The sequence below is a fragment of the Helianthus annuus genome, chromosome 1, assembly GCF_002127325.2.
Source record: "Helianthus annuus cultivar XRQ/B chromosome 1, HanXRQr2.0-SUNRISE, whole genome shotgun sequence".
Taxonomy (NCBI): Eukaryota; Viridiplantae; Streptophyta; class Magnoliopsida; order Asterales; family Asteraceae; genus Helianthus; species Helianthus annuus.
The window spans coordinates 125,704,664-125,776,752 of record NC_035433.2 but is presented as its reverse complement, the minus strand read 5'-3'; the positions used below and the strand labels follow the sequence as shown (position 1 = coordinate 125,776,752).

The following is a 72,089-nucleotide window of genomic DNA, read 5'->3' as shown; positions in this document are numbered from 1 at the left end:
TAACAGAAAGAACGTCTGATAGGGTCAGTCGAAAGTTGAAAACCTGGTTAACCACAAACTTTGCTGAGCCTTGTTGAATGCGATCATTTGCTACAAAGTGTTAGGGGTCTTGGTTTAAAAAGGGCGAGGTGCTCCTAAACTGAGAGAATGCCAATAGTACAAATTACAAAAGCTTCCAAGCCTAAAATTTGGACCATGCAAGCACTGCAAACTACCAGTTAGTTTTCAACACAAAAAGGTTCCAATAGATGGTTTATTTAATATAGTTCGGGAAATTTTGTATTGATCATAAATTATCCCTGTTTGTACAAAACTTCGTATTCATCCTTCTATCCACTATCTGCTTTTTCTAATGATAGTCTTTTTGAATTTGTCCTTCAACTCTGTTATGGACATCACCCTACAAGTTAAAACAAAACCATCAAAAACAAATTACACAATAAAACTTAATAAGTTTCAAAGAGCTTCAAATCTGTTAATGGATATTTTAGTATGTTGCTAGGTGATTTTGGCCAAAGAGAGAGTAAAAATTATATTTGTATATCAAAGTTAAAGTGTGCATCTATACAACTACTGAGTCAAATTCCATACTTTTGTTTTTTGTTTGATTTTTCTAATACTTATAGCAAACTTCGATGTAATTAATGTTTATTATTGTTTTTTTTTTGAGATATTTGCAGGCATGATAAAATCTGAGTTTTTTTACACAAACATATTCTAACTATACATAAGAAGATCTATCATTTTCAAATCTGATTTCAACAGTGATGATCTAGAAGATAGCAAATATTTCATCAGTGTTGGTTTGACATGTGATAATATTTATACAGGTCATCCTAGTTCGGGTTTACTATGCTCGTCATCTCACACACGTGTCTCACAATATCAATATCAATATCAATATGTAAATACTTAATTAAGTCGAGTGCACACGCATACCTCCAGGAACTTCCGTTCTGTGGTTGAACGATTATTAACCAACTCAAGACTTTTGATGACTGAGTTGACCACGTTTAACTCAGTTTTGACCCGTCTCCAAATTGTTTCGTAGTCCCTTTAGCAGCTTCCAACACCACCACATGTCACCTTGTTTCGAGGCATCTCCGTCGCCAGTGGTCACCATCGCAGACCACCACCATAACCTTCAACAACCACAAGTTCATGCCCCAAATCATCAAATGAGAAGATTATAAACATAAAACACACGCTGATACATAATACATGTAATTAAGTTCCCAAGGTTAAGATTATACCCAAATAAAGTTCACCAAAGAATCCACTCCTAATTTTCCTTCTAAACCTAAAGTTCCCATGAACAATAAAATACAAATCAGTATAGGTTCAATAACTAAAACAAATTAATTGCAAGAAAATCAAACAGATAGCAAGGTAATTACTCAATATGCATAACCCAAACTAATTTCAACAAAATCAAACATACCTGTTCCTGTAATGGAGCAACGTTTTCAAGATGTCAAGGCATCACACTAATATGGATAGGGAACTCGCAAGGCCGGAAGTCATGGCCGATCACCGCAATAACGCCCAGTAACAAGCCGGAAGTCATGGCCGATCGGCGCCGCTACTCTGGTGTCGCTTTATCTTTCTCATAGATGGTTCTCCCTCTCATCTCTTATCTTTGTCTCTCTCTCTAACAGAGCTCCTCTCTCCTAGGGTTCTCTCTATCATATTGATTCTGGGAAGTGTGAGTGTTTGAAAGGTTACACCCTTGTCATCGTACGCGTGTTTCGTTTGGTGACGAGGATGGATGGCACCGCCAAAAGGCCCAACCACCGTAAAACCTACTGTTCATTCCCTTTTCTTACTATCATATATTAATTCCAAAATTTTATAATACATATATTTTATAGTTAGATTACAAAGTTGAGTAAATTTCCGTTTTGCTCCATGTGGTTTGGTCACTTTAACGGTTTTGCCCCAAACCTTTAAAATAGCCATTTTACTCCCTGATGTATGAAGCCCTTCATGATTTTACTCCCTGCCCCTAAACGTCATCCATTTTAAACGTTAGGGTTTTAAAAGGTAATTCATTAATATGGGTTAGGAAAAGGCATAATTTCCCATCAGGTGTTTTGCACGTGACAGGCTTTAACGTTTAAAATGGATGATGTTTAGGGCGAGGAGTAAAATCATGAAGGGCTTCATAAATCAGGGAGTAAAATGGCTATTTTTAAAGGATTGAGGCAAAACCGTTAAAGTGACTAAACCACATAGAGTAAAACAGAAATGTACTCTACAAAAAATTTTTCAAACCAAAAACAACACAAAATTAATAAGAAAAGTAAGTAAATAAGCCCAACTCCAATAGTATCTGTCAAGGACCTATCCAAAAGCCTCCCACAAACGAGGTTGCCCAATGGGTCGTCCGTTGGATATCGGTTTGTCGATATGCACACCCTATTTGGTTTTAAGGAACCCGTTATGAGTGGATTCACCAGATAGGGGATCAAAAAAAAAAAAAAAAACATTGTTCACTGTTCTGATGATAAATGGCCTTCTACTCAAAATAAAGTATTTATTTTGTATCATAAAACGGTAGAATGATAACTAAACCGTTCTATTGTTCTGTCTTTCTAAAAAAAATAACCCTTACAGTCTACTCCAGTCATTCTAAGGTTCAAAAACTTATTAGCTATTTGTTCTTTTACATTGGGATGACAGAATTTCCTTTCAACCATATTCTTAAACTCAGTACATTCCATATTATACATATTATACATATTATAGACTCTCAAGGTCTTATTATTTATAAGGTATGTTCGTATGCTTTTCAAATTAACATTTATGTTTGCATACTTACGATAACTACAAGTGAAAAAAATACGGTATTTGTCAAGTTAATAGCCTAAACAAACACATGGGCATGCATATATACACAGCATACATACTATGTGGGTGTGTGCTTGCATACGTGTGTGCATACACACATATGTCAATATATACATAAATGCATACAATCACGCATAATGTATACACATATACATAAACTATATACATAAACTAGTGAAATTCCCACGCATTTTGTGGCGGAAAATCGGTATGTATATGTTCGGTTTGTTGCAATATGGGCACTTGGCATAGCCACCAAAAGAGCAAACCCCAAAAACAAAGTCGTGTTATGTTCAAAAGGTTATTGACAGGTGTTTATCGAAAAGAATAAAAAACTAATACTGATACCTGTAGTGTGTTTATTTTTTATTGTTTCATAACTTAAATTCTCCGTTTATTCAATGACCATCATTTTTTTCTCATCGTCTCTTTATGCCTTAAATGTGTGGGCATTCTCGTAATATCCTCCATGCTCTTCAACCACTAGACAACTTGAACATATTCAGTTTTCAATTGAAACATTGATTAAACATTGAAAAACTGAGTTTTCAACGCTTACAACAAATTTTGTGAGATCCAAATCACATCAACAAATATTATACATCTATGTATGGATTGCAACTTAAAATAATAATATTTGTAATAACTTGTAACTACTAAGACCATACTTAGTTGACGTGAATGAGGGTGTAGAAGGGAGCCACTTCAGCCCTTTGGGCGTGGTGATGAAAGGCATGACCACAACCACAAGATTTAGTTCAAAGTTTCTGACTATAGTGCTCTCCTACTCATGTTTCCATCCAAAAAGAAATCAAGAAATATATTTATATGTAGTTAAAAATAGAGTAAACTGCCAAAATGGTCTATGAGGTTTGGGTAGTTTTGTCACTTTAGTCCAAATTTGAAACCTTTTGCATCTGGTCCCTGTGGTTTCATTTTTTTTCTTTGCCATTTTGGTCCAAAATCGTTACAGAGTTAAATTTTTCTGTTAACACCAGGGTTTTTGTCCTTTTCCTCCTTTTAATGAAGGGCGATATGGTAGTTTAACATATAATTAATACCCTAAAACAATTGTATATATACATGTACAGACCCCTCTCTCTCTCTCCCTATATATGTTGTCACCATCATCACCAACATCCTGTAAACCCCCACAAACTGTCTCAAAACGATAATAATCCACCATCACAACTCTTTCAAAACAATAATAATAATAATAATAATCTTACCGACGAGTCACAAAGAACCCAGACTCTCCCATCCGGTAAACACACAAACATTGAATCGTAAACTTACCCTTCTCAACAACCCTTTCACCACCCGGTCTACTGCAAACCTAACCCCCAAATTTGACTTTGGGTTCGATTGAGAGAGATAGAATAGAGAGAGAACTTGTGTATGTTTGTTTAGAGAGAGAAACTGATTTAGATTCCGGCGAGACCCTTTTCCGATTTTGTAACGCCTCGCTTTTCGCAGCTTTCCGTTTTTAGAAAGATTATATCGTATTTCTATTTTTTGGAAACTCGTTTCCTTTGTAATCGTATTTCGTTTCAAGCTATTGTAAATCCGAGACTTTGATCGTAATAAAATGAATCTTTTATATGAAATATACATCATTTATACATTATTTATACATTGATACATACGTTTGTTTGATACTTGATTCTTGATTTTCATAAACATAAGCTTAACACGTAAACAATGATCGTGTATTCGTAATACGTAAACGTTACATACATACAAACACTTAATTATTCGATTACAAGACTTAACTCTATGTTTTATACTTATTTGATACGTAATCATATGTTTTACAATACATCTTGTGTTTCGTATGTTTACATACTTGCAAACCCCTAATTTCATGCTCTATATACATGTTAGGCCTTGTTTTATGTTAGAAATATGTTAATACAACATTATTATACAACATATAACACTAATATACAACTTATATTGTTAAAAAAATATAAAGGGGGCAGACTTTCGATCGCAGCTTTGGCTATGCATTGATTGTTTTGTTTTAATGCCATCTTCCACCTAACCACTTATGTTACATTTGACTTAAATGGATAGTTATATGTTTATTTAATCTACACATAACATAATATGTACATATACTAACCTATGTTGTCACACAAAAAAATGGAAATTTGATGGCTGTTAACAGCCTTGCGGCCGCAAATCGCATGGCTGCCCCAAGTTCTTTTTTTTAATTAAAACAAATCCCCAACTACCTATATTAATTACAATCCAACTAACCCTAATTACTCCTTATAAATACAACTTATATCCAGCTTCTTTACCACTTTTACAACACTCTAATAGTAAATATATTATAGCCTTAGATAAAATCAATTGTAATATATACTCAAAATAGGAGATTGTATTTGACCCTATATATATATTCGAAATAGAGAGGAGGGATCCCAAGGATCCAGTTTTATCAATTATCATGGTATCATGCTAGGTTCCCTCTAACCCTACTGCCGTCAAGCCCTCCTTCCCTTCAAACCCTACTGCTGCCTCATCTCACATATCTCTCCTCTTTGTTTTTTTTTTTTTTTCCTTCCCTCTATTACCTTACCTTTATCATGGAATCTACAAAACTCCATCCTGCTTCCACTGTATCGAACATTAAAAGTCTCATCCCCATAACTTTGGAGATGGAGACCGGGCAATATGCGTCATGGTCTGAACTTTTCAAGATTCAGTGCCGGGCGTTTCTCGTGATTGATCATCTATCACCTAAACCACCTGCTCCTGCTGCCTCTAGTTCCAAAGACACAGACAAAGACAAAGACAAGGTTACTACCCCTGTCGATGATCAATGGGATCGGCTAGATGCGATTGTGCTACAATGGATCTACGCTACAATCTCTAATGATCTTTTACACACGATTCTCAAACCAAATACCACCGCTTACGATGCATGGACCACCCTTGAAGGAATTTTCCAAGACAACAAGAGCTCTCGTGCCATCCATCTTCTCCATAAATTCTCAAACACTCGTCTCGACGGGTTTTCGAACGTTTCCGCCTACTGTCAACAGTTGAAGATGATAGCAGATCAGTTAGCTAATGTGGGTTCTCCGGTTGAAAACGACAGGCTGGTACTTCAACTTATATCCGGTTTAAACGAGCAATATGAGGGGATCGCAACCATACTTCAGCAACAAGATCCTCTCCCAACTTTTTATGAAGCTCGTTCGAAATTAGTCTTGGTTGAAAGTCGGAAAACAGAGCAGGCGTTGAATATGGCTCAAACTGCGGGCACGCCCTTAACGCAAACACTTCCAGGCCTTCGAACCAAACCCACTCAGACGCGGAGCGAGGCCGTGGTCGTGGCAGAAGTCGCGGACGCGGCAGAGGACGGCAGGCTAACCGTGGCAGGGGTGCGTTCGGGTCGTCAGGATACCCTACCGGTGCACCAGGACAGGGCTGGCCTCCTAACACATGGGCTGGAAATCAACAGTGGGCTGCCAACAACAACTTCAACAATAATTGGGCTGTCAATCAGCAGTGGGCCGCCCCACCCCAGTGGAACTCATGGGCTGCTCCACCACCGTGCCCTTATCCCACTACCTCCCCTCGGCCCAGCACTAATACTAGCGGACAGGGTATTCTCGGCTCGCGACCCAATCAAGCTCACTATACTGCCTACACACCCACCGACATTGACCAGGCGCTCCACACCATGTCTCTAAATCAACAAGACCCGACTCTCTACATGGACACCGGGGCGACAGGTAACATGACCAACAACTTCACTAATTTCCAATCTTTTTTTAATAATAACATGCCTCAGAATATTATTGTTGGAAATGGCTCCGCCATACCGGTTATTGGACAAGGCACCCAAACCTTACCACCACCCTTCCCACCCCTTATGCTCAAAAACGTCCTTTATGCCCCTAAACTTATAAAAAATTTGATATCTGTCCGTCGGTTCACTACCGACAACTCTGTATCTGTTGAATTTGACCCGTTTGGTTTTCTTGTGAAGGATTACAAGACCCGGATCCCTATCCTCCGGTGCAACAGCAACGGTGACTTATACCCTCTTTTGCTCGGATCTGGAAGCACCACCACCACACCTTCCACCTTTGCTGCTATCTCATCTGATTTATGGCATCAACGTCTTGGTCACCCAGGACAACATTTATTACATTCCCTTAAACAATCGTGTTTCATTGACTTTGGAAAATTGAATAAACATGTTTGTCAATCTTGTGTGTTTGGTAAAAGTGTGCGTTTACCATTTGCTACTTCTAACACTTCAATTTTTTCACCATTCGATATCATTCATAGTGATCTATGGACCTCCCCGATCTTGAGTGCGGAGGGACATTGTTATTATATCCTATTTCTAGATGACCTAACCAACTTCTTATGGACTTTTCCCATCTCTAAAAAATCACAAGTATACTCAATTTTTTGCAACTTTTACACGCTTATTAACACTCAATTCAACAAGCAAATAAAGAGCTTACAATGTGATAACGGCAAAGAATACGTTAATTCCTCCTTTCACCATTTCTTTAACCAACATGGCATGATGTTTCGCTTATCGTGCCCCCACACTTCCTCACAAAACGGTAAAGCCGAACGTAAAATTCGGACCATCAACAACATGATCCGAACTCTATTAGCTCATGCCTCTCTCCCCAACACGTTTTGGCACCATGCCCTTGAAACTTCCACTTATCTTCTAAACATTCTTCCTAGCAAACAATATAATAACAACACGCCCACTGAACTTCTATACCTTCGGACCCCATCTTATGACCATCTGCGGGTTTTTGGGTGTCTATGTTATCCCCTCACGCCATCCACTTCTATCCACAAGCTCGACCAACAGTCCTCTCCTTGTGTCTTCCTTGGCTACCCCTCCACACATCGTGGTTACAAATGCTTTAATCTTCAAACTAAACAAATTATCATATCACGTCATGTGGTTTTCGACGAAACCACATTCCCGTTCGCAAACACACTCGCACCCACCCACTCCTACAACTTCCTTGACTCTCCGTTTCCCCCTACCCTATGGCCATTCGTCCAAGCCCAATCCACCAAGTCGGCCCAAACCCAACCATCACCACCCCATAGCCCGCTGACCCAATCCAGTCCTATCACTACGCCTATACCGGCACACCTCCCATCAACAGCCCAAACTACTTCTTACCATCCTTCCACAGTTTCCTCTCCTATTCATAGCCCACTCCCCTCTAGTCCACCACCCTCCAATACCGTGGCCCAAACACACCAGCCCAACAACTCACCTCCTCTTCCTACCCACTCACCTCTTACCCCAGTCACCACCCCAAGCCAACCTGACCCCATTGTATCCGACCACACTTCTCAAACCACCTCGCAAATTCCCCAAGTCCCCACCCGTACAATGCGCACACGCGCCATGGACGGGATTAGAAAACCTAAACGCCATCTTAACCTCCACACCTCCTCTATAATTCCTATTCCCAAAAACCCCCGTGATGCCTTGTCCATACCAGTTTGGTACGATGCCATGACCACTGAGTATCATGCTCTTATTAAAAACGAGACTTGGGAATTGGTGCCTCGTGAGCCGCACATGAATATCATCAGATGTATGTGGTTGTTTAAACACAAGTTTAAGTCAGATGGCACGTTAGAGCGCTACAAGGCTCGGTTAGTATGTGATGGAAGATCTCAACAGGTGGGTATCGATTGTGGTGAAACTTTTAGTCCCGTGGTCAAGCCCGCCACCATTCGTACCGTTTTATCGCTCGCTCTCTCACAGTCATGGTCGATTCACCAACTTGATGTCACCAATGCTTTCTTGCATGGTAAATTAAATGAAACCGTCTACATGCATCAACCTATGGGTTTTCGACATAAGGATTTACCAAATCATGTATGTCGCCTTAAAAGGTCGCTTTACGGTTTAAAACAGGCACCTCGGGCTTGGTACCAAAGGTTCACCGATTTTGTTCTTGCTTTGGGGTTTCGTCAAAGTCGGTGTGATGCTTCTTTGTTCACTCTTCACCAGGGCAAGGATGTGGCATTTCTTCTTCTATATGTCGATGACATCTTATTGGTTACTTCTTCTAATCAGCTCAGACATACTCTCATGGCTCATCTTGCAACTGAATTTGCCATGAAAGATCTTGGCCCTCTTAGTTTCTTTCTCGGGATCTCTCTCACCCGCACCAAAGATACTATGTTTCTCTCTCAGCAGGCATACGCACAGGATATCATCGAGCGAGCAGGTATGCAATCTTGCAACCCCGTATCTACCCCGGTTGACACCAAATCAAAACTTGGGTCCACTGCCGGTGACGACTTTCCTGATCCGACCTTATATCGGAGTTTGGCTGGGGCTTTACAATACCTCACATTTACTAGACCAGATATCTCTTATGCAGTTCAACAGATATGTATTCACATGCATGCTCCGAAAACGGATCACTGGAGTGCCTTAAAGCGGATCATTCGTTACATTAAAGGGACACCTTCTTTTGGCTTAATTCTCGGGCCGGTTTCTACTCCCAGTCTTCTCGCATACACAGATGCCGACTGGGCAGGCTGCCCCGACACTCGGCGTTCCACTAGCGGTTACTGTGTTTATTTTGGTGATAACCTAATTTCTTGGTCCTCAAAGCGGCAGCCCACTATCTCTCGTTCCAGCGCTGAGGCTGAATATCGCGGCGTCGCTAATGTAGTTGCTGAAATCTGCTGGCTTCGGAATCTCCTCCTCGAACTACATCGTCCGCTGACTACCGCCACCTTGGTATACTGTGATAATGTCAGTGCCATTTATCTCTCCGGTAACCCTGTGCAACATCAACGCACCAAGCATATTGAATTGGACATCCACTTTGTGCGTGAGCAAGTTCAGCGTGGGCAAGTGCGCATTCTTCATGTTCCTTCCAGATACCAGATCGCGGATATCTTTACCAAAGGGCTCCCTCGACTTTTATTTGAAGACTTTCGGTCCAGTCTCAGCGTCCAGTCACCTCCCGCTTCGACTGCGGGGGTGTAATAGTAAATATATTATAGCCTTAGATAAAATCAATTGTAATATATACTCAAAATAAGAGATTGTATTTGACCCTATATATATATTCGAAATAGAGAGGAGGGATCCCAAGGATCCAGTTTTATCAATTATCACACTCAAACACTCCCAAATCTCACATAAACTCAGATGAGTTTTCAGCAAACACATCAGAAAGTTCCAACAATTAAAAGTGAGTTTTAACTCACTTCTCCATCTAATTTCTTCCTGTTCTTTCTTCTACAACACTTGGATAACCTCTAGGAAGGTTTTCACAAGTTTTCTTGGGCAAACTAAGGTGAAACCTCACCATTTTTGAGGCCCAAAGTTTAGTTAACTTTCTGCTCATTTTTATTTTCTTTGTATGTCCATTTTTATGTTGATAACTTGATGGAATCTTGTTCCCATCAAGCTCACAATTAAGTCTATGATTGTGGGTTTGTATTAGGGTGATTACCATCCAAGTTATGAGTTCAAACACTCACTTATTTTCTGTTTAAACTTGATTATCAAATGATGAAACCAAGCACAAGTCATCGTCTTCCATATGATGAACTTGTGACTTGTGAAGTGTGAACAAATGGAAGCTTTGGCTTTCCAAACCAAGTTCCACTCCTTCATTTGAACATTCTTATAACTTGTTAGATTAGATTTACTTTATTATTATCCATGACCCTCCCACCATCTTCATGATGGTGCGTGTAGTGGTGAATCATATAATAAGGTTTCTAACCTCCATGCTTGACCTTACATGATGCTATATGACTATACTTGATTGGACTTAGTTTTAGGATATATTATTACTTATAAATATACATAATATTATTATATAAAAACATGGCTGAGTTTGTGGTGTAAATCAAACTATGATTAACCATCATAAACCTAAGCTATCATATCAAAGATTCAAGAGTTCTTGTTATGATTCCAATGGGCAATTTGGTACCCATGAAACCACTAATTATGGTGTCATAAACAATCTCTTAGAACTTGGATATTACTTTCACTTATACATAGTTTTTTGATATTTAATTTCCAAGTCTGAATCCTTCCATTCATTCTTAATCCCTCGAACTTACACACCTTTGTTTACTATTGCAGGGTGACTCGGTGATCCATCCTCAAACAATCAAACTCTTCACGGAATTACCAAGTGGAAGCTTGCAAAACCGTGAGTACACTTGACCCATTTCCTTTTAACACACTTTGGGTTATAACATGTTAACTTACAAAATCACAAACACACACTCAAACATACTTTATGCACTCAATCCGTTATACATGCTTAATTGTTATGCTTAGGTTCATGCTAGATACATACATGCTACTTGTCATTAACTTAGCTAGCCCCAACTTAACATATATAGCGCTATAGGAATAGCACGTCGCCCGTCGGGGTATTTTTAAGCTTTTTATTCATAAACAATCTCGTTACTTTTGTGGTGAGGGACGCATATAATTCTTGTGGACACTTGGGTTTGACACTTAGTATTGCATGCTAGATAACCTTGTATACAATATGCCATGTGGATTCGAGTGACTTCTTTTCATACTTATGCTATGTATATACAAACTTGTGTACTCGTCAATGCTTTTGCGTTGAACCTTTATTTTTAACATGTTACAGGTTGATGATGATGCTATGACGAATCTAGTATGGACGACTTAGAAACACGCTTGATATACTAGATTTGATTATTATGTTATTTTAAACTTTGTCATATTTGTCTTTTCGTTGTTGTAATTTGAATTTCTTGTATTGTACTTGACAATTTTGATTATGAATGAAATCGGTTTTGAATTTAATTATTGTCGCAAATAGTGTTATGTGTTATGAGCAATCTATATCGTCTCACTCCGATGATTCCGCCATTAGTTGGGGTGTGATAGATTTGGTGCGGTTTTGGTTCGATATAACTTGTGTATTCTTGTGTATGTGAAGGTGAAGGTTGTGACAACTCGTATTTTAGAGCCTTTCGTTGTGCTTTGATGTAACTTATGTGTATGCTATTTGAATAATTGATATGTTTGTTTTCAATTGAATGTTATGAGTTTCTTTATGTTATGTTATAAGTTTGGTTGCACAACATTTATCCGGTCGCACAACACCTTTGGGCCGCACAACTTGTTCTTAACCGCATACTCTTCTCGGCTCAACCACATTTGTTTCGAACACGTGGCCCAAGGGCAGCCCAAAGATGAGTTCGGCCCATTCCTTTCATGCACATAATACACAAAGGGTTGTGTATGATCCTCATAACTTGCAAACATAAGAAAACACACAAAACCCTAAAACTCTCTTTCTCTTCTCCTTCACTCGACGACAACAACTCTTGTTCCTTCGAAGCTCTTATTGGATCGCCACACCATCTCTCCCTCGTTCTATCACAAGTGTGCACTCAAACTCTCGGTTAGTATCTTTGGTCTTGTTTTGGTTTGTGATTCTTTGTTGGTTTCGGTCATGAGAATGCGTGGGTATGTGATATGTTATGATCATGATGAAAAGATTGTTACATGATTGACATGAATCAAGCAGATAGATTAATTCGGGTGGCAAACAGTTAGAAGAGAATGGCATGACAAAGAGCTAGGGTTGGTATGATGTTATGCATGAACGTGAATGGTGATGATCTCATGATGTAATTTTGTATGTTTTGTATGCTGTTGATGTGATCTGGGACCGATTGCATGCTAATGGATTAATAATTTTCAAATAAAAGTTGTGTTGTATTGTTGGGTTGATGTTACACAAGAACTAGGATTGCATGTTAGTATTCGAATCCACTATTTTGATGGTCCGATTGAATGCTTCGAATGACGATGATTGATTGTTCATGATTAGATGATATTTAGGGTTGTATGGATGTGCATGATTTCTGAATTAATTGCTGTTTTGATATGATTTGAAACTGCCAAACTTGTTAGCAATTGTTATGGAATTAATGGGCTGCAAATAAGGAAGTTAGTTACACCTTGGTCTCGACATGGGTTGCGAGCCGAGACCGCACAGTCTCGACTCGAGACCACACTTGCACGGGAACAACAGAACTCGAGACCATGGTTGCGGGTCCTGTTTCGACTCGAGACTTGACTAGAGACCACCTGGTCTCGACTTATACATGCATGAACCGAGACTGCACAGTCTCGACTTGAGACCGCATAGTCTCGACCCGAGACCACCTATTCGCACATATGTTTTGGACTCGCACACTAGCACAGGCCCATGTAATTGGGCCGCACACTTGAGCTTTAAACGTACACCCAGCTGCTACTGTTAATTGTCATGTTATACGTGCTATGTCATGGACCTTGCTTGTATGCAATGTGTTGAAATATGTGTAGGACTATGTGTTTACGACGTGAATATGAATCTGACTTGTATGGTAACCATAATAGGACGTGGTTGACCACATTAGCTTAAGTTACTTAATTTACCTAGCAAATCTAAGGTGAGTTCACTTATCTTGAGCATGCGTCCCGGTGGGTGGGACAATCAAACGGGTAATCCTGAGAGGAATACGTCTTTTCTGGGTTAAAACTGAGATGTTGGATAATACACTCACTCCTATCACCTTAAATCCCATCTTATACCGAATTAGTTACTTGAGAGGTAGCGGGGTATTAGTTGATAGCGCTATTAGTCTTGGCAACCTCACACCGTACCTGAGAGGACGGGCGTGAACTAATAACCTTAAATCACGACCAATGTTTTGATAGGGGCATTGGGGATGGGCAAATAATCTGACGCCATCTTGCGGTACTCGAGTTATTATCAACATTGTTATTAAACTAAACTAAACTAAACTAAACACTAGGTAACTAAACGTTTTATAAAACTATGAACTCGCCAGCTTTGTGCTGATACACTTGTTGCATGCTTGCAGGTCGTTAGATTCTTTGGATAAGGAACTTGTTGTTTGGGATTGCTGGAGTGGTCATGGGTCGGGCCTCTTGGAAATACGTGACAAGCTTATTGGTTTTCATACATTTTGTGACAACCGTCAAAAATCCAGGTATCCGTACAATTTAATTAACCATGATTAGTGCTTAATGACTGTGCTGAATTACAAATGACTGTTTTCTGATTACTGCATCATACTTACATGTGCATCACATATTGCATAATGTCACATCATATTTACATACAAACCACATTGACATAAATGATGCACAAAGCACAGCTAGCACAGTTAGTGGATACCTCAAAAAAAAAATGCTGACAAAGTTCAGTACACAGACAAATAGTGTTTTGAGACCCAGTATGAGCCAGAGACAAAGTACTACACTAGTATAGTGTGTAGGGAAGTAAGGACCACAAAACTACTTTACTAGGTGATAGTTTAAGTGCCGGAAAGTGCCTAAAACTCATCCAAAGTGCTGAATTCGACATTTTTCAGCAAAAATCAGCTTTTTAACAAGCTAGTAACATGCAAAAATATGACTAAATGGTCCTGAATGCTTTCCTAAGTGTCGGGAATTAAAAGTGTCACAAAAAGGTACATAAAGAAAACTAAATGGTATAGTTTGACACTTTAACGAACCGGTATCTAACCAAATAACCGGACACTACCCGAAACATCAAAATTATACTGGAAGCATTGTTTTAATGTTTCCAAGCTAGTTATGGACCTCGAACACCCTAACACACTATATAACACATAGTATGCATAACATCTAACTAATACACTTAGAACCTAACTAATATTTCTAATTACCCATCACCACACAACTAGACCCCCCCTCTCATATTGACGGTCACAAGGGTGGCCCCACCCTTGATTTCCTTTGATCTTCTTGGATTTGATTAGAGACCATGTCTTGTACTAGGTAAACATATTATCCAAAGGTTAACAACTAAACATGGTTTATAAGTATGCATAGAAGTTCTAGAGCTCATTATAATCACCCACATTTCACACACTACTCTCTCTCCCTCCTTCTTCCCCCTCTCGGCCGAACATAACCCACCACACCACTACCATCTTCATCTAACTTCCATCCATTTCAAGGTCATCACAAGGTGTAAGGAGCCATACAAGATAGTGGTCTTGGAGATTGAAGGACCTCTCCCATTTGCTATTATCCACCACATTTGTCACCTTTATCATCTTGTGTTCATCCCTAGCCATAGAGCTAGTAGTAAGACCCTTATAATCCTTTGTTACTTCTAATTTTGTTGGTTAAAAGATGATGAACATTGTTAATCTAGAAGAACACTAAAGAACATAATCATGAAACTTTAACATAAGCTTAATAACATAAGAATACATGTTGATTATTGTTGATTTGCTTCTTGATGATTGATGATTTGTGTTAGTGATGTTAGACATCATATGAAACCTACTAGATTGTGATTTAACACATGATCTAATAAGTTAAGGTGGTGATCTTGTGAAAGACCAAGATCATCATGCTTTATGTTTTCAAAACTAGTTTTCTCAAGAAACTAAGTTAAATCACAAGATTTACATAAACATTGTTTTTAAAGAAACTAACCATGTATCTAGTGGTGTAACAAGTATAAGAATACATTGTTTACAAGGAAAATTCAAGAGAATGATTTTTGGAAAAAATCATCTAGTAAGTTGTAAAAGACTAAACTTTACAAGAACGAGATTTACAAACAAATAACCACTTTTAAAGGGTAACTAAACCTACTAAACACACTACCAAGTTACTACAAGTTTTTATGAAAGTTCAAGTTCATGATTGTTATGTAAACAGCTTTGTTTTAGCACTTGGTAAGTGTAAGTTGTTTAGGGTTGATTGTTGATTGTTTGTGATGATTTTGAAAAGAAGATGATATGCTTTGATAGCATGGACACCTCCATTTTTAGGGGGAACTATGGCAAAATTTTCTAAAAATATAAACACTTAGAAAAATATTTTCAAACCAATATTTACAAGTGTATTTTGATCATGAGTTTTCAATATAAACTTTGCCATAATTTTCGTTACAAAAATACAAATATTGGAGGTTGGTTTTTTATAAATAAGAATGGCTAGATATATATTAAAGACATGTGTGTGAATATTTGTATACTTTGTGTAATAGTTATATTATTTTAGGGTTAAAATAATATGACGTAACAAAATACCAAGAAATTACAATCCAAAATATTACCAAAAACCTCAAGAAATAAATGCACAAGTTACACACATAATATTGGAAAAACCGAACAAGAATATAACTTACAAAATATTCCGGAAAATACATTTATGAGCATATTTTTGGTAAATACTATTTTGGATACAAGAAATGAAAATATGATTTTTGTAAATATTACCAAGTTATATCATATTTTCGACAAGGAGAGAATATATTATTTTTGGGAAGTAAAAATATATTTTCTTGGAATTTTTAGATGATAAATGATTTTTGGAAAAATATATATTTTCTTGGATAAACTTGGAATACATTATTTTTTGGGATAAAAATAAGTTTACATGTATTATCTAAATTTAGACTTGAAAATACATTAATTTGGATATTTATTCCGGTATAATCAATTAAAAATTAAGTATAAGTATACTTAACAAATACAAGAATACGAAGATACATGTATGAGATACCCCCATCCTTGGGAAGGAAATACTTGAGAAGTATTATTACACAAATATTGTTTAAACAATTATTCCAAAAATTAAATATAATTTAAAATTAAAAATAATTATTTTAACAAGTAATTATAACTTGGGATAATATTAAAAGAAACGTAACTCAAAAACGTAAATACTAAGGTAAGACACGACCCGTTCGTCTAATAGACGTTAGTACATTGTAGGTAGTCGTGTTTGCTGAAGGGATTTGAGTTGCGAGTACTGAAGACGCAAGACTGTGAGTTCATGTCCCCCTTTTCTTTAAACTGTTTTGTTTATTAATTTCGGGGGTGAAATACATGTTACAAAAGGATTACATACAAGTACAATTGGTATGGTTAGCCTAGGAAAGCACAGTAGATCATGTGAATGGGTAGGCGCATACTTGAGACCATTAATCCTCGTATAAGGACTGAGGGGCATGAGTGACAGATCTATTTGGGTGTAGCGAGCCCACACCCATGAGGACCAGGGTGGCCCATAGGGTGACTATGTCTTACAGCCGGAAGCCCAGTACAAATTTGCTAGGTTTGAGCCTTCCTACGCCGTCACACATACCAGTGGCGTTGCAAACCATTGGTGATCTGTTTCCTTGTTTGCTTTCATACCGGGATTTACAAACATACATACATACACTGTTTACAAAGGTTTATACATACATATACACAAACACATGAACTCGCTCAACTTTTGTTGACGTTTTCAAATTACATGTATTTCAGGGAACTAAGTGGATCTGGCAGGTCTTTGCATGTTTTCAAGTTGCGTTATAAATAAAAGATGTCATCCAAGTCTTTAGGGTTTAGGAAATGTATCTTACTCCTGGACGAGATACATGGTTCTAAGCTCGGGTTTGTTTAAGGTCTTTTGTCGAGTCTTAGTGAACTCCTTAAAACTTGTTGTGGTTTGTAATTTGAATTTGGGTCGATGTTTCAAACAATTATGTTGTGCTATTTTCAAACTTAATTTATGGATGAACATCTAATGGTTTTATCATATAGCGTTGTTATGATTGAATGCTATGGTATTAAGAAAGTCACACCAATAATCACACTTCCGCAAAAGTCAGGGTGTGACACATTTGGTTTTGAAACATTTGAACAATGATTTACTTTATGCTTCCGCTGAACATGTTAAACCTTAAGTTATGTTTTGAGAGTGCTTTAACTTAATAAATGGGAACCTTTATATATTAGTTCAATATGATTGGTGGCTGGATCCCGGTACGTCACACGCCTAGCGAGGTTTCCGCATGTGGTATTTTGGGGGTGTGACAAAGGTGGGTGGTGTTGATGGTGAAGGTTTTGATTCCGTTGATGGTGAAGGTGGGTGGGTGACCCTTTTCCGATTTGGTGCGGTTTTGATTCCGACAGATTCAAACCTCATTAGGGTTTGGGTGATGTTGATGGTGAAGGTGGGTGGTGGTGTGTTGCGGAAGTGGGGGTTGTGATGAAGTGACGGGTGGTGGTGGCTGTGTGGCGGAGTGATAGGGTGGTGGTGGTGGGTGATGGTGGAGTTAGAGGTGGTTGTGGTGTGGTTAGATGGTGGTGGATGTGTGTGTGTGTGTGTGTGTGTGTGTGTGTGAGAGAGAGAGAGAGAGAGAGAGAGAAAGTTAGAGTTGAGGTGGTTGTGTGAAATCTTAACAACCGTGATGGGGATGTCGGAGATGGAAGTGGAGGTAGTGGCGGCGGTGGTGTATGCCGGCAATGGTGTATGCAGAGAGACAGAGAGAGATGGGTATTTGTGTGACTGTCTATATGTGTGTGTGTATATATATATATGGGAAGGTTCAAATGAAAACCACTTTTATTGCGAAAACTAACTAAAAAAAGCCTAAAAAACACACCAATTTTATTTTTACAATTTTTTATTAAAAATCGCTAGTTTTTATACATAAAAAAAAACTTTTCCAATAAAAAAAAATTGTAGTGCACATGTGTAGTACTATTACACATGTGCACTACAATTGTTTTTTTTTTATTGAAAAAAAGTTTTTTTTTATATAATTTAAATAGCAAAAAAATGGTATGCAAAAAAATGGTATGTTTTTTAGTTAATTTTCGAGTTTTCGCGATAACTAGTGGTTTTCATTTGAACCTTTCCCTATATATATGTGTGTGTATATTATGACAACATATTAATAAAATAAAAAATCACAAAAAAAGACGTAAAAAGACAATTCTACCCTTCATTAAAAGGGAAGAAAATGACAAAAACTCTAGTGTTAATAGAAAAATTTAACTCTGTTACGATTTTGGACTAAAATGGCAAAAAAAATGAAACCACAGGACTTAGACGCAAAATGTTTCAAAATTGGACTAAAGTGGCAAAACTGTCCAAACCTCAGGGACAATTTGACAGTTTATTCTTAAAAATAAGAATTAGCTAATTATTACAAAATGTTTCACACCCACGTCACCACTACACCTCTCCATACATGTTAGTGTTGTTTCCACATATGCTTATGTGACAATTATTAGAACCACCTCGGTCAAAACAGAATTTTCCACCAAAGAAAATTGAATTTCAAAATTAATTAATTGTTGTAACTTACTATGTAATTAGTTCCTAGTCTTTAGCACTCTTTAATTCCTAGTCTTTAGCACCCTTTAATTCCTAGTCTTTAGCAATCTTTAGTTCCTAGTCTTTAGCACTCCTTTTGTATAAATGTAAATCTTCTATCAATAAGAAATAACAAGTTTTGATACTTTTATATGGTATCAGCCAGGTTTTGCAAAACCTAAACCACCCTCTCTTCCATGGCCACACAATCGGTCACCATGATCAACTTCCCTTCATCTCTAAAATTCACTTCTACCAACGCCCCTGGCCTGCTTCCCACTAGGGGTGTGCATGGGTCGGTTTTTACTATTAACCATAACCATAACCGCTAGTTCGGTTATGGAGTTTTGGTAACCATAACCATAACCAAACTTCGGTTATGGTTAATCGGTTATGAAGTCGGTTATGGTTCGGTTTTGGTTAATTTCGGTTAAGTAACCAAGCAAGATTTGAAATAAATAGGGTTGTGCACGGTTTGAACTTAGCATGAGCCTATTTTATAATATAACGAAGACTAAACTTTTAGGTTAAACTACCGATTTAGAGTTCTTTTTAATAAGGTAATTCTCAAATAAAAACAATTATGGCCATAACACCTTAGTTCTTTATCAAAATAAATGACATCTACATAAAGATCATTTTGTTACTAACATACTTTTATCTTAGTAAAAACCTTCTATATGGTTTTGTAAAACACAAATCTATTATATAAGGTTAACATCACAACTTCGGTTCGGTTTCAGTTATATTCGGTTAACCAAAGCTTCATAACCATAACCATAACCGATTGAGCGGTTATACAAAGTTTCATAATCATAACCATTGGTTATATTGGTTATCGGTTATTAGTGGTTCGGTTACGTCGGTTATGGTTCGGTAATCGGTTATGGTGGTTAATTTGCTCACCCCTACTTCCCACACCCACTTCCGCCCCTAGCCAACGACCCTTCCTTGGTAAATGCCGATGGTGTTTTACCAAAGGACATTCATTAACCTCATGCCCATTATTTAAGAAAGCTCATCCCTCAATCACACCTCCAACTTACAACCGATCCAATAACCAACCAAAACCCCAAGCACACATGATGGCAACACACCCCACCGTGGACTCCGATTTATCTTGGTTGAAGGATAGTGGTGCTTCTCATCACATTACCAATGATCTTAGTACACTCTCCATGCAATCCGAGTTTGACGCCCTCAAACGAAACCAAACTTGGACACTTGTTCCTCCCGATAACGCTCCTAACCTTGTTGGCTGTAAATGGGTCTACCGAACTAAATTCAAACCCGATGGTTCGGTTGATCGCCTTAAAGCGAGACTTGTCGCTAAAGGTTTTCACCAACGTCCCGGCTTAGACTATGTTGAAACCTTTAGTCCCGTGGTTAAACCCGCTACCTTACGCCTCATTCTTGCCATTGCCACTTCCTTCAATTGGCCTCTACGCCAACTCGACATCAACAATGCCTTCCTACAAGCCTACAAGGCACTTTAACCGAATCGGTTTACATGTCTCAACCACCCGGGTTCGTGGATCCTTCCTACCCTACACATGTTTGCAAACTTAACAAAGCTATCTATGGTCTTCGTCAAGCCTCCCGTGCTTGGTATAATGAACTCAAACACTATCTTCTGTCGATTCACTTTAAACCCTCTATCTCCGATCCCTCTCTCTTCATCAACAAAGTCACATCTTCTCCTATCTTCATTCTAGTTTACGTTGATGATATAATCATCACCGGCGCAAATCCATCTCTCATTAATTCTTTTATCCAAACACTTGCCACGAGATTTTCTCTAAAAGATCTTGACGACCTCTCCTACTTCCTTGGTATCGAGGTCATTCCTCACAACCATGGTTTATTCCTATCTCAATCAAAATACATCCTTGACATTCTCACAAAAGCCAACATGAGTAATTGCAAACCGTCGCCCACACCGATGTCTAGTTCCCCTACTATCAGTGTATTGGATGGTGACCCCTTACCATCCCCGACCGAATACCGTGCCTTTGTTGGAGCATTACAATATTTATCTTTAACCCGTCCTGATATCTCTTTTACAGTTAATAAGCTTTCACAGTTCATGCATAAGCCAACTACTACACATTGGGAAGCTTTGAAGAGATTGTTCCGTTATTTACATGGCACTCTAAATCATGGAATATTTTTCAGACGTCACTCACCTCTACAACTCCACGCCTTCACTGATGCGGATTGGGCCGGTGATCGACCATCTTACCGAAGCACAACCAGCTATATTGTTTACCTGGATCAAAACCCAATCTCATGGAGTTCTAAACGCCAACCGACACTGGCCCGTTCATCAACCAAAGCTGAATTTCGAGCTGTAGCTTCCCCAACAACCGAAGTGCAATGGCTCATCTCCTTGATGGTTGAACTCGGCTTCAAATCCATGGTTACCCCTACCATTTATTGTGACAATCTAAGTGCAACACACTATTCAGCAAATCCGGTTTTCCACTCACATATGAAGCATCTTGCCTTAGATTTTCATTTCGTTCGTGAAAAGGTTCAAGACGGCACTATCCGCGTCACTCACATCTCCGGAGACGATCAACTTGCGGATGCTTTAACTAAGCCCTTACTACGACAACGGTTCCAGCTTCTCACTACCAAGATTGGTCTCCTCTCACGATCGTCCATCTTGCGGGGGCATATTAGAACCACCTCGATCAAAACAGAATTTCCCACCAAAGAAAATTGAATTTCAAAATTAATTAATTGTTGTAACTTACTATGTAATTAGTTCCTAGTCTTTAGCACTCTTTAATTCCTAGTCTTTAGCACCCTTTAATTCCTAGTCTTTAGCACCATTTAATTCCTAGTCTTTAGCAATCTTTAGTTCCTAGTCTTTAGCACTCCTTTTGTATAAATGTAAATCTTCTGTCAATGAGAAATAACAAGTTTTGATACTTTTATATGGTATCAGCCAGGTTTTGCAAAACCTAAACACAACCACCCTCTCTTCCATGGCCACACAATCGGTCACCATGATCAACTTCCCTTCATCTCTAAAACTCACTTCTACCAACGCCCCTGGCCTGCTTCCCACACCCACTTCCGCCCCTAGCCAACGACCCTTCCTTGGTAAATGCCAATGGTGTTTTACCAAAGGACATTCATTAACCTCATGCTCATTATTTAAGAAAGCTCATCCCTCAATCACACCTCCAACTTACAACCGATCCAATAACCAACCAAAACCCCAAGCACACATGATGGCAACACACCCCACTGTGGACTCTGATTTATCTTGGTTGAAGGATAGTGGTGCTTCTCATCACATTACCAATGATCTTAGTACACTCTCTATGCATAACCCATACAATGGTACCGAGGAACTTATCATCGGTGATGGTTCGTCTCTTAAAATTACTCACATTGGCACCATGACTCTTTATTTTTCTAATGTTCCTGTTGTTCTTAAAAATGTTCTTTGTGTTCCTTCTATCTCCCGTAACATCATATCTATCTCTCGCTTATGCCTTGATAACAACATACTAATCTTATTTTTCTCTTCTTATTTTGTCATCAAAGACTTTCCCACTCGCCGAACCATTCTTCGGGGAATCACTAGTCATGGTCTCTACGAGTTCTCATCAACCAAGTCTCCTCAAGCTTTTCACTTGCAAACCACCAATAAGTCTTCCTGGCATCACCGCCTAGGACATCCACATTTGCGTGTTTTACAACATTTAGCTTCCTTTGTTCCCTTTATTTCTAGCAAGCATGAATCATGAAATTCTTGTTGCATTAATAAAAGTCACAAACTCCCCTTTTATTCATCTTTAACTTCTAATACACCTCTAGAATTAATATTTTCTGATGTTTGGTCATCTCCAATTGCATCTTTTGATGGTTACAAATATTACATAATTTTTGTTGACCATTTCACAAAATACATTTGGATTTATCCATTAAAACATAAATCGGACTCTCTTAATACTTTCATTCGATTTCAAAAACTTGTTGAGAATTTTTTCAAAACCAAAATTAAGCAATTATTTTCAGACAATGGTGGAGAATACATCAAACTATCCTCTCACCTACTTTCTTGTGGCATTTCTCATCTCACATCTCCTCCTCACACAACTGAACATAATGGCTACACTGAACGGCGCCATCGTCACATTGTCGAAACCGTTCTATCCCTACTTTCTCATGCCAATATGCCCCTAAAATTTTGGCCATTTGCCTTCACTACCGCTACTTATCTCATAAATAGACTACCTACCGCCACCCTAAACAATGATTCTCCTTACTTTCGTCTCTTTCGTATCCATCCAAACTATGAAAAACTTCATGGTTTTGGTTGCCTATCTTATCCTTGGTTACGCCTGATGTGTGCAAGGTGTTATATATTTTAGATGTATATTTTAAGCCCTTTTTACATTTTTAGCCAAGTTTTAAATTTATAAAACACGATATTTACTAACACTAAACACACATATGGGCAAGTGCACCCATCGTGGACGTAGTATAGTGTTGGTAATATACCAAGGTCGTCCAAGGACACAAGAGCTTTTAGTACCGGTTTATCCTCAACGTCTAATCAAATCAAAATGTTAGAAAAAGATTTTAAACTAAGAAAATAAAACTAACTACAATGCTGAAAAAAAATAAAAATAAAAACAGATAGACAAGATGAATCACTTGGATCCGACTCGTGTGTTAGTGTAACCTTTGATTATTTTCGCACTTTTGCACTTGTTTAAGAGATTATCTTAGTTATTGTAGTAGGCCCCTCTTTTGAAGGCGACGTTACCCTCAACCCAGTAGTTTGAATCAGCAAGGATACAATCCTAAAGGGTCGGATTATTGAAAGATAATTAATTAAGTTATTAATGCAAAATGTGGTAGGCCCCTCTTTTGAAGGCGACGTTACCCTCAGCTAAGTAGTCTGAGTCAACAGGGATACAGTCCTAAATAGCTGGGTTAAAGTTTTAATAATAGTTTAACTTATGAGGGGATCAAAGAGTTTGGACCCCCGCCATCCAATACCTTTGGGCATTGAAGGGGGTCCTACTAAATTTGACCCAGGTCCCTTGCAGGATCTCTAAACGCTGAACAACGGCAAGACTCTTACCAAACCGTTCCCTTAACCCCCGACTAGGTAGCCAACATACCTCCATATAGACCGTGGAGATATGAATGGTGAAAATCTTTTATTTTATATAGACAGTAAAATAATGCCAAGACACCACGGACAAACGATAAGGAAGAATCACCTTCAACATAAGAAACTAGTAATTAAACTCATTAATACAAAACCAATTAAAAAGTGCAAAAGATTAAAAATAAAAAGTATTACACTAAACACTTGTCTTCACCAAGTGATGTAAGAGACTTAGGCAAACATGGCCTTTGATTGTCAAGAACTCTTACGATCAATCTTGGATCCCGAGACGACTCACACACTCTATGATGGACAATGGATGATGGTGGTGGATGATGGTGTTATGGTGGTGGTGGGTGGTGGGTGAAGTGTGAGAGAGGTGGTGTGCCAAGGGATGAGTTGAAATGTCTCCAAGCACTCCTATTTATAGGCTGAACAGAAGCTCGGGCACGGCCTCGTGTCCATCCTTGTCTCTCTCCTCATTAATTGTAATTCGCAATTACAATAAATGCGCCTGCAGGAGTCAGGCCACGCCCCTGTGTCCACTGGGCACGACCCCGTGGTGGGCAATAGAAGCTTCTAAAGGTTTGTATTTTCTGCTGCTTCTTGGGCACGGCCCCGTGCTCGCTGAGCACGGGGCGTGTTCAGTCTTCTGTGTCCTTGGTTTTGCTTGGGAAGATGCTGTTGAGGGGTCGGGCATTCCACTTTTGTTCCTTTTCTTGTATTTATGTTAGATTTTGCTGTCTTTTTGCTTCTTTTGTTAATTTGAGCTCATTTAATCCTGAAAATACAAAAGGAAGACAAAAACACACTTTTTCCAACATTAGTACTAAAAAAGGGTTAGTTTTATGCCACATTTAATATAATTTATATGTTGCATTTTGCTCATATCAAATACCCCCACACTTGAATCTTTGCTTGTCCTCAAGCAAAACTCTTTATAATGTGGCTTTATTCACTCCCAAATGGAATGGGTAGAAGAGAAGGTTTTTGGGCTTGTCATAGAGTGTCGGGATTTCCAAGATTCTTTATTGCGGTTTTATTTTTATTTATTTACAATCCTATTCGGCATGATTTATTAAAAACATTCTTTAAGATAAATTACTTATTTGGGCATAACATACCTTTTTTTTTTAAATCTCATATATATACAAGTTCACATACCTCACGGGAGATCACTCAACACTCGGCCGAAGGTGTATTTTTAGTGAATCACTCGAGAGCGGCATGGAACTTACTTCTACCATAAGCTTGCCAAGCAATCAATCATCCTCCTTTTTAACTATATACCTTTGTAAATATTAAGAGGACTTTATGGGTTTTTTGGCTTGGGCTAAAGGTGGGTGGTTGGGTTAGTGGTTAGTAAAAAGGGCGAAAGGCGTAACAAACGTTGGTTTGAAAGACTTTTTATTTTTCCTATTTTTATTTTATTTCGATGGGTTGTTCAAACAAAGATATTCGATAAACTTTGTTTTTTAGCTTCATCGAAATATATATATATATATATATATATATATATATATATATTTTAAGGAAGTCATAAGAGAACCGAACGTTGTTACTAAAAAAATAAAATAAAAAGGTTTAGGTGGGTAAAAAAGGGTTGTTTTGGGTTAAGAAATGAAAAAGTTTAGGCTCAAAGGGGTTAACTAGGGGGATTTTGGGTAGGTGGTAAAAAAAAAAAAAAAAATAATGGTGTAGAATGAAAAAGGGTTAGTCCTAATGCCTCCATCATTTAGTTACTTGGGTTTAAGTTGGTAAGGACCGGGAATGTATTGTTGTGGCAAGTTCTAAAGTCGTATGAACCAAGCGGCTATTCACACAAGAAACGAAAAATGAGCATTTAGTGTAAAGATATATATATTTGTATGCTCGTTAAAGGCTCAAAACTCACTTTTGTGGGAAAAGGTTTTTTTTATGTGATCAAGTATATATAATCGTATTTTAACTAAGTTTGTCATGCCTTTTCATAATTTTCTTATGTTGGTTCTTTTTATCAAGACGCTATCGGTTGTAAATTTGTAAAAATATAACCTTATTAAGACTTGAATTCCCAACTTAAACTTAGACAAGTAAAAAAATGAATTTTTTTTTTTTTAAAAATTTGGGGTGATTAGCGGTTCCAATAGAGTTTTGTGTAAGGCTTGTTATTAGGACTTGCAAAATTCAAGGTTTTAGCATCCCCCCACACTTAAATTACACGTTGTCCTCAATGTGTCCCAAAAATAAGTTTTTAGGTTGATTGAATGTGTAAAATGGTGTTAAAAGCATAATTTTCATGTTACTGGCAGTCTGGACACGGCCCCGTGGGAACCGGGCACGGCCCCGTGTTTAGGTGCCAGTGACAAAAATTTAAGAAAAGAAACAGAAGCCTGGGCACGGGGGCGTGTTCAGTGAACACGGCCCCGTGTATCTTTATAGGCTACTCCTCCTCTCAAAGTTCTTTCCATCTTCTTGACCCTCTTACTAATCGAATCTACACATCTCGTCATGTTCATTTTCTTGATCACATTTTTCCTTATGAATCTCTTTCTCAAACCTCTACCCCCTCCACACCCTCACCTGACACACGGTTACCTCTCACTACCCTATCTATTCCTCTTTCAACATCCCATTCCCCTACTTCTCAATCGCCATCCCCCCTGCCCCAACTATCGATGCCACTACACCATCCCTTTCTAACCCACCTACACAAACCCCTACTAACGACCCTCCACCTCCACCTACCGACCTACCACCTCCACCCTCCAATATTGCCAACCCTACACCTTCATTGCCCTCCCCCACAAATATCTCATCCGACTCCTCCACCTCTTCTACTTCACTACCCACTGACCATATTTCTTCCCAACAACCCGAACCCACTACTACCGCCTCATATCAAACTAGACCTTCTCGCAAACCAAACCCAAAATACCACAACTCCGACTACGTCTTATATCACTCTACACCTCACTCTCTCCCCGAGCCCACTAGTATTACCCAAGCCCTCAAACAACCGTTATGGCGAGAGGCCATGCAATCCGAGTTTGACGCCCTCAAACGAAACCAAACTTGGACACTTGTTCCTCCCGATAACGCTCCTAACCTTGTTGGCTGTAAATGGGTCTACTGAACTAAATTCAAACCCGATGGTTCGGTTGATCGCCTTAAAGCGAGACTTGTCGCTAAAGGTTTTCACCAACGTCCCGGCTTAGACTATGTTGAAACCTTTAGTCCCGTGGTTAAACCCGCTACCTTACGCCTCATTCTTGACATTGCCACTTCCTTCAATTGGCCTCTACGCCAACTCGACATCAACAATGCCTTCCTACAAGGCACTTTAACCGAATCGGTTTACATGTCTCAACCACCCGGGTTCGTGGATCCTTCCTACCCTACACATGTTTGCAAACTTAACAAAGCTATCTATGGTCTTCGTCAAGCCTCCCGTGCTTGGTATAACGAACTCAAACACTATCTTCTGTCGGTTCACTTTAAACTCTCTATCTCCGATCCCTCTCTCTTCATCAACAAAGTCACATCTTCTCCTATCTTCATTCTAGTTTACGTTGATGATATAATCATCACCGGCGCAAATCCATCTCTCATTAATTCTTTCATCCAAACACTTGCCACTAGATTTTCTCTAAAAGATCTTGGCGACCTCTCCTACTTCCTTGGTATCGAGGTCATTCCTCACAACCATGGTTTATTCCTATCTCAATCAAAATACATCCTTGACATTATCACAAAAGCCAACATGAGTAATTGCAAACCGTCGCCCAAACCGATGTCTAGTTCCCCTACTATCAATGTATTGGATGGTGACCCCTTACCATCCCCGACCGAATACCGTGCCTTTGTTGGAGCATTACAATATTTATCTTTAACCCGTCCTGATATCTCTTTTACAGTTAATAAGCTTTCACAGTTCATGCATAAGCCAACTACTACACATTGGGAAGCTTTGAAGAGATTGTTCCGTTATTTACATGGCACTCTAAATCATGGAATATTTTTCAGACGTCACTCGCCTCTACAACTCCACACCTTCACTGATGCGGATTGGGCCGGTGATCGACCATCTAACCGAAGCACAACCGGCTATATTGTTTACCTGGGTCAAAACCCAATCTCATGGAGTTCTAAACGCCAACCGACACTGGCCCGTTCATCAACCAAAGCTGAATTTCGAGCTGTAGCTTCCACAACAACCGAAGTGCAATGGCTCATCTTCTTGATGGTTGAACTCGGCTTCAAATCCACGGTTACCCCTACCATTTATTGTGACAATCTAAGTGCAACACACTATTCAGCAAATCCGGTTTTCCACTCACGTATGAAGCATCTTGCCTTAGATTTTCATTTCGTTCGTGAAAAGGTTCAAGACGGCACTATCCGCGTCACTCACATCTCCGGAGACGATCAACTTGCGGATGCTTTAACTAAGCCCTTACTACGACAACGGTTCCAGCTTCTCACTACCAAGATTGGTCTCCTCTCACGATCGTCCATCTTGCGGGGGCATATTAAAACCACCTCGGTCAAAACCGAATTTCCCACCAAAGAAAATTGAATTTCAAAATTAATTAATTGTTGTAACTTACTATGTAATTAGTTCCTAGTCTTTAGCACTCTTTAATTCCTAGTCTTTGGCACCATTTAGTCTTTAGCAATCTTTAGTTCCTAGTCTTTAGCACTCCTTTTGTATAAATGTAAATCTTCTATCAATGAGAAATAACAAGTTTTGATACTTTTATAACAATGAGGTGTCGCCTAGCCAGCAACACTTTTCATTCACGCTCGTATGAGACATTCTAACAAAACAATATAGATTTAGGTGACTTGACTTGACCATTGTTTAACCTTGTAAAGCATGAGATGGTTTAACAAAACAATAAAGATTTAGGTGACTTGACCATAGTTTAACCTTGTAAATACTCAAGTTTAACTAAATAAAAAAAAAAACCCAATAAATGCAATAAACCTGCATAACCAACCTAAATAAAAAAGCCCAAACATATAAGTAACCCACTTAAACAATAAACCCACGTAAGGAAAACTACTTTATTTTTTAATACAGATAAGCAATATTAACAAAATACGAAACATGAAATGAACTAAACAAATATGAAGCATTAGGTAATAAATGAATCATCATTGATAAAAAAGAAAAAAACTCAAAGCTGAAAATATGATCCACCCATTAATCTCGTTTGCCAGTTCAACTGGTCAGAGTCATGTGCGTGTGGTTTAGAGGGCTTTATCACGTCACGTAAACGTTACATAGGCGACACATAAGCATGACTTTATCGATAATTTGCTTGATGTGGAATAATGCCCTCTATAAAGCCCCTTTAAACTATATTTAAAAAAAAAAGATAAGTAAAAAAATCTGATTGTTTGATGAAGGTGGGCCTCATTGATTTCTTCCACTCAGGTAGGGGGTGTGGCTTAACGCCACCCCGCCACCTCAGCCACTGTAGCGCCCTGGGGCGCCATCGACCACAACGCCGCGGGTAAGGGGGGGGGGAGGCGTCATTGTCCTTCCGCCAGCACGTTAACGAGCAAATTTTGAGTGGATCGATGTGAGAATGGTCAAAATGACTGTTGATGAACGGTAACATTCCAAAAAAAAAATTAATTTTAAACTTTAAAATTTATCTATAAACACTCAATTTTTTTTTTTCATAATTTTCATCCCTTGCACCTCTATTCTTTATACCAAATCTCTACACTTTTTTTTCATAATCACACAATGTTTCCCAACAACCAAAACGTGTGGGATCTGTCATCCGAACCATCCGTTTTGGCAAAGTACACCAAACAATCCCAACCGCAAGAGCTGCCACGACCAAAGGGTAGGGATAAAAGTAAGGCAGCTGCACGAGCACGAGACACGACTTCTTCAACGCCATCGAATGGCCCATCAAGGTTGGGCGAGTTCGACAATAGACTCAACAAGCTTTTCTCAATGAAGGAAAAAGAGTAAGAACTAAAAATGGAGAAACAAATCCAGAAAGACATGGAATTTTCCGCGAAAGACTTTTCACATCTAGCAGAGGAGGACCGAGTCATTTTGAAGGCTCGTAAGGCACAAATTCGAGCGAAATATATGTAGTTTTTATTTTCTAGTACTTTATTTTTTAACTTTGCATTTTTAGGACTTTGTAATGTTTTCTTTTATTTTAATGAAATTATGTTTTTTTTTTTTTAAATTCTCTAGTTATTAAAATTGACATTTAATTTAAAAAAAAATAAAATGTATAAATAAAAAATAAAATAATTAGGTAATGATGATGAGAGCTTTAAACCATTGCATGTAAGTTAAAGGAATAGGCTTTAAAGCCCACTGTGTAACGTGCCGGTGAGGTGACGCTGAGGTGGCGTGATAAAGCCCCTAGGGGCTTTATACCACACCATCCAGCCTCACATCCAGGGGCGGACCTAGGTTAAGTCGTGGGTGGGTGGGCGGGCGCACCCCTTGAAAGAAAAAAAGTTAGTGTAACTTTTAAACAAAAATTCCGATTGCACTCCTTGAAAATTTGAAATCGCACCCTTTTAACTTGACTCTAATGAAGAAGATGTGAAGCCAAAGAAAAATGGTAAAAAAATTGTTAAGCTGAAGTTGCATGTGAAGCTGTGATTGTGAAAGAGATGAAAATCAAAATGAAGAAGATGAAGTGTTTTAGACCTATAACTCTCATCTTTAATTAATATATAATATTTTATTTCCTTTTTCAAAGCTAGTACATTGCTGATTGATGTACAAACATACACGCAAAAAACATCTTACTTATTTAATTTTCAAATAAATAAATATAACAAACTCATGAGGTAGATTTTAGCTTCTTTGGCTACTTCTTAATCCATATATCTATTTTTGTTAGTCTATTTGTTTTGTGTACATATATCAATTTGGTGAATATCTTTTTAGATTTAATAAAAAAACTATTCTTTTTTTTTTTGTTCACACGAAAGATAACACTTTTCTGATTAGTTTAAAAAATGCAAGCAACTTAAGTTAGGCTATCTCAATTTAATTTATTTTTGGTTTTGCTAATTAAATAGTGGTATTAAGTTTAGTGTATATAAAATTTTGTTTAAAAGCCTCTGTAAAAGAAATACTGAAAAAAATATTAAACGGATAACAACAATGTAAGTACAAGCAATTATTTTGATTTTTGAAGATGGTTTGAATTTCAAAGATACACAGACTCGACCCGGCCCGAATCAAACTGACTTTTTTATAATACTTAGTGGCAGACAATCGACTACTACAAAATTCCGCTTCCCATGAAAAAAATTTCTGGGTCAACCACTGCTCACATCCGATGTTCCTTTAAAGGAGGCCAAGGATATCGCCCCCATTGACAGAGGCGGGGTGATGTAGGGGCCCTATGAGGAGAGGAGCTAAAATTGATGATGTTACATGGGGCATGAAACCACACCCATCAACCTAACTGTGGTTCTCGTTACACTTATAAAGACACTAGTCTTTACCCATTCAACAAAAATTAGCGTAAAGACTAATTTATCTAACATAAAAGTGTGCTAAATGATTATTCCCCCCCTTCTTTTGGCTTCGATTCGATCTTAACCAAAAGTCGCAATGTTGACCGTTAGAAGCATGTCATAATGAAATTGATGCACCCAAATACCACTTATATATTTATTCGTTTCAAAGGACTTCAACTTAATTTATAGCTATATATATTTAAACTAGGGGTGTGCAGAGTTCGTTTCGGTTATTAGCATTAACCATAACCGCAACCGAATTCATCCGTTAATCGGTCCGGTTAATTGGTCAGTTAATAACCAAAGCAAACAAGGGCTAAAATTTCTGTTTAGAAATACATGTAATAGAGGTATAAATACATAAAATGGATGTATAAATAAATGAAATAGATGTATAAATACATGAAATAGAGGTATAAATATATGAAATGAAGGTATAAATAAGTGAAATGGATGTATAAATACATGAAATGAAAGTGTAAAATATGAAATAGTGGTATAAAAACTAGAATTACATGAAAATATAAATGGTTCGGTTCGGTTAACCGATGGTAAAAAAAATAACCGACAACCGACTTTTGGTTAATTCAGGTCTAGTTAATTTCGGTTCGGTTTCGTCGGTTTTCAATGCGGTTTCGATTAACGATTCGGTTATTACACACCCCTTTTTAAAACCACATGACCGAACTCAACATGTTTAACCTGTACACGCATTTATCTAAATGCTCAAATGAGCTACAAGTCATAAACAGTTTGATAAGCTGTAATTAAGTTGTAAACTAGTTAACAGAAGATAAACATATTAGCAAGTTGTATACGAGTTAAACAAGTTGTAAATTGACTAAGAGCATGTGTAATGGGACTGTATGTCGCGCCCTTTTCTCCTATAATGCCCACATAGCGCCCGGAACACCATTACGGGGGGCGTTATGGGGTAATTTTTTGTCCTCCCGCGATGATTATCACGGCGTCATGATTCCTTCCCCACTCACACACACATACATACATACATACATACATACATACATACATACATACATACATACATACATACATACATACATACATACATACATACATACATACATACATACATACATACATACATACATACATACATACATACATACATACATACATACATACATACATATAAAGCCCTATACATGTATAACCCCACTACACACTCAAGTTATATAAAACCCCATAAAGCCCTCTCTTACGCATTTCGGCACTTGTCGCATAACGTCCACCCGGGACTTTATGACTACGGATGACCTAACAAATTGAACTCATATATTATACCTTAAAAACTATACCAATTTTAAAACATGCCTATTTTTTACAACTTTTTTTAAAACAAACTAACCTACACTTAAATTAAAAACTATTCAAATTTTAAAAAGGTTGACATATTAACTTGCTTATTTTTGTACAATTTTTATAAAACAAACTAACCTACGCTTAAATATTTTAATACCTGCACCTCACATTACAGCAACTGAACCCTCAACCTAGAATGACACCTTATCACGACACCATATTTCATGAGACGTTTAAACATAATCTAGAAGAGTACAACATGTCCCTTAGTTGCAGTACAACTAGAAGAGTTGAACATTATTCATTATATGAGTATGAGTTAAACTCGTCGACCCAAAAGTTAACTATTTTTAGAGTGAATTTCAAGGATTGTCCTTTATCTTTATAACCATTTTCAAGCGCTGTCCTTTATGTTTAAAATTGATGAGTTTTGTCCTTTATGTTTTTCATATCATACACGTTTTGTCCTTTAGGCCTAACCCAGTTAGTTTTTTCAGTTAAATTTGGTTATGTGCTTTGCACATGAGGGCATTTTTTGTCAATTCAAAGGTTGAGAAGCTTTGAGCTGTAAATCTACTGTTGAACTTAACTTTGAATAAACAAAAATGCCCTCATGTGCAAAGCATATGACATAATTTAACTGAAAAAACTAACTGGGTTAGGCCTAAAACACAAAACGTGTATGATATGAAAACATAAAGGACAAAACTCGTCAATTTTAAACATAAAGGACAGCGCCTGAAAATGGGTATAAATATAAAGGACAATCGTTGAAATTCACTCTTATTTTTATGTTGTTTTTAGGGTTGTGTAAAAAAATTGAAGGAAGAAGCGAACATTCTCAAAGTCAAGGTAACTAATATCCGATTTTTCTAACTTCCCATATATATGTTATAAGGAGGCAACTTAGAAAATAGAAACCGTATGAGTGAAGCTAAAACGGATATTAAAAGACAATAAATAATATTAAATAACATTTAATCAAAGTTTATGACTTTTATATTGAAAATGACATTTTGGAATTAGGGTAAGCGGAGTGGAGGCGGTAAACCCACTCGGCATCGCTCGGTGACCACCGCCAACACATTTACCGATCACATGTTACCAAATAGATGGCCAATTTCGGTGAAGGTTTACCGATGGGAAAGAGAGGGAGGAAGGGGGAAGAGAGATGGGTGTGTGATGGGGTCCATTCCTTCTCAATCAATCACACATTTTTTTTTAAATATTTTACCCATTGGCGGCTTTGATGGTGTGCGGGAAGGACCTCCGCACAAGGCCTGTGATTTCGAAGGGCACGTGATTTTTTTTAAAAAAATTTGATATATACAGATTATTTTTTAGAAAAAAAAGGTAAACACATACCAATTCCATTATAGGCCCATTTACAAATCATTTTTTATGGTTTAGTATTTAGTTACTTGGCATTAAGTATATTGAGCCCAATACTAATTTGATTTTTTTTTTAAAATAATAAAACATTACGGAAGTGCACATTTTTTTTCGAGCTCGAACAGGGTACGTGAATTCTCAGAGACGCCTCTGAGTTTACCTAAACCCCATTAGGAAAACAACCGCCAACGTTTTTGAGCATTAGGTAAACAAACGCCCAAGTCACCACCCCGGGTGGGCTTGGGTTTCGGCGTGGCCCCTTGAGCGGGGGTTTCAGCCCAGGCGTTGGGCGGAGCTATCAAGATGACATGGCGGGTTCTCATTGGCCAAGACAAGTAGCCGTTTGGGCTAGCCGTTGGCAAACGGTTATGTGTAAAAAAAATTATTTTTTCACTAAAAATACTCAGACTTCTATTGATTTTCCACAACTACTCCACCTCTTCTATAATCATCTCTATCTTATTTAAAAAAAAAAAAAATTCTCATCCAACCACAATACGAAAAATGAATCCTCATAATCATGGTTTTGACCTGAACAATCCGTGGGCATACCAAGAAACACCTAGCTCACCATCCAATCGTCCAATTGCTCCATTTTTAATACACTCCACTATGCCGGATATGGCTGGTTACGCATCGTTTCTCTCGAATCTTCTGTATACTAACTTCCCTCACACCGACGATTCTATACCTAGCCCGATTCCACAAATGCCCATCAACCTTTCCCAAACCGAAACCGTCTCCGAAACTCAACACCCCATAGATGGTTCTTCCACATCCAAACCCAAGAAGAGAAGTCACAAGAAAAAAACCGAGGCCGAGAAAACACTTGAAAGCGCCAAACGAAAACAACAAAGATGGGTCCTTAAAGAAGAAGTTGCATTGGTGAAGGCTTGGGTTCAGAAATCTCTACATCCAATTTTAGGTATTTTTAAAAATTTTGTAGCCATTATTTTAATATTTATGTTTTTTATTATATAACTTTGTAATATATTAAATGTTGTTTTTATTAAAATAGGAAATTCTCAACATAGAAACCATTTGTGGGACGCGGTCAATAAAGCATTCCACGAAGAAATGGAAATGGAGCTTTATCGTGAAAATGATAGCTTATCCTCGAAGTACAGACGTAGCTCCCTTCTTTTTGGGTGTGAAGCAGTGTCAAACCAAAATACCCAACAAGCATTGACCGAGATAAGCGGGCAACTCACCAAATTTAGTGGTTATTTACATAAGGCAAAGCAAAACCCAAAAAGTGGTGAAACTGAAGCCGACTTTGTTACAAATGCATTGGTTACATACAAATCAAATGTGGGGAGCGATTTCCGTTTCATGCATTGTTGGGACATTTGTAAGTTCCATCCCAAGTGGGCGAATATCCCCAGTGGAAGAGAAACTAACACGTCTTCCAAAAGGTCAAGGACACCCTCGTCCCAAGCCCAATCGGATGCACGAGATCAAGAGTTGGACGACGATGTGGATGATTCGCCAAACCGGCCAGAATACGGAAAAGATGCCTCAAAAAGGCGCGCTCAAAAATCAAGGTCGGGTACGCCATCGCCTTCAGTGGGGAGTTCGGCTTGCGTAGGGGAGTATACAACGATCAGTTAGAAGACATTGCATGCAAGTTAGATACATTTAACGTATTCTAGCAACAAAGGGCCGAAATTCGGAAGAGCAAAGAAGTTAGGGATGCCCTGAAACAAAGACGAGATGATATGAAATTTCTAGCTCAGTCCATCGATCACCTATCAGGTGAAGAGTTGGAACTATGTTGGAGACGAGAGAAGAGATAAAGAAAAAATATTCCAAGCACTAGGAATGTTTTATGTAAGCGGTTTTTATTTAAAAAACATTATTGAAAATATATATTTGTTTATAAAAAATATAAATATGGAGGTTTGGGCTGGCCACGCCCCAAACCCCCGCCTTACCATACCGTCTTCAATGTGGTTCAGCCCAGCAAAACCCATCCAAGCCACGTGTCGGGCCACGCCCCAAACCCCCACCCCACCATACCCACAGTCTTAGGTAATCACTCCCTTCATCCTTACCGTTTATAGAAACGTTCATTTTTTCATAAATTATTATTTTAGCCTCAATTAAAAATTTATAGTTATGAATATGGGAAAAAAATTGTTAGAATCAACCTATTTTTGAACTTTAAATTTGTCAAAAATTAGTTTTTTTTTTACTTCTGTATATGTTAAAGTAAACTCCAACTTCCACGTCAATAAAACATGGAATTAACTCTTTTTGATTACTCACTCATGTCCGTATGCTTAAATTTAGAATCTTGAATTACTTTTTTTGGTATTTTTTTCTCATATTCAATACAAATTTTGTAAAATTGCTCCATCTAAAGTTTTTATACGATTTTACAAAAAACAACCATTTATTTATTTTTAATCTTATGATTATAGGAATGGGGGTTCGTTAGTAGATAATAATTTTAATCAGAAAGCTACAAGAACAATGTAAATTTATGTCTTCATTGTTTAAATTACATGCCTTTAGTTAATCATACATTTTACCAATGGGTTCATCATTGGCAAAAGCAAAACATTTAAAGTACTTTGAGAGAGGTCTTGAATTCAAGCCACACAGACAACAGAGAATAAAAAAAAAGTTTACCGTTAAAAAAAAGGTAACCATACATTTCACTCTCATTTTACATGCCATTAGGTAACCATATATTTCACTCTCATTTTCTTACTATATATAACCTTACGGGTACTTAAAATAAGTTATGTATTGAAGACGTCTCAATTTGGTTTCCTTTATTAAAAGAAAAGTTAATTAATAAATAGATAGAATTGTCATTATAATCGATAAATCTCATACGCATTAAAAGTATGGGTATTTAATTGTTTTAAAGGTTTTCAAGTTAAACCGTGAGTTTAATCGTTAGCAAATGGTTTCTTGCATTGTAAACTAAGACCATGTGTAATGTTAACGCCCTCTAAGGGGCATTTTTCGCCACATCAACATTATAACGCCCCTACAAAAAATGTGTAATGGTTAATGCCCTTTTCATTCAATACTTACCATTTTTTCCTTCTCTTTGGGCATTATTCTAGAAATGTCTCTCCCTTTTCATGCCCCTATAATGCCCAAGGGGATGGTGCTAGGGGCTTTATCAAACTCTTTCATGCCTCTATAATGCCCATTACGCATGGTCTAAAAGCAAACCATTACTGGTCGTTCGGCTTTGGTTTAATTTTCACGGTTTAAGCTTATTAGACTTTTATCATAAAAACAACATAAAATACAACTAAAATAAAGGGGCGATAATGTTCCAACAGTTTAAACCTAATAGATCGACTCCTCGTATTCTATTGTTAAGTAAAGACCGATTATGTGTCTAGCACAACATATAATAACTAAAGGCACATGTAAAATATAAAAAAGTTATACAACTCGATATACTAAGGTCCGATTCGATTTCTTCCAACTGTTTTAAGTATAAATCATAAACCAAACCGTTCGATACATCTCTAAAAAACCTAGCCCATGAATCAAAGAAAAAGATTAAAATAAACAATCATAAAACTAAACCGAAACCAACCCATGTTACTGTTTCAAACTAAATCATAACACACTTAACAACTAAGAGTATAAGGAATATTGGATTTTAATAATCCCAATTGTTCGTCGTTGGCCGCCAACAATCCTAACTTAAAAAATAACCACTAGCAGTCCCAATTATTAACATATTAACCTCTAATGGACCCTGATTAACAGAACCCTAACGCTATTAGTCTCCGGTCGCCGGAAAAACGTTTTTCGCCGGAAAACTTCTTTTTGGCCGGAAAACGCAACTTTTTGGCCGGAAAACTCAACATTTTCATCCCAAACCTTTTTGTAACTTAGATCGGACCTTAGAAACCTTTTTTCTGGCCAAAAACGGTTTTCCGGCGACCAGAGACTAACGACGTTAGGATTCTGTTAGTCAGGATCCATTGATAGCCAATATGCCAATAGTTGAGACTGTCAGTGGTTATTTTTGAAGTTGAGACTGTTGGCGGCCAATGACGAATAGTTGGGAATATTAAAATCCTATAATTTTATACAAATTTCTTGAAAGTTTTATTGATTATATATATAAAAAAAAATAAACTAAAGCTATTAAAATGCAAAAAAGGGGAAAGTGGGAGAGATGCATGGGATTGGGATGGGTAGACATGTACAATTGCATTTGCTCTGTTTTTGTGTATTGTTATGTACCACCACCCCATCACACACCATCATATCATATGCATTGCTATTGTTTTTCATGGCCCCCATTGCTCTTCACTCCTACCACCTATGAACCATAATAATAACAATATTAATATTACTCCACCATTACGCCGCCTCTCCTCTTGATCTCGCCACCACACTCCCACCACATTTCAAGATTTCACATCAAAATCCCTCAATTATTTTTAATAATTCTCCACTGGTATGTGTCCTTTTTTATAAGATCAAATATGATTTTCATCAAAGATTTGATGTTTTGTTGTTGTTAATGATGTTTGATGATTATGGTTTTCTGGGTTGGTTTGGATTTGATGAAATGATCCATCTTGAATGTCGTACATTTTATATATGTGGATTTTGATTTGTTGTGTTGTTTTGTCTTTTTGACCAATGTGGTTTCTTGATCCAATCATTTTCTTATTTTGGATTTTTATTTTGTATTATTGTTAGTGTGTCAAATTATTTTTTGTTTGTAAAAGTGGGACTATTTAGAAAGGTTGTCGATACGGAGTGGTTCTTTTAGCTTTGCTTTTACGTTTTTCGTTTTTAGCGAAAATGAATTCTCTCTTTAGAGTGCTAATGACAGACTTTTGTGTTATAGTGTCACCTAGTTTTCACTAATAGTAATAGTGAATCTGGTCACTACAAGACAAAAATCATAACGAGTCTTATGATTAAGCAATTTTCAGAAGAGAGAATTTAGTAAATAATAGCGAAAAGCATAAACAGAGCTAAAGGAAACAGTAAATGAACCGTTTCTAAAATACAAAGCCCCGCTTATGTCAACATATGCTTGGTATTTTCGTTACCAACGACACATTTAGGTGTCTATGTCCCGTATATTCTTTAGTGTCCTAGCCATTGGACACTAAATTATATTCCCTTTATTAATAAATCTTGATTAAATATATAAAAAATGAAAAAATTAAAATTTGCTAGAAGAAGTTCTTACACATCTTTATTCTCAACTACAGGTATAGAACAAGTACTTGCACATCTTGTAAAATGCCTGAGCGAGCTCATGAACTGGAATATGATGAATTTGATAAGCTTCTTGGTGAGATACCACGAGCTACCGTGACCGCCAACACCGAAGAATATGGAAGCTTTCCGTCTTCGAAGAACCCGAAAAATCTCTACACACCTCCTGAAAATGGTACATTTCTTGATACATTAAGTGATGAAAAGTTATCAATGAAAAGGGTCCAATTCATTGAAGGAAATCTTCTGAATGACCGATCATTCGCGTCGGTTTTTCAAGACTTGAGCATCAAAGATGGGCCAATCATGCTATCTCCAACCGCGCCTTTGGTTAATCCTCCAACGCCCTTCAATGGGGTCGAGTTTAACGGGCAACAACTTGTCGCGATCCCTATGATCCCGAATATGAATCAACAACAGTTGTTTTATCATCCTTCGCAACACAAACCCGAGCCTCATTTAACTTGGAGGAATCTTGAAAATGAACAAGAGTATCATCATCAACTTCATATGCACCAGTTTTGTAAGAATCTGCATATGGACAGTCAGCAGGCTGCACCACCTTCGCTGACTCGGTTCATGACTCATGCTAATGGAATGCATGGCTCAAACCAAAAGGTCCCCGAAAGGATACTCACAAGGTCGCGTGCAGGGATGACCCGTGACCGTGACCCTCTTGGGTCCCTAAAATTTGGTAGCTTTGAGCGAAAAGATCCTGTTTCGAGTGTCGTGAAGCAGCCGTCGCAGAAATCTGATGATCTTGGAGAGAGGATATATTGCATGGCGAAAGATCAACAAGGATGTCGTTCCTTGCAGAAGAAGTTTTCTGAAGGAACTAGAGAAGATTTGGAGAACATTTTCCGCGAGGTTATAGTGCATATTATTGAGCTAATGACAGACCCTTTCGGAAACTATCTTGTTCAGAAGCTTCTTGACGTGTGTGACAAGCATCAACATATGCAGATCCTTCGTGTTATTACTCGAAAGCCTGGAGATCTTGTTAGGATCTCGTGTGATATGCATGGGTTCGCTCTCTTTTGTCATGTTAACTCAAGTGTCATTTTGTGATCATGGAATCGAAATGTTATTATTTTTATTCTTGTTGTTGTTTATTTGTAGGACTCGCGCTGTTCAAAAGGTCGTTGAAACTCTTAAGACGCGTGAACAGTGTTCTATGGTTGTTTCGGCTTTGAAGCCCGGTATCATTGGCTTGATGAAGAACATGAATGGCAATCATGTGGCACAGCGGTTCTTGCAGTACCTAAAACCCGAATTCAATGAGGTATAACAAAAAATATTGAGAATGTTTTTTGAATAATGGGTTATTTTTAAGGACTTGACAACATATGGGTTTGTCGCTAACTCGCTATCTAAAATAGCGTCTTGTAGTTTAAAAACATGAAGCTATCACACCAGTGTTCCAGATTTTTGTCTTGTAGCCGTTGAAGTCATGAAATTACTATCTAAGATAGCGACTTTAACTGCTACATACCAAAAAAAATTATAGATTTTTGTCTTGTAGCAGTTGAAGTCGTGAAGTTACTATCTAAGATACCGACTTCAACTGCTATAAAACTAAAATTTGCAACACTGGTGTGTTGTAAACTCCAAGACTCAGAAGTCGTTGTCTAAGATAACGACTAACACAAAATTCAAAACAAAAAAAGTTACCCCATTTGTCATAAACCTTTTAAAAATAACCCATTTTCAGAAAAGAAAAATCGCATTTGATGGGCGTTTGGACTTAAAACTGTTTTATTACAACTACTATTTTGGACTTAAAATGTAACATACTTTTTTTACGCCTTTAAGTTTAAATTATTTGATTCAAATCTATCCTGTATTCGCGCATATGGCCTCTCAGTTTCTTTTTGAAGCCGCAACTATGAAATGCATGGAACTGGCAACAGACCGACACGGGTGCTGTGTGCTTCAGAAATGTCTGAGCCATTCTGATGGTGAACCACGAAGGCGTTTGGTTCGTGAGATCACTTCAAACGCTCTAATTCTTTCACAAGATCCATACGGGTACACCCCAACCCGGACCTAACCTGACCAGCCTATCTTGTTTTACTTTGTTGACAATATTCCATGCTTATTTGAGTTGTGCATTTTCAGAAACTATGTTGTACAATATGTGTTTGAGCTTCAAGTTCCGTGGGCAACATCAGCCATTCTTGATCAACTGGAGGGTAACTATGGGGACCTCGCTATGCAGAAATACAGTAGTAATGTTGTTGAAAAATGCCTGAAATACGCGCGAGAAGAGTGCCGTGTTTGTATTGTTAACGAGCTGATGAATAATCCTCGTTTAGATCAAATCATGCAGGATCCTTATGGAAACTATGTCATCCAGGCCGCACTTCGTTCTTCAAAGGTTGGTATATTTTTTGACCCGCTCGACTCATTTGATGTGTTCCATTTTAGTGATAACCTAACTTATCTGACATGTTGTCAGTGGCAAAGCTTGACGTTTTCGACGCGGGGGGGGGGGGGGGGGGGGGGAGGATCAATTGTTTAAACAATCAATCATTTTGTTTTTCAAGTGTGTGTATATATGCATGTTTATATTTACTTGTCTCATTCAGGGAGCTCTGCGCGAGGCGTTAGTCGAGGCAATAAAGCCCCATGTCCCCACGCTACGCACAAGCCCGTATGGCAAAAAGGTTCTGTCAAGTAATGGCCTCAAAAAATAAGCTAATTTGGTAAGATGCTTATGTGTTTAATTACACTTCTTTATAACTAAACTTCATCGTGTGTGATCCGTTATAACTGAAATGGGTAACCACATTTAAAATTTGCATAAACAAACCGAATCTGAATGTTGCCTAATTTTCTTTGCAGGTTCAAGATTTTGTTTCTAGTTAAGGCGATCGTTTGTTTTTAGAAATAAAGGTTTTAAAAGCTTCTACCGGCCATTAGCGGCTAATTGTGTTTGTGCAAGAGACTAGGTCAGGAGTAACTTACTCCTCGTGTCAAATTATGGCGTGGGTGGGTTCTTGATACGCGAAGGCTTTGGCCATCCGTTTTTGTGGTTTGTTGTTCAACTAGAAGTAGTTGTTAAGGTTTTTTGGTGCAATTAAGGATAAATCGGCTTTCTAACCGTGTATGCAGGGTATGCATACACAAGCCGACGTGCTCGTTTGAGCGCGCATTTGGAGTTTTATTTGTCGTATTTTTGTAGAACTATAACATTAAGAGGTGTTATTCTTTGAATAATATATAAATTTGCATTCATAAGCATTAAAGTAATTACTATACTACATTACTACCTTCACTCCTTCCTTTAATCTATTAAAATTTCATCAACAAAAAAAGCCCATTAATATTTAAGATTTGGAGTTCATGCATGTGAAATTACCTAAGTACCCTCACAAGATCCTAACATATATGTTATAAGCATTAAATTGTTCAATTAAAACTCAAGATCCTGAATCATATATTTGAGATCATGAAAATAATGAAATCAAGATTGTTGAAGCTAAACATGGGGAGGGTCCTCTTCCATATCTTGAGGCGCGTTCTCACCTGGTTCGTTGTTTTCAATGGAAGCCGTCGAGCTAGAGGAAGCCCCGTTCAGATGAGGATCGGTTGGCAAACTATCGAGCTCATTCTGCAGAAAAAATAAAAAGAAAGATTAAGTTAGCAACCACAACATACATTATAAAGTATCAACATATAAGTGATCCGAGAGTTAATAAGCACCTGCACGTAGGTGATAATGTCGGTTGAAGTAACTGATTTTCCCACCTGAATTTGCGATGAAATCCATTCGTATGCTTTCGTCTGCATGATCACACAGAAACATATAACTTCACATTGTTTATAATTTGTGATTATATTTTTGTGAGTCTAAAACTTCATGATCTAATTACATGAAACAGCCTCTGGTCTATGTTCATCCCTCTTTTACACATCATGTATGCCACCTGAATAAAGCCATAAATGTTTTGCTACTTACATCACTTCTCTAATATTGGCAAGAAGTAGAAGTATCAGGGTATTAATTGTCATTAGTCAAATGTCAATTATCTTCTTCTATATGTAGATGATATCATAATTACGATTTCTTGGTTCTCTTATGGTCTTATCTCTACCATTAGTACTCGCATGTCCTCATGCAACACGTGTAACACTCTTGTGGACATCGAACCAAAATTTGACCCAATGGCTCTCGTGTATCATCCTACTTTATATTGTAACCTTGTTGACACGCTACCATACTTGACGTTTCCACATCCTGATATTGCCTACGTTGTTCAACAAGTTTGTAATTTCATGCACAATTTGAACCTCGTTTTCATGGCTTGAAGTGTATTCTCCGGCCATTTTTCTTCCCGGTCAACTAGTTGCATGTACTAATGTGGGTTGGGTCGGTTTCCACATACTCGTTAATCCACCCCTAGATATTATGCATTTTACGGTTATTATGATAATCTTGTTCAATGACCCTCAAAACGCCAACATGTTGTGTCGGTGTTAAAGTTGAATATAGGGGGTTGCCAATGTTATTGATGAATCAACATGGATTCACAATCTTCTTGGATTACATTTTCTTTTCTTGAAAGCAAATGTGCTTTAAAATCTAAGTGCAGATTTACTGTTAAGTTATTAGTGAATCAATACACAATCTTCTTCTTGAATTACATTTTCTTCTCTTGAGAGGTAATGTGGTTTATTGTGAAAATCTAACCGCATATTACTTGTTAAGTAATCCACTATAGCACCAATGTACCAAACATATTAGAAATGTCCAAGTGCTACGGACACCACCGTTAACTAGGTTTACCTCATTGTTAGATAAAGATCCAAAGTTAAAACTTAAGTATATTTATCAATCCATTTTGTTTATAGTGTAGGTTAATACACAAGCTTAACCTAATTACTACACAAGGTTAACCTAATTATATAATGCGCTCGACCCTTTAGCGCTTTTTATGTAACCTTGTACCGATCATGTAACATCGTATCCTCAATCCCGTAATACATAATACCTTAACGGGTTTTACCTAGTTTCATATAGAAGTCTTCAAAAGATATGGAAAGAATGTAATCTTAGAATACCACAATGATGACATTATTCCTTTAAGCCATTACTCTTTGTTCTTCATATTTTCTTTCTTAGGGACCACAATCAATTATATGCTTATTTGAACATCAAAAGAATGGAAATCCGAAATCCAAAAGAGGCATTTCCCATGTTTAGATAAAATTATAAGATCATCTACAATCGGCAGTCTTAAAAAAATTCACAAACCGCAACCCTACTCCATGGACCTCCCTCTCTCTATCGTGAATCATTCGTGCCCACAAATCCCCCCCCCCCCCCCCCCCCTCCTCCACTTTGAAGGGTCCAACTATCTAAAGTTCATGTTTAAGATAGTCCATACACAATTAAAAAAGGTCAACTTTGGACCACTTTTCACATCCAAAATTAACATTAGCATATCAAATTCCCAAAATTAAAATTATATATCAGAAAAACATTAAGATATGCAACTAACTTTTTTTAGCATATCAAATTCCCAAAATAAAAGGTCAACATGAACAAATAAATGAATATTAGTCAAACATTAGTTTTATCAGATTTCAAGTTTGGAAAGTACCACTTTTGACTAAAAAAGTCAAACATGAACTAAACTTTCAACATTCAACCATACACGATGCAACCTGCAACCGGCCGGACGGATGGGGAACCGGAGGTTGGGCCGGCCCGGGTCATGGTATCGGACCGGAATTACAAGGATCCGGAGGTTGAACCGGCGACCCGGCGGCTGGACCGGTTTTTAAAGGGGTTGGACCGATTTTTAAAGGGCTCGTACTGGTTTTTAAAGTGGTTGGGCCGGTTTTTTTTTTATATATTTTTCAGATTTAACCCTATGAATTTTATAATATTTACGACACCTCCCGGTTCTTACCAGCCATAACGGTTGAACCAGTGAACCGGTAAGGAGACCGATTCGACATTGGTCCGGTTCTAAAAACATTAAACCCGATAACACACCAAACACACAATCAATCCCAAACGTCAAAATCAATGCATGCTAACCCGAATATCCCCAAACGGGTCAGCTAAACCACATCAAATTAAACAAATATAAATGAAACAATATAAAATTCAAACAACAACAATAAAAACTGAAGTTAGGGTTCATCGATTCTCACAAGGGAATGTCTTCGACCAGCATCAAAAGAAATGGGTCGCAAATTCAGGGATTCTTGATAAAGTTTAGCAACATCAGTAGCCACTTGTTGCAAATCGAGACCAATATCGGGTTTAGTTGTAACGGGGGTCTCGATTTTCCTCCTTTGCGCCATTGAATTTAGAGGACTCTAGCTTGAAATCGATCGCCATTTTGCTTGTGAATTGGGTTTATTAGAAGGAATTTGGATTCATGAAATAAGATAGTGGATTTTGGTAATCTCATATACGTAATTTGGAATTTGAAAATGGAACTTTTTTTTTCCTTTTTGTTTTTTGAAAGTCAAATTGGTTTTTTAGTCAACGTAGAAAGTCAAACCCCTTTTTATCTTGAGTTGTTTTTTTTTTAATTTAAAAAATTGATCAATAACTAAAAAAATTTAGGGAAAAAATGATATGAGGGGTGATGTATATATTTATCGGAACCTAGACTTCGGGCAACTTCGGTATAAAACTAATTTTAAGTATATAATTGTGAAAATAATTTTACGTAGTTGTATGGAGTGTTTACATGTAACGTAAGAGAGAGAGTGAGCGAAGTATATTGTTACATAACCATCTTATAAGTCACTATTAAAGCATTGTGTACATGTGTTCATACGTTTCTTATAGTTTTCTACTTAAAATGAGTATGTATTGAATATTTATCTCTAAATAATTTCTAATCGACTAGAAACAAAGTAATTATACATGCAAATAATGGAAGTGGTGGTAGAAATTTGGAATCGGATTAGTAAGTAGTACCGACTAAGACAAATATAGGGCTGTAAACGAACCGAACGTTCAGCGAACAGTTCGTGAACCGTTCGGCGGGAAGTTCGTTTATGTTCGTTCGATAAGCTTAACGAACGAACACGAACAAAAAATTTCGTTCGATAAGCTTAATGAACGAACACGAACAAAGGCCTCGTTCGTTCGACTGCGTTCGTGAACGTTCGGTAATAGTTCGTTTATGTTCGTTCGTGTTCATTCGTTTATGTTCGTTCGTGTTCGGTTTTTTATGTTTATTTTTCTAAAAGTTTTTAACTTTTAATGTTTTATTAATTTTTTACTTTCCCCCATATGTATTTCCCTCTCTCTGGCCCTCTCCCTCTTTAATATCACGCTCCTTCATTCAGCCTATCTCCAATCGATTGAACCCAATATCATCCAAACCTTCAATCTTTAAATGGTACAATGTTTAAGATTAACGGTGCTTTTTTTAATTTTCAAAATTAAAGTTCATTTGTGTTCGTTTGCATTCGTGGTTAGTGTTCTCAAAATTAAAGTTCATTTGTGTTCGTTTGCGTTCGTGGTTAGTGTTCACGAACTGTTCGCGAACAACCAAAATTCCTTAACGAACGAACACGAACACAAACTTCTGTTCGTCATGTGTTCGCGAACAGTTCACGAACATCCAAATTTCCTTAACAAACGAACACGAACATAGCCTTGTTCGTGTTCGTTCGGTTCGTTTACAGCCCTAGACAAATATTAAAGAATTCGATCGTGTTATAAGTTGTTATACAATACTCCTAAAATCTAAGCTTAAAATTTGTGAACTTTCTATCTTAGGGTGATATCATAGTTTTCAAAGTTTATCATACATCACTTATTGGTTTAAATAACTTTTAATTTAAAAGTGTCATAACTAATCTTCCATTTTTTAACATGCTACTTAATTTGCAAATCAATTTCAAAACACACTTAATAGCTCTACCTTTCCTTCTAAATTTTGGATAATCTTATGTTAAACATGAAAGATGATTGCTTTATTCGCATATAAGCTATTTTCAGATAAGTCTAATATAAGACCAAAGCCTATAGGTCAGAGCATCTTAAAACATAATACATTTGTATGTTCGTAAGAACACCTTTCTCCATATTGAGTAAGGGCAAAATGCTATGGTGTACCCTTTGTGAAACACGTATATTACATGCAAACATCGTCAAGCATTCATCATCAGACTCAGTAAATCCCACCAATAGCAAAGCTAAGGTAGGGTCTGAGGAGGGTAAGATGTAGACAGCCTTACCTCTATCCCGTAGAAATAGAGAGGTTGCTTCCAGTGAGACCCCTAGCTCGAAAACATCCGTAGTATGATATTTCCCAACCTAACCTTACCTTATCTTGTGTTACTTTCAGGCTATCTGGCATAACATGGCCTCACCCCCGACCTTGCCTTACCTTGTATTACCCCACCTTAGATTACCTTGATCACATGGTCCTTGGCCTTGTCTTGATAGACCATGTAGTTCAGAGAAAAACTAGACCTCAAAGTGGATTTTGTTCAAGCCCTAGTGGGTTTAGTGTCAAAACTCAAGAAAACGTAATGTTACAACTGAATCAATTGACATTAGCTAAGCCATAAAGGTTTATATGCTTACATATTTGGCATCTATAAATAGGGCTGACAATAGGTAACCTGTATAAGACACGATTAGACACATTTACCTAAAAAGTACACCATGCGATTTTTCACTTTTTTTAAACAATTAAAATTAGAAGGTTATGATCCATCCTTTCTCATGCTTAGTACTTAAATATACAACTGTGTTATAAACATTGGATATAATGTAGTTAAACAAGTCGTATTCATGTTTTGAACTTGTGTTGTCCGTATCGTCAAATACATGTTCCAACCCTATCTATAAAGAGGTACTCACCTCATACATATCATTCATCCCCTATTGAATAATAGAACACACTGCTCCTACAATGTAAATTCCTCTTGACTCGTTTATTGAGTATGATTTATCTCTCTCCGTTTATACAACCTAACTTCATGTGCCTATACTGGTGGTCCCCATATGGCAACTATCATATTTGATGACAACTAGATGTAAGACCCCGCCGCGTTGCGGCCGGGGCTTACAAATTCAGCCGACATGGGTTAGTTAATAATTAAGGGGTTGTTTGTTTACCTCTTAATGAGGGTCTGAATGGTTCAGACAGACCTCTTACTGGTTCAACACTTAATGATTCATGCTGTTTGTTTCCTGAGTAAATGTGTGAATATTTCAGACATTTGCATCTGAATGGTTCAGACATTTGCATCTGAATGATAAATTATTATACTAAGTCTCAATGGTTAAGACCTCTAAGCTGAATTGGTCAGACGTTTGTCTCTGAACGGTTAAGCATTATACTGTCTCTTAATAGTTCAGACCTCATATTGCTTAAACATTTAATAGTTCAGACCTCTCTTACTGATTCAACACTTAACCATTCAAAAGTTACCAAACAACCCCTAAACATTATACATGAGCTCCATGTCACGGCCGGTGTATTCGGTACCGGTATCCACTTTTCTTGTTTTTCAGTACCGGTACCGAACGGGTACCGTGCTCATCCCTACCTAACAATGTTACCAATAATAGTATATAAATAAATACTATTGTACATGGTTTTATCATAAAGCAATGCCCAACTTTATAAGCTAAAAATACAAGTTTTAATGTCTAACAATGTTACAAACTAAGAGTATATAAATTTTGAACAACTTCATTTAGAAAAAAAAAAAAAAAAAACACTAGAACACATGTACAACTCATATATACACAAACTTGTTGCAAAATAATAGTATATAAATAATTTATAATTTATAATTAGAGTTTTTTTAGATGGGGATGAAGTCATCCACAGCCCATATTGTCCAATAAGAAAATAAATGCTTCAAATATGAAAACAACATATAAAGCAGACTGTACAACAACTAAAGCACAACAAGGTTATAAATTAATAGTATATAAATTGTGTTTACTCTACCGTATTCCTTTATCTCTTACACTTGTTTATATATATATATATATATATGTCTATCATGTTATAGATTACTAACTTGAGCGGCAGAGCGTGTTTTGACACATGGCCCCGAATCACATTTTAAATGTTCTTTATATGATGCAACTCGGATTTTGTCGCAACAACAAATTACAATAATATTTGAAAGCTAACTTTGGAGGATCAAACGCTTCAACAATATTCTTATATAACTTAGAAGCCGATGTCGGTGGGGTTTTCCATTGACATTACTAGCCTCTTAACTTTAACATTTTCATTTTAGCCCCCTCTATTTCGTTAACTACTTTTTTTTCTCCTAATTTATACAATCACAAATCTCCTCCTTAAGTTTCTAACTTTTCACTGTTACCCCCGGGTTTTTAGTATTTTTTTTCCTTCTGTGTTTTTAATGTATATCACTTTTATGCATCGCTATAAATTCAAAGCGAGTAGCTGATTCGTCACCACTTAATACATTTCGTTTAATCGTATCATATATTTTATATGTTTCTTTCGTGCCCTTAAACACGTAGTATAAAAGATGTCCGCCCGCATCACCCAGCACCTTTTTTTCATCAATTAATTTAAAAAAAATTGTTTTTCATATATTTATTTTTATGGACGTATTGGCATGCGATTTTTTTTTGACGGCCAACTAAATCACTGAATAAGCATCCTGGGATGCCCTCAATCGAGCAAATGCATCCCCTCGTCCATAACGGTCAGAGTTGGATGCATACCCGAGCTACCAAGCCACCAGTTCCGGGGAAAACTCGCCCGCCTAAAGGCCTACTACGGTAAAACCGATTTGGCTCGTTTCAAACTACTGACCTCCAGAGAGGCCTAGCTCTAAACTTCATTGCCACCACCAGTGTCATTCAAAGTGATTCTAGTGGGAGTTGAACTTGGGACCTCAATGAGAGAAACCAAGTGTCTAACCACTAAACCTACTTGTCATGACATTGGTATACGAAAATTATTGAACTCAAATGAAACATTAGATAACCATCACTAGTGCTCTAGTGGTGGCCATGTGTATTTAAGTTCCACCTATGGTAGGCACAGGTGAGTTTTTCCCTCTAGGTCTCAAGTTCGAGTCTGAGTGATAGGGGTTTCTCATTGAGGGGTTTAAATTGAGGATCTATTGTGCGATGAGCTCTCTAACACGGACTCAGTTAAGACAATGTATGCTAAACCTGTCGATAGGGGTGCAAACGAGCCGAGCCGAGTCCGAGCTCCACCAGGCTCGAGCTCGAGCTCGTTTAACATATGAAAGCTCGAGCTCGGCTCGATTCAAGCTTTATTTCTAATGCTCGAGCTCGGCTCGAATGTTATTTTTCAAGCTCGAGCTCGGCTCGGGCTCGACCCGTTTAGTATTTATTAAGAGTTAATTACTGTTTTCGTCCCTGTGGTTTGTCAAAAATCACTATTTCAGTCCATTAGTTTAAAATTTGTGATTTCAGTCCCTGCTGTTTCACTTTCGTAACCATTTCAGTCCATGTGGTTTCACTTTCGTAACCATTTCAATCCATTATTCTGTTAAGTACAGGGACTGAAATGGTTACGAGGTGGACTGAAATGGTTACGAAAGTGAAACTACAGGGACTGAAATCGCAATTTTTAAACTAATGGACTGAAATAGTGATTTTTGACAAACCACAGGGACGAAAACAGTAATTAACTCATTTATTAATTAATTTTTATTAATTATAATTAATGTTATACATATAATTTAGTTATTTTTTATATTTATATAAATGGTAAATATTATTATTTAAATACAAGTTTAATATATTAATAAAAAAATATATAAAAAGCAAGCTCGTTAAGGCTCGCGAGCCGACTCGAGCTCGATAAGCGAAGCTCGGGCTCGGGCTCGTTTACTAAACGAGCTTGTTTTTAGGCTCGGGCTCGAGCTCGTTTAAGCTCGGCTCGTCGTTCGAGCTTTTTTGCACCCCTACCTACCGACATTCACGAATAATTCACACCTTAAAAAAAAAAAAATAAAAAATTAGACTAATCCGGTAGCGCACAAGGACTTTTACTAGTTGAAAGAATTTAATTATTTTACGCCAAAGCAATAAATAACAGTTACGTTTTACAAAAGTAATTTAATTAATCCACCAACAACTTCATTCCACCAGCAATGGACAAACAACAACAAAAACTACCAATCAAACCCTCATCTCCACCGCCCTAACCACTATCTCCGATGGTATTCAACACCGTGCTAGTCGCGTCGGTAGCCACCGTCTCCGCCGACGTATGGCAATCGGTAGCCTGTATCTCCGATCGAATCAGTAGCCAGGAGTTGCTAGATCTGGTGATCTGTTTTCCTCTTCAACAATTAGGTCGTTTCGTGATCTGCGTTTGGAACTTCTTCTGTGTTCCTCCTACTCCTCCTGATTCGTATTATTATTCTTACTATGATGATGATGAGTCGGATTACGATTCCGATAACAGCAGTTCTGCCGGTGTTGGTGGTGGATTTTTAGGTTACGATCGCGGTGTTCGTGATTCGTACTCTGATTCGCACTCGGATTGAGTTTTCCACGGTAATTTGGCTGTTATTTTCCTCGTTGTGTACAGTAACTCTAATTATTGGTGTTAATCATGTTTATTATATAGTTTATGATTAAGAATATTCCTAATTATTGTTGGTAATCATGTTTATTATATAGTTTATGATTGAGAGTATTCTGGTTGATTTACATCTACCAGTGAATGGATGTATATTGTTAGTTGCTGATTATGTTGATAATATATGATTGATTGATTGTTACATGTTACTCCGAAGCGCATTCAGACTAATTATTGTTGTTAATCATGTTTATTATATAGTTTATGGCTGTGAATGTTTTGGACCTTTGGTTAGTTTACATCTACGAGTGAATGGATATATATTGTTAGTTTCTGATTATGATGATAATATATGATTGATTGAATGTTAAAAAAGAAGTATCATCGGTCATGTTACTTCGATTCGCATTCAAACTGATTTCTCAACACTTATTTGACGGTAATTCGTCTTAGCTGTCTTGTCGTGTACAGGAACCATAATTATTGTTGTTAATCCTGTTTGTTATGTAGTGTATGATTGAGAATATTCTGGTTGATTTACATATACTAGTGATAATGTTGATAATATATAATTTATTGAATGTTTAAAAGGAAGGATCATCAGCTGTATTACTCGGTGTCGCATTCAGACTGTTTTTTCAACACTTATTATTGTTAATCCTGTTTATTATATAGTTTAAGCTTGTGAATATTTGGTTAAGTTACATCTACTAGTAAATGGATGTATGTTATTAGTTGCTGATTATGTTTACAGTATATGATTAATTGAATGCTAAAAAAGTAGGATAATCAGTCACATTACTCCGATTCACTTTCAGACTAATTTTTCAACACTTATATGACGGTAATTTGGCTTCTCTGTCTTGTGGTGTACGGTAACACTAATTATTGTTGTTAATCCTGTTTGTTATATAGTTTAAGCTTGTGAATATTCTGGTTAATTTACAGCTACTAGTGAGTGGATGTTGTTAGTTGCTGATTATGTTAATAATTATGATTGATTGACCATGATAACGGAAGGATTGTCGGCCATCTTACTATAATATACTCTATAGGTTCATTATTGTGGTCTGATTACTTGTTCTGATGGATGTATGATTATTTACCGGTGTAGTGTTATGTCTGTCTATCTTGATTGGATACATTTATGATGTTTATAATTTAAATTATTGATATCATAACTGGGGTTAAAACATGGTTGATTTAGTTCTTCCCTAATTTGTTGACTAGGCATTTGGAATTTAGGAATTTCATGTCTTTCTGTCATCATTGTTCAAGTGTTCTTCTGCAGATTCTATATTCAATTCATAAACAGTTATGCAGTCCTTGTAGTTGTCTTTTCCTCTCATCTGTAATCTTCAACTCAGACTCCTGATTCAAAAATTAATGTTCAATTTCTTTGTATTTTCAAGTCGGGTCCTGACATGTTCATGTTGCAGCCTTGACTCTATACATGTGCTGCAACAATGTGTGCATTTACTGCAGTTTTTTCTCTCACTGTTAAATGAACCGTCTTCTTTAGGGTCTCAATTTGTTTCTGTCCAGGACATTGTGTCATTAAGAATCATTACATATGTTACTTGTGATGATGAACAATAGGGTGTACATGAGATTATTGTACATCCAATTTTTGTGTCTTTTGATCCCTTTATTGTGTAGCCTTTTGGCTCAAAAGACCATGTCCTTAGTTTGTAATGTAGACCATATGGCAAGTATACTACAAGCTTGTTGAACAATGTGTATCGGGTGCATCTTCTAGGGATATCACTTCTTGATGTTCGTTTTCGTAGATTTATAACTTCAAACTGTATATGAAAGACGTTAGGGATCCTAAGTGTATACATAAGGGTTTCGAGTCCAGAAACAAACCCAAAAATATCTTAGAAATCATTTTAAATAAGTCAAGAAATGGCAAGGTCTTGGTAGGCTTTGTGTATCCACAATAGGACTGTAACGCAGGATAAAGGCAACATGGCGGCGCTAAGGCTAGAAATCTCCCCTACTGGTTCAAGTCACACTTAGGTTGTTGTGGCTATGATGCGGGAGTCCAAGGGCGTTAGTGCCTACAAATATTTTAATCCAGTTCATGCATGCGTGTGTATAGAAGCGTGTTCCACATATAACCAATTTTAAGTGGAGAACTGCATGAGCTTTGTTTTGCAAAGCTTGTAGTGCTCCGATGTGTTGGGATCCCAAATGCCAATGCGTGAGGCACGTTCGTCACGCATGCCGACATTTTTTTATTAAAAAAACACTAAAACATTATTTGTAGATAATATAATACTTGTTAATTAAGGATATGTATGGTGGGACTGGAACTAGTTTGGAGGGTGGATGGTTACCTGGGAAATATATAGACATAATTAAGGATATGTATGGTGGGACCGAAACTAATGTTCGTGCGCCTGTAGGGGATGCTGATGTAACAGCCCAGCGTAACCGCACCATAATATTGTTCGCTTTGTCAGCCAGCACGCCCTCAGCGCCCGCCCCTCACGGTTTTAAAACGCGTCATGATGGTGAAGGTATCAAGCCCCTTATAAGGAAGCTTTCGTTCCTCTTCACAACCAATATGAGCCCAGCGTAACCGCACCATGATATTGTCCGCTTTGGCAGCCAACACGCCCTCAACGCCTACCCCTCACGGTTTTAAAACGCGTCATAAATTTGAGAGGTGAGGTTATCATGAATTGTGAGTCCAAATGATCATACATGTATTCTTTTCGGCTTAAGGCGTCCGCGACAATGTTCACCCCTACTGGATGATATTTGATCTCACAATCATAGTCATTCACAATTCAACCCAACGTCTTTGGTGCATATTTAACCCTTTCTTATTAAATATGTGTTGAAGACTCTTGTAATCTATGAATATTGTGCATTTGGTATCGTAAAGGTAATGCCACCAAATTTTTAATGCAAATACCACCGCACCTAACTCTAGGTTATGTGTGGTATAGTTCTTCTCATAAACTTTTAATTGGCGTGATGCGTATTCAATAACCTTCTCTCATTGCATTAATACGCATCCTAACCCTTGATGTGATGTATCACAATAAACTACAAAATCTTCTGTACCATTCGGAAGTGATAGAATTGGCGTATCACAAAGTTTGTCTTTAAGCAGTTGGAAAGCTGCTTCTTGCTTTTCCCCCCAATTAAACTTCTTATCTTTTTGAGTGAGGGAAATTAGTGGTTGAGCAACCTTTGAAAAGTTCTCAATGAATCTCCAATAATAACCCGCTAATCCCAAAAATTGGCTTACTTCGGTTGGTGTCTTTGGTGCGTTCCAATTCTTAATGGCTTCTATTTTAGATGAATTGACATGTATGTCTTTCTAATTGACTACATGTTCGAGAAATTAAACTTCGCGAAGCCAGAATTCGCATTTAGAGAATTTTGCATACAGTTTCTCCTGAATAGTTCTAAGATGATATTCGTGTTCATCCTTGTTTCGTGAATATATCAATATGTCATCGATAAACCCTATCACGAATTTATCAAGGTAAGGCTTGCACACACGGTTCATTAAGTCCTCGAACAATGTTGGTGCATTTGTTAAGCCAAAAGGCATAACAAGGAACTCGTAATGACCGTAGCGAGTTCGGAATGTCGTTTTCGGAATACTTTCTTCTTGAACTCTAAGCTGATGGTATCCTGACCTTAAGTTAATCTTTGAATAAAAACTCGATCCTTGAAGTTGATCAAACAAGTAATCGATTCTCGGTATTGGGTACCGATTCTTGATCGTGAGCTTATTCAATTCTCGATAATCAATGCACATTCTGAAACTTCCATCCTTATTTTTCATGAATAAAACTGGAGCTCCACAGGGTGAGAAACTTGGTCTAATGAAACCTTTGTCCAACAACTCTTGAAGTTGGGTGAACAGCTTTTGCATTTCTGAAGGGGCTAGTCGGTAAGGAGATTTTGCTACGGGTGCAGCTCCTGGAATTAAGTCTATACGAAATTCAACTTGTCGTTGTGGTGGTACTCGACTACTCCCGGCAAGTCTTCTGGGAAAATTTCGGAAAATTCCTTCACAACAGGGATCTCCTCAAGTTTCAGCTACCTGGCCTTCTTGTCAACTACCTGTGCTAAAAAGTGATAACTCGTAGTGGCGTTTCGTTCTTCTCGCCATGAACAAGAAGCGTTTCGTTATTAAGTAGAGGAATACGAATGAATGTCTAATTTATTTGAATTTAATCTAAAATATCTTTGAACTCTAAAGATATAAAACTATAGTCTGCGTCAGTATCAAATAAAATAGATGCAAAGTGGTTGTTGATAGGAAACGTATCTGTGATCACATTTTCATGATATGATCACATATGGTCACCCTGAGGGTGAACATGTTGCATGCGTTCTCGTACCACTTAATGTGGTAGATCCAGTTGATGGTGATATTGACGCTGAAGATCACGTCATTCCTTCTGTTATTGACGATGATGACGATATCATCCCTGTTATTCATGTTGACCACATTGATGATGACCTCGGTATTGGAGAGGACTTCGACATAGCTATGTTAGAGGTAACTCAGCCCGAGATCACAGTCGTTGATATTTCATCTTCCGCTCCTACTTCCCCACATACACTATCTCCTATTCTTTCACCCGATACAGTTTTACCCCCATCTTCAGATGCATTACCGTTTCATGTTGATCCTGCTACATTCCCTACCGATCATCCATCTGAGTCTGTACCACCACTGTATTCATCAGGAGACGCACCATCACATTTCACTTTAGGTAGTATTTCTCAGCCAGTCGAGCACCTACCACCATATCCTTTTATTGGATCCTTTTCTGCTATACTGTTCCACCGACTCTCGGTTCTTATCAGGACCCGTTTACTACAGGGCCATCATACGTTTCCCACAATCATCCTATGACTGAGTATCCTCATGTTGATCCATTTTCCACTGTCGGAGATTTGCCTCATCCTCCACCACTCATGCACAGTACTGTCTCCTACCCCTTACCCTACTTTGTTGATTCACTTGTTCCGCAACTCTTGGGCATGAGCCCGTCAGACCCGTACCACCCGATTCACATGCCACTTACCACCACCAAGTACAGAGTCACATCCACCGAGATACATCTCAGAGTGCTCCATCATCATCTTCTCAGCCACCATTACCCAGATCGTCACCTCCACCACTACCGATATCTCATCCACCATCAGCTTCATCAGTACCTTCACTTCCACCACCTCTTGTTACTCTTTCATCCCATGAGGAGCGCATCCGCGCTCTTGAGAAGGAGATTGCATATATCCGTGGTGATACACGCATTTTCATCCCACCCCCACCATCAGTCTAGTTATAGTATGTTATCGTATTTTGAGGGATTTCGTATCCATACCCGTTTTTGAAGAACCGAAGACTTTTTGAATTTGATGCACGTTTCTTAAACATCTAAACTGATTTATTTCGTATGTATTGTCTATAATTAGAGGTTGTAGAGTATTTTGTTAGTTTTAAATCTTATATTCCATTGAGCGACTAGAAAAAACGTGATGTAGCACATACCAACTACAAGATACCCATATAGTAATGTTTAGATGCAAAACATAAAAAGCTAAATACACAAACTTTGGAAAATATATAACTTTCACACACCATCGGCATCACCACATAACTTCATCCTGCATGCATTTAATTTTGGAAGAGGAAATTTGTCTATTAAACATACCAACAAAAACATAAACCATTAAACCGTAAAAAGATGTTCAGAAACCATATCAACAAACTTCAAAGTGTACTTTATCTCCTGGCACACTTTTTTCTTCAACCATCTCAAACCTTAACATTTTTCCCGTAGACAATCCCGCTTCATCCATGATACGTTGTCAGTTCGAATACATCATTAGATGTGTGTTATCATCAGCTTTTCTAGGATCTCTCCTTACAAGCAGCTATATCAGAAACTTCACATAACCAAATGACAACACAACACTACAATACTTATTTAGTTGGTGTTCTCGAACAAACTTTTTCGGTATCGTCTGTAAAAGTAAATTATTTGTTTGGTTATTCATTCTCCATAACATATACTTTAAGTAACAAATAAATCCAACATTATAAGTAAAATTAACCATATTAAAAGTAGATATCCAGGCTGTGTGTCCTTATGACATGGTATTCAAACTGTTTCTTGTAATGTGGACGTCTTTTGCGGTGTCGGTGATTGCTACGGCTGCAGTGATGTGTAGTCCCCACGTGAAGTCCAATCCCGTCTTTGTTAAAAATCTTGACAGTGAAGTTAAAGTGGTCTTCAGGAGTACTTCTCATCCAATGAAACAATAGTTGGCAACTTTCCTCAATGTTATTTTCAAAGCAAAAAGTTGTCCACCCTTACCCCATAAAACCAACAACCAATCCCTTTTCATTTTCACGAGGGAAAACGTAACACACATCAACTTTACAACTCTGCTTTGTTCCGTGTACTTTTGCAACCAAGTTATCAATTTTTAACCTCCTCTCTGATAACAGCCACAACAAATCGTGCGATAAATCCTATAGTTTTCATACATTTCAGAAATGTCATATTACACTTTATACAAAATACAAAATATAAATTAAAAGTTTTTCTTACAGAAAATAGATACTGACAATATATAGAAACAAGGTAGCAATTTTTAACCTACTTATAATATGTTTTTTCTTCAGCCTGTATCAAACAACGATGAACATAATCTCTCCCCGAGGCATCCTTTCTAACCTCTAAACCCTCATTGTTCAAAACACTTGTCTTAAATTTTACTTTTTTCAATTTTTTTAAACACAACTTCTCTGTATTCTTATTTTTGTAAGATTCAACAAACCGAATCCATTCTGGCCTGTTTATCCTTTCACTTTTACAACCCATGCTTTGTACCGCAACCTTATACTTAAATCCCATATCATCAACAATCTTTATTATTGACACTCTCTTGGTAATTGGTTACTCATTATCCTCGGAAGTACCTATATATATAAAATATTATTGACATTTAATTTTATAGTTTCATTATAAACACACTTTTTAGCATACAATCGTGATTTGAGTAAAGTTGTTCTAAAAATATAGCTTATCAATCTCTTACTTGGCTCTGTCAATTCGGAGACATCGATAATTATCATAAACTTGATCTGAAAGTAAATAATATAATAACAATTAAATACTTAAACATAAAATCAATTGTATCTGAAAAGCATACTATTTAAGGCACAAAATTAAAATATCCAACACCATGTAGGACCAAAGTTATAAGCTGTCTAATTTGTATGGACCAAATTTAAGTACACAACATATAACTTTGGTCCTACAGGGTGTTTGATATTTTTTATACCTTAAATAGCATGCTTTTCAGATACAACTGATTTTATGTTTAAATATTTAATTGTTATTGTATTTTTACTTTCAGATGGAGTTTATGATAATTATCAATATCTCTGAATTGACAGAGCTAAGTGAGGGATTGGCAAGCTATACTCTTAGAACAACTTAACTAAAATCACAATTGTATGCTAAAAAGTGTGTTCATAATGAAAATATAAAATCAAATCTCAATAATATTTTATATACATAGGTATTTCCGAGGATAATGGGTAACCAATTACCAAGAAAGTGTCAAGTAATAAAGCTTGTTGATTATATGGGATTTAAGTATAAGGTTGCGGTACAAAGCATGAGTTGTAAAAGTAAAAGGATAAACGAGCCAGAATGGATTCGGTTTGTTGAATCTTACAAAATAAGAATATAGAGAAGTTGTGTTTAAAAAAAACTGAAAAAAGTAAAATTTGAGATAAGTGTTTTGAACAATGAGAGTTTGGATGTTAGAAAGGATGCCTCGGGAAGAGATTAAGCTCATGGTTGCTTGATACAGGCTGAAGAAGAACTTATAATTTATATTTTGTATAAAGTATAATATGACATTTCTGAAATGTATGAAAATCATAGGATTTATCGCACGATTTGCTGTGACTGTTGTCAGAGAGGAGGTTAAAAATTGATAATTTGGTTGCAAAAGTACACGGACCAAAGTAGAGTTGTAAAGTTGATGTGTGTTATGTTTTCCTTCTGAAAATGAAAAGGGATTGGCTGCTGGTTTTAAGGGGTCATGATGGACAAGTTTTGCTTTGAAAAAAGGATGGAAGTTTCAGAATGTGTATTGATCATCGAGAATTGAATAAGCTCACGATCAAAAATCGGTATCCACTACCGAGGATCGATTACTTGTTTAATCAACTTCAAGGAGCGAGTTTCTATTCAAAGATTGACCTAAGGTTAGGATACCATCAGCTTAGAGTTCAAGAAGAAAGTATTCCGAAGACGACATTCCGAACTCGCTACGGTTATTACGAGTTCCTTGTTATGCCTTTTGGCTTAACAAATGCACCAGCAGTGTTCATGGACTTAATGAACCGTGTGTGCAAAGCCGTACCTTGATAAATTCGTGATAGTGTTTATCGATGACATATTCAACACATATTTAACCAGAAAGAGTTAAATATGCGCCAAAGACGTTGGGTTGAATTGTTGAATGACTATGATTGTGAGATCAAATATCATCCAGGCAAGGCGAACGTTGTCGCGGACGCCTTGAGCCGAAAAGAACGAGTTAAGCCACTACGTGTACGATCATTTGGACTCACAATTTATAATAACCTCACCTCTCAAATTTATGACGCGTTTTAAAACCGTGAGGGGTAGGCGTTGAGGGCGTGTTGGCAAAGCGGACAATATCATGGTGCAGTTACGCTGGGCTATTACAGATGGTATCAGAGCCAGGGACAGGACTGGTGTGCCAGCGAGGACGTTGGGCCCCGTAAGGAGGGTGGATTGTAACATTCCACATTGGTTGTGAAGAGGAACGAAGGCGGGCGTTGAGGACGTGCTGGCTGTCAAAGCGGGCAATATCATGGTGCGGTTACGCTGGGTTGGTACAGCTTATTTTTTCCCTGTGGAGATAGGACTTCATCAAGGGTTGGCGTTGAGTTCGTTTCTCTTTGCAGATCTGGATAAGTTGTGAAAGTCGTTACAGGAGCTGATTCCGTGGTGCATGGCTTTTGCTGATGATATTGTGTTAATTGCGGAGACTAAATAACGCCTGAATGAGAGGTTAGAAGAGTGGCGAGCTGCTTTAGAAGGCATAGGTTTAAGAATTAGTCGCACAAAGACTGAGTACATCTGCTGTGATTTTAGTGGGACAGTCAACCACGAAGATACTCATATCACCATTGATGGTCAAGCGGTGCCACAGGTTACCAGGTTTAAATATTTAGGATCATTTGTACAAAAGGATGGGGAGATAGATAGTGACGTTACCCATCGTATCCAAGCTGGCTGGTGTAGGTGGAGACCAGCCGCTGGGGTATTGTGTGACAGGAGGTTCCCAACTAAATTAAATGGAAAATTTTATAGGGTTGCAGTTAGACCTGCTATGTTATTGAAACAGATTGTTCGGCTATCAAAAAGACGCAGACGCGCAAGATAGAGGTGGCAGAAATGAGGATGTTACGGTGGATGTGGGGGCGCAAAAAGTCTAGAACGTATAAGAAATGAGGTTTTTAGAGAAAGGCTAGGGGTGGCTAGTATATCGAGGAAGATTAAGGAGGGGAGATTGAGATGGTTTGGGCACGTGAAGAGGAGGTTGGTGATGACACTGGTTAGAGTAGTGGACACCCTTTGTGTGGAGGGTAGGAGGAGGTGAGGAAGGCCCAAACTGACTTGGAAGGAGCGGATTAGGCAAGATTTGCTAGAGTTGCAGCTTTTTGAGGACATGGTCCAAGATTGGAGTTCGTGAAGACGTAGCATTAAGGTTAAGGATTTTTAGGAGAGAGTAATAAGGTGTCTGAGCTTTTTGGGTTAGGGGTTAATATTTCCTACTTTTCAGGTCGATTTTACATGTGTTCATCATTGTGTGTGTGTGTGTGTGTAGGGGAGGGTCTAAATGAGAACGCTAAATATCGCGAGAACCGTGAGAACGAATTCAGGTAAATTTGAACGTGTAAATTTATGTGTGTGTGTGTAGGGGAGAGTTTAAATGAGAACGCTAAATATCGCGAGAACCGTGAGAACGAATGAAAAAACCACGAGAAATTGGTCAAAAACAATTCAAATTCAAAATTTCTTTTCACGCTTATCATTATTATTCGAATACAATGTTAGAAATTAATTTTACACGTTTAAATTTACCTGAATGCATAAATAACGAAAATTTACACATGTGTAAATTTGTTATATTTACACATGTGTAAAAAATATAGTAAGAGTGATTTTGAGAGTAGAAATGAATTATTTGATGTTGTGAATTCTTTTTTGATATTGTATTTTAATTAGAATGAGGTTTGTATTAAAAATTCGGTTTTCTCAAGATAACCCTCCCATATATATATATATATATATATATATATATATATATATATATATATATATATATATATATATATATATATATATATAGGGAAGGGTTTAAATGAGAACGCTAAATATTTGTGAGAACCGTGAGAACAAATGAAAAAACCATGAGAACTTGGTCAAAAACAATTCAAATTCAAAATTTTTTTCTATACTTATCATTATTATTCGAATACAATGTTAGAAATTCAATTTACACGTTTAAATTTACGTGAATTCATAAATAAAGAAAATTTACACATGTGTAAGTTTGCCATTTACACATGTGTAAATCTGCTATATTTACACATGTGTAAAAAATCTAAAAAGAATGATTTTGAAATGAAAAATGAATTAATTGATGTTATAAATTCTTTTTTTGATGTTGTATCTTAATTACAATGAGGTTTGTATTAAAAAAAATAGTTTTGATTGGTTTTTTCATTCGTTCTCACGGTTCTCGCAATATTTAGCGTTCTCAAGATAACCCTCCCCTATATATACACACACAAACAACCAACAAAAATGGCATCCCATGTTTCTGATCAACTGGTAATAGATATCGCAACACTTCCAATGATCTAGGCCATCTCGTTGGAGGATAGACCATTTTCGATTGGACCAACCCTCTTGGGAAGACCCAAAGTACACGGGTTGGATAAATGTAATTTTGTATAGTAAATGATAAAATGAAAACAGAAACGAACAGTGGACGACGTCGGTTTCGTATGAGTAAACGTCTACCATAAGCTTGCCAAGCAATCAATCCTCTATATATATATATAGGGGAGGGTTATCTTGAGAACGCTAAATATTGCGAGAACCGTGAGAACGAATGAAAAAACCAATCAAAACTATTTTTTTTAATACAAACCTCATTGTAATTAAGATACAACATCAAAAAAAGAATTTACAACATCAAATAATTTATTTCTCCTTTTAAAATCACTATTTTTAGATTTTTTACACATGTGTAAATATAACAGATTTACACATGTGTAAACGACAAACTTACACATGTGTAAATTTTCCTTATTTACGAATTCACGTAAATTTAAACGTGTAAATTAAATTTCTAACATTGTAATCGAATAATAATGATAAGTGCAAAAAAAAATTTTGAATTTGAATTGTTTTTGACCAAGTTCTCGCGGTTTTTTCATTCGTTCTCACGGTTCTCACGATATTTAGCGTTCTCATTTAAACCCTCCCCTATATATATATATATATAGAGAGAGAGAGAGAGAGAGCGGTTATCATACATTACGAGTAATCGTACATTATGTACGTGACTATACTGACCGTCAGATCTGCGTGATTAAATTGATGGTGATTAGCGGTGGCAAAAACGTAATTATGCTACCAAAAGGTTAAAATCGTAAATTTAACCTATCGTATTACCCAGCTACATCATCTTCTCAAATAAAAATACAAATTTAGAACCCAAGAATCTCGCTGAAGTTTAAAAGGCGGTTCGACGGAAAATTTGATAAAACGAGTAACGATTTGAAGTGACAACGGGAATGACGATTACGACTTTAGGAGGTAAAGCATTCGTTTAAATCATCTGTTCATCCATTTGTTTTCTTTTTTAATCACGGTTTTAGGATTAGAAATCTCATACTGAACAGTCGTTTTATTTTATGGTGAACAAAATGGAAGCTAAACGAGAGAGGAGGAGCAAGAAAAGCAACGATCCGGTGCACTCTACCAACATCAATCCAGGTTTCTTCTAAAAAATCCCAAATTTTAGGGTTTGATTTCTGATCTTTCGGTTAGCGGCTTTATAACTTGCGTTATTTGATTTTAGAGATTTTGATGATCATCATGTTCATCCCCCTGTTTGTTAACTTGCGGTATTAGATTGATTGTTATTAACTAGCGTTATTTGATATTGAGGCTTTTTTGACCATCATCGTGTTCATCCCCTGTTTGTAAAACTTGCCGTTTTGTAAAATGATTCTCGTAATCATCCATGCGTTTTTTGATTTTGGGGCTTTTCATCACCATTATGTTCATCATCTTCATCCGTTTTTAAAACATAATTTTGGTGGAGTTGGATGATTTTTGCTTGTACCTGCCATGGTCAAATGGTTTTTTATAAGATTTTTTGGTAGCACAACTAATAATGAAAATAATCACGCTTATTGCGATTTGAAAAAAAGTAACTTTCGGGATTTTTTTTTTTGATTTGAAATATGAATATAGGGGTGCTGATGATGATTTTGAGCTCCCCATTCAGTCGATGATAACAAACAAACCTCGAAAGTTAAAGTTAAATAAAAATCCAAAGAAAGTAAATGTTGAAGATGATAATGATTTTGAAACATCAATTAAAGATTTGAATACCAAAAGGGCCGAAAACACAAAAAAGAGGGCAAATACTTTAACTGATGAAGATGATGATGACTTTAAGGAGCCCATAAAGAAGATCAAACCATCGAAACAAGACAGGCAGATGGATCCTACAAAGAGTAAACAGACGATTAACGAAGCGGAACCAAATAGGACGGAACCAAGACCGTACTATGCATATTATCATGAGGCAATAAGCCTTAGGTGTAGTCCTTCAGCTTTCTTGGATACAATAAGACAGTTTACAGAAGCACAGATAGCGGATGTCAAAAGCATTGGATTTGGTCATGTTCTTGATATAAAGGTTAATCATATAAGCACACATCTAGGTTTTTGGCTCCTACGAAACTATGACGAGCAATATAGCACACTAAACATCGGAAATCATAAGATACGAATCACAAGAGATTCAGTATATGATGTGTTTGTTATTCGAAAAGGACTAAATCCAGTACGTGAAAAAAATAAGCCTCAGAAAGGTGCGATAGTTGAAAAAAATACTGCTACTGATGGGGTCGAGACAACTATTGATGGGTTCAAAAACCAGTAGCCCGACAACAACAGAATTACTCATTCATTAGTAGCAAAAGCTATGAGAAAACAAACAAATGGCGGCAGAGTATTCAAGTTATATTTTTTATTCTACTGGAACACGTTGTTTGTTGAGATTACAAAGTCAAAACAGTTAAACAAAGTTTTCTACTTGCCATTGACAAAGAGGAAGACATTTCGAAGCTGGATTGGTGCTCGTTTGTTTTAGAATCACTTAAACGAACTAGGCAAGGTTGGAAAAAACTTGACTCACAATACAATGGGCCAGTTGCATTTCTGACGGTATGTTTTGTGAACATCTTTAAAATGTTAGCTAAAACAACATTGTTAGTAGTAATTTGATTTTTTTTACACATTTATATGCAGCTTCTATACACCCATGATTACAACAAAATGCACCAGATTTTCAATGAAGTTGTCGAACTGCCTATCATAAAGTATATAACATCTGGTATGATCGACGACATGGAAGAGTATATATACAACAATGGGCCGCTGTCAGATGTTGAAGATTATGATGAATTTGACAAAGATGAAACGCATGGCAATCGCCAGGATCAACAGCATGCGACTGCCTCGGACAACATCATTACCGATGATCATCAAAATGAACAGGCTCCGACAACGCCATTAGAAAACATAAATCAACAAACTTCGACGTTATTGACAGACCTGTTCAATGACAACATCCCATTACACGAGACTGCTGTAGTACAAGAAAACCTCATCGCATTAGAAACGATAGATCAGTCTACGACAGATACAGATAAATTTTTGCAGCCTGACGTAATGTATGGGCCCAAATACAATGACAATGATCGATTGAAAGTAATTGCATCAACCCTAGACGATATACTGGGTAAGTGTGAGGTCAAGAAACTTGACACGGTGGATCTTATCTTCATTCCAGTACTACTATCTGATCATTTCTGGTGCCTATGCTTTCACTTGAAAAATGGCGAAATTGAGTTAATTGACAACTTTAGGTTTAAGGAATGGTTTAGCAAACGCTACCGTGGGCGCCCCGAAAAGCTAGTAATTCTTGAATACTCAGCTTTATATACAAAAACGACTGTATATTATAATGATTATGTACTAATATGATTTGTTATCGTGATTATAGCAAAGAGTTCTAGTTCTATACCTGAAAGACAAGATACGACGAAAAGAATGGATAACAAACTTGGAAACGACAATTATAATACGAAAAGAAATGGATTGGAGAACTCTTCAAAACGGAGTTCACTATGGTGTCTTCCCTATGAGACATATGGAGACGTACAAAGGCAAATCACCATGGAATCGGGGTTTGTGAACGAAGATAAAAAGACCATACAAGTAGGGCTGGCATATCGTGTATACCCGTACACGATAAGACACGACACGATAAGACACGATACACGGAATCCCATACACGAACACGACACGATAACTTATCGCGTCCTTTTTTTCAAACACGAACACGACACGATATACACGAAAATTACCTGTTAATACCTGTTAACATGACTGTTCGACTGTTATACACGAAAATTACCTGTTAATACCTGTTAACACGAACAAAAACACAAACACGACATGCTATCTGAGAGTTACAGAGGGAGTTTAGGGTTTTATTTTTTTTAATTAAATGAGTAATTAAAATATAAAGGAATTAAGGAACCCACACGCACATTGCTGATGAATTTTATTTAATTTAATTTCTTATTGTGTACTAACGGGTATTAACAGGTAAACAGGTATTTAACCTGTTTATACACGAAAATTAACAGGTAATCTCGTGTCTACCTGTTTGGTACACGATACCTGTTAACTTCGTGTAGGTTCGTGTCGTGTATTCCTGTATTCGTGTAAAATTGCCAGCCCTACATACAAGATTCACAGCTTCGATTCTTGAGGTACCGGTATCTTAGTAAGATTGTATTATCCGACTACAATCTTATAAGGAAAGAAGTGTATGACAAAACTAAGGAATTTGCGAAGACCGCAAGACCCATAGATGTGTTGAACGATCTAGATAACAAAATTAGGGACCGATTGGATCAGTTATTCAAACTTGACAAAGTGAAAAAAATGCTACGTCGTAGAACTACTTTGTTACAAACATATTTGACTTGTTCCTTTTTTTAATTTTATTTTGCTGATTACTAAACTGTGTTATCAGATAACATGAAAAATGTAAACACAATGGGTATATTTCCTTATTCAAACACAAATTCGATACAAGAAAAACACTTAGATAAACATAAAAGCCACATGTTTCACTACCCAGATGAAAATGCTTCATAATACAAACACACACGCTTGCACCCATCAGAAAAAGGACTCCAAAACTTGATCTTCGTGTTCAAAGAGCATCTTAAGACGGTTATTGCATCCGCAAGCTCCTTTAACTGTTTCTCATCCCGCTCTCCTAGATCACCCATAAACATCATAGCCACCTCTCGGACACTGGACTCTTTCATACCGGACAACAATTTGAATATTTCTTCTCGCCTCTTCATGTTCTCCCTGACCGTAGAAATGTTAGTCTCTAACAAGTCTTTACAAGACTTGTCTCCAATCCATTTCTTTTCGTATTATAATTGTCGTTTCCAAGTTTGTTATCCATTCTTTTCGTCGTATCTTGTCTTTCAGGTATAGAACTAGAACTCTTTGCTATAATCACGATAACAAATCATATTAGTACATAATCATTATAATATACAGTCGTTTTTGTATATAAAGCTGAGTATTCAAGAATTACTAGCTTTTCGGGGCGCCCACGGTAGCGTTTGCTAAACCATTCCTTAAACCTAAAGTTGTCAATTAACTCAATTTCGCCATTTTTCAAGTGAAAGCATAGGCACCAGAAATGATCAGATAGTAGTACTGGAATGAAGATAAGATCCACCGTGTCAAGTTTCTTGACCTCACACTTACCCAGTATATCGTCTAGGGTTGATGCAATTACTTTCAATCGATCATTGTCATTGTATTTGGGCCCATACATTACGTCAGGCTGCAAAAATTTATCTGTATCTGTCGTAGGCTGATCTATCGTTTCTAATGCGATGAGGTTTTCTTATACTACAGCAGTCTCGTGTAATGGGATGTTGTCATTGAACAGGTCTGTCAATAATGTCGAAGTTTGTTGATTTATGTTTTCTAATGGCGTTGTCGGAGCCTGTTCATTTTGATGATCATCGGTAATGATGTTGTCCGAGGCAGTCGCATGCTGTTGATCCTGGCGATTGTCATGCGTTTCATCTTTGTCAAATTCATCATAATCTTCAACATCTGACAGCGGCCCATTGTTGTATATATACTCTTCCATGTCGTCGATCATACCAGATGTTATATACTTTATGATAGGCAGTTCGACAACTTCATTGAAAATCTGGTGCATTTTGTTGTAATCATGGGTGTATAGAAGCTGCATATAAATGTGTAAAAAAAATCAAATTACTACTAACAATGTTGTTTTAGCTAACATTTTAAAGATGTTCACAAAACATACCGTCAGAAATGCAACTGGCCCATTGTATTGTGAGTCAAGTTTTTTCCAACCTTGCCTAGTTCGTTTAAGTGATTCTAAAACAAACGAGCACCAATCCAGCTTCGAAATGTCTTCCTCTTTGTCAATGGCAAGTAGAAAACTTTGTTTAACTGTTTTGACTTTGTAATCTCAACAAACAACGTGTTCCAGTAGAATAAAAAATATAACTTGAATACTCTGCCGCCATTTGTTTGTTTTCTCATAGCTTTTGCTACTAATGAATGAGTAATTCTGTTGTTGTCGGGCTACTGGTTTTTGAACCCATCAATAGTTGTCTCGACCCCATCAGTAGCAGTATTTTTTTCAACTATCGCACCTTTCTGAGGCTTATTTTTTTCACGTACTGGATTTAGTCCTTTTCGAATAACAAACACATCATATACTGAATCTCTTGTGATTCGTATCTTATGATTTCCGATGTTTAGTGTGCTATATTGCTCGTCATAGTTTCGTAGGAGCCAAAAACCTAGATGTGTGCTTATATGATTAACCTTTATATCAAGAACATGACCAAATCCAATGCTTTTGACATCCGCTATCTGTGCTTCTGTAAACTGTCTTATTGTATCCAAGAAAGCTGAAGGACTACACCTAAGGCTTATTGCCTCATGATAATATGCATAGTACGGTCTTGGTTCCGTCCTATTTGGTTCCGCTTCGTTAATCGTCTGTTTACTCTTTGTAGGATCCATCTGCCTGTCTTGTTTCGATGGTTTGATCTTCTTTATGGGCTCCTTAAAGTCATCATCATCTTCATCAGTTAAAGTATTTGCCCTCTTTTTTGTGTTTTCGGCCCTTTTGGTATTCAAATCTTTAATTGATGTTTCAAAATCATTATCATCTTCAACATTTACTTTCTTTGGATTTTTATTTAACTTTAACTTTCGAGGTTTGTTTGTTATCATCGACTGAATGGGGAGCTCAAAATCATCATCAGCACCCCTATATTCATATTTCAAATCAAAAAAAAAAAAAAAATCCCGAAAGTTACTTTTTTTCAAATCGCAACAAGCGTGATTATTTTCATTGGTTGTGCTACCAAAAAATCTTATAAAAAACCATTTGACCATGGCAGGTACAAGCAAAAATCATCCAACTCCACCAAAATTATGTTTTAAAAACGGATGAAGATGATGAACATAATGTTAGAACCTGAAGGTTTATTCATGTAGGTTAACAATAGGGGTTGATCTTGTAACTAGTTTGTTTATGTTTTTGGGTTAAACACTTGTGGGTTGGGCTAGAGTAGGTGTCGCATGGGCCTTAGTATGTTTTCGGCCCTGATGTGTTTTGTATATAAACACCCCTAATCACTTGATTAGGGGTTGTTGGTTACGAGTAGAAGTAAAGGCGACACCAAGCAAGGAACCGAGTTCCATCGATCTTGTATCAGTCATCTTCTAAGTTGAATGCAAGTTTCGGTTTGATTGTTCTTTATTGTGTGTTTATTATTTGATCTTTATATTGTTTCTTGAATCACCTTGTGATTGGTTTCCGCACTCTCACAAGGTTAGATTGATATCATTGTGATCCTCACGGGTTTTACAATTGGTATCAGAGCCATTGAAGCCATTCAAGGGCTCGGTTTGATATCAATCGGATTCAAGAAGTATCATATATTACTGATCCGGTTTGTTGAAGTGTTTTTGCAGATCTGTTCATCGACTGTTCTTAAAAAAATTCATTGAAAAAATCACTGATTTTGGTTCTGTTGATTTCAGCATTGGTGTTTGCTTATTTTTCGGGATTTCGGTGCAACAGATTCAAAGATTACAATATCTTTGAATTTTGGAATTTGCTGAAAAGTTGGGATTGCGAGACAACAGTTCTTATCACTTTTGTTTTGCAGGTTACGACTCGCAATCTCTTAGTTGCGGTTCATCACGTTTCGGTTACGACTCGCAACAGTTGCTGGTTTCGGTTCATCCTGCCTAGTTACGACTCGCAATCAGTCTTGGTTTCGGTTCATCTTGCCCAGTTACGACTCGCAACCAGCTGTTTGACCTTCACTCGCAACCGTGGTTTCGGCTCATCCTGTTCTGTTACGACTCGCAATCACTTCGGTTACGACTCGCATCCACAGTTTGACTTGACTCGCAACCATCGTCATTACGACTCGCAATCAACAGAAGTTTTTTGACTCGCAACCTCGTTTCGACTCGCAACGACACATTGTGACGGACATTTGGACTGTTGACTTTGGACTAAATAAAATTAATTAATTAATTAACTGATTAATTAACAATGTCAACCACCAACAGTGAATTGTCTACCCTAACTCAGCAACAAGAACTTGATTCAAAGCTTGGGACCACATCACGCATTCCTAGGCTAACTGATGCCAACGACTTTCCCGAGTGGAAGTGGCGCTTTGAACAGCATCTTAAGGTTAAAGATTACAAGCTATGGCGCAGCATTTTGAGGGGACCTAGGGAAATCATGATGGAAAGTCCTACAGAACCTGATGTTAAAGTTAAGAAGCCTCGAGAACAATACACTGAAGATGATTTGCTTATTGTTGAAGAAGATGATCGAGCTTTCTCTTACTTGACCATGGGTTTGGGTCCTAATATCGCCATGGGCTTTCGCACCTGCAAATCTGCCAAGGAACTGTGGGACTCTCTGGTAGATGTGTATGAAGGTAACGAAGATATGAAAGAAAGTCGAAGGAACTTGCTGCAACAAAATTTCAACAATTTCAACCATATTTATGGTGAAACAGTAGATAATCAGATCCAAAGGTTTGTCAAGCTGGTGACTCAAATGCAGATGGAAGAAATTCATACCTCAAACGCCTCCACCAACAGACAACTTCTCAATGCTTTGCCCAAGAGTTGGGATCATCATGTTGCCATGATCAAGAAGACCAAAGATCTTGCAAGATGTACCCTGTCTGAGATGATCTCGCATATCAAAGCTTGTGAATTGGATGACAAGCAGAGAGAGACTAACTACAAGAACAGCATGCTGGCTGCCGGTTTCTCAATAGCTCCAACCACGTCTAGCGACAGCAACACAGCTCTTCTATCACAAGGAGGATTTCAAATGTTTCGCAACAATTCCTCTGTCTCTCAATCTGGATCCT

General features: G+C 37.4%; 4 protein-coding genes and 1 long non-coding RNA gene across 7 annotated transcripts in view; 3 read left to right on the top strand and 2 right to left on the bottom strand.

Annotated features, from left to right (window-relative positions):
* LOC110876736 overlaps nucleotides 1–1,817 on the bottom strand; it is a 2,519-nt gene extending 702 nt beyond the window's left edge. For all 3 annotated transcript variants that reach the window (XR_002556675.2, XR_004860613.1, XR_004860616.1), the window contains exons 1-4: nucleotides 1,442–1,817; nucleotides 1,254–1,300; nucleotides 940–1,142; nucleotides 1–400 (exon numbers count right to left, since the gene is read on the bottom strand). The exon at nucleotides 1–400 is cut by the window's left edge and continues 6 nt beyond it. This is a non-coding gene — a long non-coding RNA (uncharacterized LOC110876736). The remainder of the gene's footprint in view (nucleotides 401–939; nucleotides 1,143–1,253; nucleotides 1,301–1,441) is intronic.
* A 3,535-nt stretch (nucleotides 1,818–5,352) lies between these two features.
* Nucleotides 5,353–6,948, top strand: LOC110939603. The gene is made up of 2 exons (XM_022181174.2): nucleotides 5,353–6,599; nucleotides 6,857–6,948. Exon 1 carries the CDS (start codon nucleotides 5,445–5,447, stop codon nucleotides 6,555–6,557), a length of 1,113 nt encoding a protein of 370 aa, XP_022036866.1. The 5' UTR covers nucleotides 5,353–5,444; the 3' UTR covers nucleotides 6,558–6,599; nucleotides 6,857–6,948.
* A 31,644-nt stretch (nucleotides 6,949–38,592) lies between these two features.
* On the top strand, nucleotides 38,593–42,881 carry LOC110876729 (pumilio homolog 12). Its single transcript, XM_022124892.2, has 7 exons — nucleotides 38,593–38,850; nucleotides 39,623–40,654; nucleotides 40,749–40,911; nucleotides 41,494–41,657; nucleotides 41,748–42,006; nucleotides 42,218–42,334; nucleotides 42,474–42,881. The coding sequence occupies exons 2-6, from the start codon at nucleotides 39,654–39,656 to the stop codon at nucleotides 42,323–42,325; spliced, it is 1,695 nt and encodes a 564-aa protein (XP_021980584.1). The 5' UTR covers nucleotides 38,593–38,850; nucleotides 39,623–39,653; the 3' UTR covers nucleotides 42,326–42,334; nucleotides 42,474–42,881.
* Nucleotides 42,882–42,952: 71 nt separating this feature from the next.
* On the bottom strand, nucleotides 42,953–46,086 carry LOC110939596. The gene is made up of 3 exons (XM_022181163.2): nucleotides 45,795–46,086; nucleotides 43,335–43,415; nucleotides 42,953–43,242 (listed from the first exon to the last, which is right to left on the bottom strand). Exons 1-3 carry the CDS (start codon nucleotides 45,945–45,947, stop codon nucleotides 43,111–43,113), a joined length of 366 nt encoding a protein of 121 aa, XP_022036855.1. The 5' UTR covers nucleotides 45,948–46,086; the 3' UTR covers nucleotides 42,953–43,110.
* Nucleotides 46,087–51,699: 5,613 nt separating this feature from the next.
* Nucleotides 51,700–52,376, top strand: LOC110876722. Its single transcript, XM_022124885.2, has one exon. The coding sequence runs from the start codon at nucleotides 51,807–51,809 to the stop codon at nucleotides 52,137–52,139; it is 333 nt and encodes a 110-aa protein (XP_021980577.1). The 5' UTR covers nucleotides 51,700–51,806; the 3' UTR covers nucleotides 52,140–52,376.
* Nucleotides 52,377–72,089: the final 19,713 nt, after the last annotated feature.

Bases quoted from the DNA above. Each gene is read 5' to 3' on its own strand.
- LOC110939603 (XM_022181174.2), top strand. From the start codon at position 5,445: ATGGAATCTACAAAACTCCATCCTGCTTCCACTGTATCGAACATTAAA.
- LOC110876729 (XM_022124892.2), top strand. From the start codon at position 39,654: ATGCCTGAGCGAGCTCATGAACTGGAATATGATGAATTTGATAAGCTT. The intron at 40,912-41,493 runs GTATAACAAAAA...ATGGCCTCTCAG, and splicing joins TAAAACCCGAATTCAATGAG to TTTCTTTTTGAAGCCGCAAC. The intron at 41,658-41,747 runs GTACACCCCAAC...GTGCATTTTCAG, and splicing joins CTTTCACAAGATCCATACGG to AAACTATGTTGTACAATATG.
- LOC110939596 (XM_022181163.2), bottom strand. From the start codon at position 45,947: ATGGCGCAAAGGAGGAAAATCGAGACCCCCGTTACAACTAAACCCGAT. The intron at 43,416-45,794 runs GTGAGAATCGAT...GTGATCATGCAG, and splicing joins CTGGTCGAAGACATTCCCTT to ACGAAAGCATACGAATGGAT. The intron at 43,243-43,334 runs GTGCTTATTAAC...TTTTTTCTGCAG, and splicing joins ACATTATCACCTACGTGCAG to AATGAGCTCGATAGTTTGCC.
- LOC110876722 (XM_022124885.2), top strand. From the start codon at position 51,807: ATGGTATTCAACACCGTGCTAGTCGCGTCGGTAGCCACCGTCTCCGCC.